Raw genomic sequence first — 72,089 nt, 5'->3', positions numbered from 1 at the left:
AAACCAGTTTGATTCCCACTGCAGCTCCTTTTGACCCTGGGCAAGTAACTTAACCCTCCATTTCCCCACCTACAAAAACAATAAGGGGCTCATAATCGAAAGAGAAAAACATCCAAAAACTGGCCTAAGTTATCAACTCAAATGTAAGAAATCGAAGGTCATACATTTGGGCTGCAAAACCTGAGAACGGCACAGTTTAGGGGGTGAAAAATTCATGTGCACCACAGAAAAGCGGGACTTGATTATGTTTAAATCATTTTTATTAAATATCACAAAGGTAATATTGTATAGAGCAAATCACAGTTTCAAAACATAACACAAATCCAATCCCCACCCTCCCAACCAACCTCCCTCCCACCCTCCCACCCCACCCCGGCAGCAGCGGTAACAAGGACTAATGAAGAGAAAGCAATAAAGAAGCAAGTCAATTAAGCGTCCCAAATTTGGTTTTGAACATAAGGAGTAAAAGTCAAACTAAAAGGGTACCAACATTGAGAAAACAATCGTCCAGCTTTAGTCGACAGGTCCACAACTTCACGTCGTTCCAATAGCATTTGGTGCAACATTAATGCTCTCCATTGAGGGATGGTTGGAGGATGGGGCGAAAGCCACTGCAACAAGATACATTTCCGTCCCAGCAACACAGTTTTTCGGAGGAAAGCTGCACAACCTGGTTTAGGCGGGTGAAATCGAATCTGCATAGTGAAGAGGAAACTGGGGTGCAGTCTCCAAGAGCAATTCCAAAGTCGTGCCACCAAAGACACCAATTGTATCCAAAAGGATGACACCAGGGAGCAAGACCAGAACATGTGTCCAAACGATGCCATAGGACAAGCACACTTCCCGCAACAGTGTCCCGCACTTATCCCCATCACATGTGCCCTCTTCGGTGTGTAAAAGGCCCGCAATAGGAACTTATAGTGTCGTTCCCTCTCAACCGAGGACATGGTAGAGGCCCTTCCCAAGCGTATGCCCTTGCGAATCGCGTCAGCTGAGATAGGCAGTTGAAGATCTGCGGACCACCTCTGAGCCAGGTAGGAAAAGTCCAAATCACCAGCCCGTTCCCGTAGCCACTTATGATAATATCGTAGCGGTATGGGCTCTTGAGCTGTAAGCGAAAGTGCTTCCTGCAATCTGTCTTGAACATCCTCCTGTAGCCTCGTCGGAGTCAAAGACTGTAGGTAATGTTTAAGTTGCTGGTAAGCAAACCAATCTGTAGGCGATAGGCGAAACTTTATTTGCAGGTCATTGAAAGAGATTGGGGAACCAGTATTCTGCACGGTCTGTGACAAATATTGAAGGCCCACACGAGACCAACGTCTGAACACTGTGGAGTCCAAGCCAGGTAAGAAGTCCCCATTGCCAACTATAGGAAGGCAAGGTGTATGGCGTGGAGAGATCTGCAAGGTCTTGCACAGCAACTTCCATGCTTTACGCATTGCTGGCAAAAGTGGATGAGACTGCAACTGAGGCAAGTCTGGCAACTGAGGAACATGTAGAAGATAGCTGAAATGATATGGCTGAAAAGGAAAACATTCAATCACAGGTAATGAGAAATCTGTAGTGTTACAAAACCAATCATGAATGTGACGTAATTGACATGCAAGGTTAAACCTAGATATACATAATAATCCTAACCCCCCTTGAGCGATTGGAAGCATTAACTTAGCCAAAGAAATCCTCGCTCGTTTACCCTGCCACAGAAACTTAGATAAATGGGACCTATAGAGGGCTATATGCTGTGTGGTTAACATAACAGGGAGCATTTGCAATATATATATCCACTGGGGCAATATCATCATGTTATAGAGGGCTATACGGCCAGATAAAGAAATAGGGAACGTACGCCAGCCGCTCAACGTATTTGAGGTTCGATGGAGCAAGGGCAGTATGTTAGCTGTATAGAGTCTATTTAAATTTTGGGGGATAATCTCTCCTAAATATGACAAGGAAGAGGGGGCCCACTGCAACGGAAACTCACCCGGCCACATCTGCCGCACCTCCGAAAATGTAGGAAGCGCCAATGACTTCTGCCTATTGAGTTCCAGACCTGAGTAAATGTGAAACTCATCCAGTATTTCCAATGCTCGTGGTAAAGATTCATGTGGGTTGCCTAATGCAAGCAAGAGATCATCTGCAAAAGCTAGCACCCGTAATTGTGACGCGCCCTGCGGTAAACCGGTAAGCACATCATCTCTTTGTAAGGTGCGTAACAGTGGGTCTAAATACAACAGGAAAAGTAAGGGAGATAGCGGGCAGCCCTGTCTGGTCCCCCTACCAATGGCAAAGGGGGAAGATCTCACTCCATTGACCAACACCGAGGCCGTTGGTCCAGTGTATAGTGCGTGTACTGAAGCCAAGAAACTGGCGGGAATCCCTATATATTGTAAAACCTGAAACAAGTAGTGCCAATCAACCTTATCAAAGGCCTTTGCCGCGTCCAACCCGACAAGCAATCCAGGGCGATGTTCTTGTTGCGCGCGAGAGAAGGCTAAAAGGATCCGCCTGACATTAATTGTTGATTGTCTGGTCCGAACAAAACCCACCTGTTCAGGGACAATAAGGGATGGCAGGATAAGGGCTAACCTATCGGCCAGGATTCTAGCAAGTATTTTAACGTCAACATTCAATAAAGATATCGGTCTATATGATTCTATGTCTTCTGGAGGTTTAGAAGGTTTCGGGATTAATGTAATCAGGGCTTCATTACAATAACGGGGGAAAATCCCTCGTTCCTGAATAGTCAAATAATAATCCAGAAGAGAGTCGCCTATAGAGGAGGACAAGATCTTATAAAACTCTGGTGAGTAACCATCTGGCCCCGGTGCAGTGCAAAGCCTCAATTTTTGTATTGCCTGTATCACCTCTTGCACATGTAACGGCCTATCTAATCTGGATTTCTGGGCTGCCGTCAGGCGAGGCATTCCTGCATCTGCCAGGTAGTCACATACATCCGGACCCATGTAAGGACCTGGTGACGCATAAAAGGCCTCAAAATATTTCTGAAAACCAGCCGAGACATCCACTGATGAGGTGAGAAACCTCCCCGAGCTCTCCTGTATCATAGGTATGTATCTAGATCCCTTCCAACTTTTTGTTATTGATGCTAGTAATTTCCCTGCCTTATTACCATATTTGTGAAAATGGAATTTACGGTAAAACAATAGTTTCTTGGTACGTTCGTGAATAAGGGAATTGAGCGCCACCAACACAGCCCTATAGGCCTCACTATTAGCCTCCGATGGATCTCGCACTAGATTTTGTTTCAACAATACTAACTGTCGTTCAAGGTGTACAATGCGATGTGCAATTCGACGGGTTCTAGTAGCAACATAAGCAATAATATCCCCACGCAATACCGCCTTGACCGTATCCCAAAATAAGGTTGGCTGATCAACATGCTGGGCATTTCAATTAAGAATTTCTGAAAATGTGTATCTTTATGTAAGTAGGCAGGAAATCTTCATCCGGACCCTAAACCTGCCTGACCACCCAGTGCTACATCAATCCAAATCATGTTGTGATCAGATATTTTGAGGGGGCCTATCATAGCCTCAGAGACCTTAGCAAACAATGGCTCAGAGGTTAAAGTATAATCGAGCCTGGAAAAGGATCCGTGTGCTCTAGACTGGTGGGTATAATCTCGTTCGGTAGGATGCAGTAGTCTCCAGGGGTCCACCAACCCCAAAGCTCTACATAGATAAGGAATACCCTTAGTCTGTGTCACCGGTTTCACCCCCATCGACCCAGAGCGGTCCATAGTGGGGTTTTGTACTTGATTCAGATCGCCCACCAAAATTAATGGGCAGTCCGGATCCTGTATGCAAATATTCACCAAATTCTGAAAAAATGCGTGTTGATAGCCATTTGGACCATATCCTACCAATAGTCTAAAGGTCCCACCTGGTCCCTCCACTCTCACCAAAAGGTACCGGCCCTGAGGATCACGCCGCAGGACCTGTACTTTGCCTAGGAAGCCTTTGCGAATCAAAATGGCTACCCCGGCCCTCTTTCCCGGTGAAGAAGCGTAATGCAGCTCTCCCACCCAACCTCTCTGAAGTTTCAAATGTTCACGATCTGTAAGCCTAGTCTCCTGTAAGCAGCAGAATGATGTTTCAATTGTGTTAGTATTTTAGTGCGTTTCACTGGTGACGTTATTCCAGATACATTCCAGGAAAGGATACGCAACTTTCGACTACCCATAAGGATCCCCACCCCTCCTGGTAAAGCCACTACACCATCCAAAATTAAGTGTCCCAGGGCGCCCAGCCTCACCCCAAGACCACCCAGTCGACTCCCAGCCAAACCATCTACTCAACTGTGTATAAATCCACAAAGGACAAAAAACAATATACATTGGAACATCATCATACCGTACCGCTGCTGCCCCCTAGTAATCCCCTACCCCAACCTCCCCTTTAACAAACCCAAGAAACCTCATTTGGGAGAACTAGTGGTCACAGAAATGTCACCTCCAGGGCCACCCTAACCCTCAAATAACCATCCTCTAACCGAGGCGCTGATAAGACACTCTTCCTTCAATTGTAAGTAAGCACAAGTGTCTGAAGCAACCACAAACCCCTCCAGGCTTGTGTCCACGCAAGTTGTCAATCAGCTCCAGTATTCGGGGCCACCAGTTGTTTTATGTAGTCATCTGCCGCCTCCGGGGTTTGAAAAGATTTCCAGACTCCATTGCATTGAATCCTCAGCATGGCTGGATAATTAAATTGGAAGCGTTGTTTCAGGTCAGCCAGGCGTGCACATAAAGGGTAATATGGTCTTCTCCGTTCTTGCAAAGCCACTGAAAAGTCTTGGCTAAGGCGGACTAGATTGCCATCATATTTCAATTCCTCTTTCTTGGCTCTGTACTGGTGCAACAGTTCTACTTTATGTCGAAAGTTTAATAGCTTCAGGATTACAACACGCGGGCGTGTTTCCAGGCCAGGTCGGGGGCCCAAGCGATGCGCCCGTTCTATGCGCAAAGGCCCCATCAAAGGCTGCAGAGTAAATTCATCACGAAGCCAGTTCTCTAACAGCTCAGGTAGTAATCGCTCAGGCAGCGTTTCAGGGATGCCCATCAGGCGCAAGTTAGAGTGGCGAGATCTGTTCTCCAGATTGTCGAGTTTGTCAGCCTGAGCCCTAACCTGCGCCTGCAGCGCGCCTAGGTCCGTGTCCCGCGCCGCAGAGGAGTCCTCCAGATCAGACACAATTTTTTCTAGTTCCGATGTGCGAGTCGCGGCTGCCGCTAATAGCGTTTCAATGTTTGTAATTTGGGCCGTAAGCGTCTCCATTTGGGGCCCCAATACCTGTGCCAGAGCCGTTTTGATATCGCTCAGGGCCGATTCTGTGAGGCTGGAGACCGCCGCCTCGGGACTCGCCGCCATCTTGGCGTCCACAGGTCGTGCACGTTCTCGGTCTTTTCTCGCTGATTTCGGCTGCATCGATTCCTGCGACCTAGTTAAATAGCGGTCCATATATTGAGGAATCATACCAGGCACAACTCGCGTGGATAAAATCGGTAGAGTGTCTCAAATTTTATGAATTTCGGCAAGGCTACCCCGGAGTGAACGAGGAGACGTCTTCACTCGTTCATGACGTCCACGTGACCCAGAGCAGCCAGTAAGTTAAAAAAAACCAAACCGTGGGACTTGATTATATGTGATGATTCTATGTGATGATTTTAGGGTGGCCAAATATGTTGAAAAGGTGATGGTGAAATCTTGAAGGATGCTAGGATACATAGGAAGAGGTATGGTCAGTAGGAAAAAGGAGGTATTGATGCCCTTGTATACCACTCTGGTGAGATCTCATTTAGAATATTGTGTACAATTCTGGAGACCGCACCTTCAAAAAGATATGAAAAGGATGGAGTCGGTCCAGAGGAAGGCTACTAAAATGGTGCATGGTTTTCACCATAAGGTGTATAGGAAGACTTAAAGATCTCAATATGTATACTTTGGAGGAAAGGAGGGGGAGAGAAGATATGATAGAGATGTTTAAATACCTCTTTCATTTGAAAGGAAGCTCTGGAACGAGAGAGCATAGGATGAAGTTAGGAGGTGATAGGCTCTGGAGTAATCTAAGGAAATATTTTTTTACAGGAAGGGTGGTAGATGCATTGAACAGTCTTCCGGAAGAGGTGGTGGAGACAGAGACTATGTCTGAATTCATGAAAGCGTGGGCTAGGCACATGGGATCTCTTAGAGAGAGGAAGAGATCATGGTTACCATGGATGGGCTGACTGGAAGGGCCATTTGGCCTTTATCTGCCTTCATGTTTCGATGTTTCTATGAAATAAAGGAGGTCAACGAATTAGTACCACCTGCCAGTTTGTTAACTACTTGCTGTCTCAGAGAGGGAAGCAAAGCCTCTGTGTCTCATTTTGTATTGTTCTAGCAATTATACTGATGGGAAGGATCTTAGCTCATGACCGAATGTCCATCATGTCCATTGCTTCCTGTTAAAAGTCTTAGTGAAAACAATGAATACCTAGTCTTGCATCTCTGGAAAGGAAAATCAGGCATATAAATTAATCAAGATGAGTAAAGCAAGTCTCCTAAATTGTCCTGTGTTTAGTAATGCCATAAATCAAATTGATCAATTTTGCTGTTTAATTTGTGTCTGCTAAAAGGCTCAGATAATTTCTGCATCTAACTCTTTCCCAGTGCTGATACAATCAAAAGATCTTGCTCTGTCTTTTGCAAAGCTGTGGTAGAGGTTTCTACCACAGACCAGCGAAGTAAATAGTTTATAGTTTATTACTTATATTCCACCTTTATACAAAGCAGATTACAACAGTACATTCATAATACCACATAAATCACAATTAAATATCATTATATAACATAACAAAAGTTTTCTTTATAATTTCCTGAGAGGATTATTAAATCCAATCTTTCTGACAAATAAGTACTTCAATGCCCATATTTCATCTGGCAAAATAGATGGCTTTTTAAAAGATTATTAAATTGAATTCCTATGAGCATCAGGGTAATATTTACCTTGTCAACCCACAGTAGAAACCTCTACTACCATTTTGTAAAAGAAACCTCTGTTATGGCAAGGATTAACTAGGAATTAAACGTGCCAGCTATAATACAACTTACCTAGGTTGCTGCTATCATCAGCTGTAAATTTATGATTATTGAAGAGAATTTTTTCTGAATTTTTAGAGAATAATTGATTTGGTAGTTATTTAGTTAGTTGAAGTTAATTGAGATTTTATGCTGTTTATGTTGTCTTTATTGTTTTTATATTGTATGAATTATGAGCTAAAGTGGATTTTGTATGTTTTCATCTGTTATCCGCCGAGTGCAATGAGATTGAGCAAGATATAGATGCAATAAATAAATATGTGCAATATCTATTAACTAGTCGTATCAAATTTCTACATTTCTCGCAAGAAAACTTTCTTACTAGAGCTATCAGAAGCAGCTTGGGGTGCTCTGAGCTTGAACTAGGAATTTCTATCTGTAGCACAAAAAACCAAAAAACCTAGCAGCAACTGGGGGGAGGGGCAGTGAAATGGTTGCTGCACTAGGAACAATCCCACCACATGGATAGAGGTAGGCAAGGATATATAAATTTAAACACTGTTTTTATTGCTGTTAGTAGCCATAGGCGGCCTGAGGACATACCCCTGATCTATAGGGTGTTTCCCAACTAGAGTTGAGATGGATTCTCAGCACTATAGAAGATCCTCATTTAAAAATTAAGTGTTGTAGTGCCATGCTGTTACTGTGTGACTTGTACTGATGGCCATCATTGTAGGGGCAAATTTGCAATCTGGCACTTCTTTTAATACCCCCCCCCTTCTGTACTTAAAAAAAAAAAGCCAGTCCAGGAGGCTTCCTTGGCCCAGCGTGTTCTCCCCCTCCTCTCCACGTCCATGAATCTCTACCTCACTCCTCTCCCACCACCATGTCCAATAATTCTCTCTCTCTCCCTTCTTCCTCTCTCTGCCCAACAGTTCTCCCCTTTCTTCATCTCTCCATGTGCACCATCTCTTTCCCTCTCAGACACCCAATTCTCCCTTACTGTTCCCTTCCTCCATTCTTTATTCCTATGGCTCATTCGCCCTCCCTCCTTCCTTTATCATTTGTCCAAAGTTTGTGTTCCCTCCCTCTCGTGTCCCAACACGACCTTCTCCCTCCCTTCTGTGCCTCCCTCCAGTAGGTATTTACCTTCTGGCTGGCTCCAATGCTGCAATTGTATTTCTGGTGAAAGCTGCAGACGGTGATGGCTGGCTCCTCACGCGATCCGTGGCTGTACTAGAAGCATTTATTTTATGGCTGTTGGCAATCCGCGCCTATGCTGGAAGCGTTCCCTTCCTTCTGTTCCTCCCGGCGAGTGTTTATTTTCTGGCTGCCTCCCTTGTTGCAGTCATTTGCGGGCAGCATCGGCTCCTCACACGCGATTCACGGCTGATTTGGAAGCCTTCTCTCTGACGTCATGACATCAGAGGGAATGCTTCTGACACAGCCGCAGATCACGCATGAGGAGCCGAGGGCGCCCGCGGACAACTGCAGCAAGGGAGCCAGCCAGAAAACTACCCGCCGGAGGGAGGCACAGAAGAGAGGAAAGGAGAAGCTGGGCCACATGTGGCCCATGGGCCGCGGGTTGGACACCCCTGGGCTAGACAGATTTAAGTACAACAGGATAGAGTGAAGGTATACCAACTGCGTGTCAGTTTTCCGAAGTTTAGGAAACTGTGGGAGTCTCCCTATGCTATACTGTCTGTACCAGGAAAGGATATAGGTGATTTTCAATAACTAAAACACAAATTTATAAACGAAAATGATCCCCATTAAAATTGATAGGAAAGAGATTTACACTTAAAACAGACAAATTCCTACATTAACCTTGACTATGTCCAGGGAGAGGTAATTTTGAAAACTGACTCTTGTGTCATCAACTGGTTAGCTCTGGTACCACTCTTGTCTTGGTTGATTTGCCAGACAGGCATGGCTGCAAATCATAGCAGATTATTTCCCCTTTACTGAATTTTTATGGAGCCTATATTTATTTATTTATTACATTTCTACTAAGCAGTTTTCATAATATACATACGTGTCACATTAGCTGACATGTAATTTTTCTTATTAGATTACTTCTTTGCACATCCAGGGTGGGAGGGAGGATAGTTATAAGTATATATTTCTAATTATTGCTAGTTAAGGGAAGGGGCGAAAATAATTTGTTTTAAAATGTTTGTATGTGTAAAGTGCTTTTTCTGATTTGCTCTTGATAATTCATTGTAGTGCACTGTTATTATTTAAAAATCAATAAAGAATTTAAATAAATATATATATATATATATATATATATATATATATACATACATGTAGTTATTAAATAACATACAAATCCTGTGCTTTCTTAAAACATTTTCCTAGTTAAAAGCCTCCATAAACAATGTGGTTTTCAAAACCTTTTTAAATTTCAAAATATCAAAAAAGATCTCATAGGTCCTGTCAATTTGTTCCACAGAATGGCTCCAGCAGCAGAGATTACAGAGAGCTCTCATATTTTCATAGTGCATGTGTACAAAGCCATCAATTGACAAACGCATCTTCCCTTCAGACCTCAACACTCTTGGAGGCTGGTAAAGTGACGGCACTTGTGTTTAATACCAAGGAATCTGAAAATGGATAACCTTGAGAATCAACAGATGGATTTTGTAGATAATACGAGATTTCACTGGCAACCAATGAAGTTCCTTTAACCATGGTGCTACATTCTCTAATTCAGACCCTCCACAGATCATACGTTCTCCAGCATTTTGGATTACTTGCAACGCCCTACAGAGAGAAGAAATTCCCGAGTAAAGTGCATAAAGTGGATTACAGTAATCCAGTTTTTGAATATGAAGCGACTTCTAAATGTGCATCAACAGATTAGCAAAACTGCACACTCCAACTTTACAAGACTACTGAATTTAGTACACTTTTGGATGGTGTATAGTATAAATGTATGAAAATATACTGCTGTTTGATGCCCCTGAGTGATGCCTACACCCATTACCTATAAGGGGTTTAAAGTTAGGGTGGGGTACATAACCGGGGTGGCTGCCACAGGAGAGAGTGGGTTGGTCACAGCTATGAGTAGGGTAGGTGGGGAGACCGTGACGAGTGAGGTTTCACTCTCTTGGTCTTTGGCAGGGATTCCTAGCCTGACAGAGCACACAGCAGTGTTTTAATCAAATCAGTCTTAAAAGTAGTAAAATGTGAAGTAGTTTTGTCACATGCTAGCAGTAACATGGATGATGTAAAAGACCCAGGGCAGTCCCCCTCTTCTATGGAGGGGGACCCGTGCCAGAGAAACAGGATGACAGTGACGTCTACCCCAGACTTTAATGGAATGGAGGGAGCTGAAGGCACCAAGAAAAGGAGTCAACGGTTAAGGAGGGGAATGTACTTTTATGGTAACCCCTGATGAGAGAAGTGATGGTAGTGCATTGGCATTTATACAGTCTATACCCAGGCAGGGCAAAAATTGTGCTTCATCTGATAAGGTAGAAAATAGTGGGAGCTGTGTGACTCGAAAGACTAGGCACTCTGCCTTGAAATGATCTAGATATAATTGCATTATACTGTAAGTTGCATTCATGTTTGTAATTGCAAGATACTGAAAAGTGTGTTTAACACATAAGTAGTACGATGCTGCGACCATAATAAATCCACTCTTCTTCTTAGATGATTTGTTGTGTGTTAATATTGTGGAACGTGGGATGAAAGGAGAGTGCCAAGGTGTTACCTACCCAGTTTGTTGCTATAGGGCAGACTTCACAATTACTGAATCTTGGTTTTAACACTTACCGTATCTACTCAAATATAAGTCGAGACCCATATTTTTCTCCCAAAAAAGGAGGAAAATGGTTGACTCGAATATAAGAAGGGGGCTTAAATATTCAAGTGCCATGACCTGCACCCAGTGTACCCTCCCTCACGCCCTCTCCTGCCAGGCTCTGCACCCAGCGATCTTCCCTTCCTTACCAGGCTATGCACCCTGCCCCCCTCACTCCCTGCCAGGCTATGCACCCTGCCCCCCTCACTCCCTGCCAGGCTCTGAACCCAGCCCCCCTTACTCCTTGCCAGGCTCTATACCCATCCTCCCTCACTCCATGCCAGGCTTTGAACCCTGCCACACCTTCCTACCTCTGATGGTAGGCCTGAACAGGAGGGATGCCTCCTGTCTCCCACCAGTTCTCGTCCTGTGAGAACCTAAATCAGCAAATAATTACTCCATGCAAGAAAAAGTATACCAACCCAGGAAAGCATGAAAGCTGAGCTCAACTGCTCAGGAATTTTTCATTTCAGTGTTTGGCTTCAACCACTTTGACACTCTCATCATTGAAAATGACATCTGAGAGGCTTAGGCCTCAGTAGTCCATTAGTTAATTTACCTAGGAGAGAGTTAGGTAATGACTGCTTTTAACCTCTAGCCAATTATGCCACGTTGACTTTGAAATAAACACTTTTCAGGTCACTCTTCTGCTATGTGTACTCTAATTTGTTTACAATTTGAACCCTTTAAAAACTCAAGTAGTAGAAAAGCAGTAAGGATGAGAGGTTGGTGATTTGCCTCTTGAGATGCACCAGACCCAGTGTAGCTCAATGACCCAAGGCAGTTACACACATGAGTGACATTAGCTGCATCTGCTCTGTTAAATAGACTTCTAGGACCTGATTACAACTGAGAAAATTCCGTTGTCTGAAAATTCTTTGCAAGCTGCAGATATAATGTAGGTCATAACAAAACTTTGAACAGATACTCACATTTTATGCCGGTCTGAAATAAACAGCAGAACAGGTTATTAATTATAAATGAAGGTGGAGGCATTAGTTAGTAGACACAAAGCCTGTTTTTGCTTAGGGCTGCTAGGTATGAAATGGGATGTCCGAGTCGGGCCTTGTTTCACGTTCTTGTGTATTCTAAAAATGGCCCTGTAACCATCTGGAAATATGTATAAGGATGTGTAAGATTGCACAACATACTGACACATCACATGAAATAAGTTTAAAAAAGAGCAGCATCATGGAGTTTTGCCCTTGCACGTAACTGCAGAAATTTACCATTTATGGAGCAGAGTTATCAACATTGGGCTGCCATTAAGATGTGTGATTTGCCACTAACTCGGCTTGTTTTAGTGAGGTCCTATTTTATACAAGAACTAATAACTGGGGTTAACAATAAAAAAACACACATGGTAGCACCAATTGATAACCTCTCCCTACATTGCTGCACACTAAGGGCCTGATTCTGGAAAAAGTGTCCTGAGTGTAGGCGGTGGTAGGAATCTTACCACCATCTAACGGACCAATTAGGATGCATGTTTTTTTTTTTAAATATCGGTGCAGCAAAGGACGCCTACAATGTAGGCATCTGACTTATGCCTAAGGAGTCATACAGGCATGCCTACGGATGCCTAAGGCCAGTTTAGGGGTGGCTTATATCGGAAATAGCCTTAGGCATCTGTGGGCGTGGTTAGGCTCTTCCATAGGCACGAGTCAGATGTCTTAAATGTAGGCCTGTAAAATGCTGGCCTACATTTAAGGCGGCTGTCTGAAAAATAGATGCGATTCTGGATGCAGGGCCTACCGGTGACTGATATGTGATAGGCACCCATTTTGTAGGCGCATACCGCAGCAGGTGCCATTTCTAGAATTAGAGCCTAACTGATTGAGGTTAGCTCATGAGCCTTTACCGCTAACAAATTAGGTAGCAATAAGGGCTCACATGGTAATGGCCACACACTAGCACTTGGCAATTAATAGAAACAATGAAAAATGGAGTCATTTTACCATGCTAAAAGTGGCCTAAGCCCAAAGGAAAGACTGTGCTGGGGATAGCACTGACCATTTTTTTATTGCTGCTTAGTAAAAGGGCCCCATAATTAGGCGCCAACCTCAAGAAACAGGCGGCCTCAAACTTTATTTCTCTTTTTTGTTTGTGATTATTTTTTAGTGGGTGAGGGTCTGTGTCCTGCATGTGTGAAAAAGACATGGTTTTCTATAAGCATTGACTGCAGGATTAATCTGTACTAATCTTGCTCGTTTAGTTTTCTAGTTGGTGTATTGATAGCACCCACTGTAGTGCTCTCTTCTTAAGTGTGTAACTCATGGAAGTTCTGTGACTCATGGAAGTTGCGAGGGTACATTGGAATTGCCCTATAGGTCCTGAGTGACATGTAATGTGGGGTTGGGGGCAAAGCATGGGTGGGGTTGGGATGGAGTTTGCCCCTCCCAAAAAAAAACCCCCGAAAAAGAGTTCTGCTGTCCCTGTGTAGAAGTACCATTTTTTTTTTTTTTTTTTCATGTTTACAGTACATATAAGAGGCACACTACACTGAAACGTTCTCAGCCCAATCAACAAAGTTCGGGCAGTCTCCATCAAAGGCTATACACTTTAGGGGCAGATTCTCAAAACTAAAATCTGCTTTTAATGTGCTTGCTAAACCGGTTCCAGCCCGTTTAGAATGCATATATTTTAGCGGCAGATTATCAAAATGGCTTACCAAGGTCTTTTCTGAGTTTTCTAGCAGTCTCCAATACTGCCATGCAAATGTAGTACAACGAGGTCATTAATATTAAATTGATCACTCCGAGCGATTCTCTATAATCGCCGATTGATTCTCTAAACTCATTGTGCCACATTTGCAGCTAAAATTTGCCAAGTGGTCTGAGCTGTTCTTGCCTTACTTTCTGAGCAATGCCTGAGCGCTGATTGGCTCAGGCACTGACAGGAAAGTAAGGTTTGACAGCTCGGAACCCCCTCCCCATGCAAATTAAAATAATTTTTAAAATAACCCCAAATTGAAGATCGTCAGGAGAGATGCCCTCTCTCTTCTGCTGCGTCGCACAATAACCTGACACTGCAGTGGGAGAGATGCCAGTTCCCTCCCGCCACTGAGCAACACCCCCCGACATCCCCTGGCAGCGAGAGAGATGCCCCTTCCTCTCACCGCTGCCATCAATCTACCCTCCACCAGCAGTGGGAGAGATGCCCACTCCCTCCTGCCGCCACCCCCCCATACCCCGCTTGCCTATGATGATCCCCCTCCCACTTACCTTACATACAATGGCTAGCCAAAAGGATGCTTGCTCCCTCCAGCCAGCAGGCCCGCCTTCTCAAAATGACAGGCCTTCCCCTCCCCGGTGTATCCTGGGATGGACTGGGGAGAGGCCTGAGGCTCTGATTGGCCCAGGATGTTTAAGGCATTAAATCTTAGTTGCCAATTACCAGACCATTCTTCAAGCTTCGCCATTTCCCACCTCATGTTATTCACACCCTCCGGAGTGTCTACCCTATTACAGAGCTTGGTATCATCTGCAAAATGACAAACTTTGCCAGACAGTCCTGCAATATCATTCACAAAGATGTAAAATAGAGCCAACCCAAGGACAGACCCCTGCAGCACTCCACTAACAACATCCTTATCCTCCAAGTAAACTCTATTTTCCACTACCCTTTGTCTCCTTCCACTTAACCAGCTTTTAATTCAGTTTGTCACTTTGGGGCCCATACTGCATGCATTCAGTTTATTTAGCAGGCGCCTATGTGGCACCGTCTCAAAGGTTTTGTTAAAATCCAAGTACACTACATGTAGCACCCCTTCCATATCCAATTATTTGGTCACCCAATCATAGAAATCAACCAGGATCTTTGTAAATGGGTCTCTACCACAGTTTCTAATTCAGTAGCATAATTAAATGAAATTACTACTTCTGAAGTTTATGGGGATGGGCAGAGATAGAAGAGATTACTTGCCGGAAAGGGCGGGGACGGGTTTGATTTCTGTCCCCGCGCAACTCTCTGTTTGAAATCAGTCCTCAGAACGTACAATATTCATGTATCTGAGAGCCTGCTGTATGAATTCATATTTCTAGTGCTCAGATAATCACTGCGGTTAAACAACTGTCAAGAGTGATTATTTTATTTATTAGATATGCAATCATTATTGCCACAATACTTAATCCTTCACTATTGTTCTGATGCTATCATCACAATGCAGGGTTAGAGGCAGGCAGCAAGACTGTAAACAGATGCAAAAGCGATTATGAGTGGAGTCAGATTTTCTCTGTACTTCTGTGTTAATTATCTAGCAGGAACCTGATCTTTTACAGATAGAGCAGCAGGGTTGAATGGAAGGCCGAGGAAACAGCAGAGTCAAGAGAAAAAAATCTACCATATTATTCTTTTTTAAGCCTGTCATGTTTGCTGTAAGTATGTTCAAACCATGAAAGGTAGTCTGGCTAAGTTTCGTGGTCAGTAGTGAGTCTGGATATTCAATACCAGGCTGTTTTTCATGACTGCCATTGAGTTTCAATTTGCTGATTTTGAGTTTACCTCATTCATTGTATTTGGATGTTTTACTATTGTCATGCTGTTAACAAAATTGTAAGTTTTATGTTGAATTGTACTTGCTGTACACTGCCTTGGGTGAATCTCTTCATAAAAGTGTTTAATAAATCCCAATAAAAAGCTAAAGGAGGAATGGGGGGTGAATTAAATAGCTGAAAAACTAAACAAACTCCCTATTAACTACTAAGAACTGGGCACCAAAACTCTTTTCAGGCAAAAGAAAAAGCCTCAGTATAATGGTGAGGAAAAATCACTCTACCAGTCCAGCATCATAGGCATAAAAAATTTTCACCAGGAGAAGTTTCCAAGTTTATTAGGGCTCCTTTTATCAAAGTGTGCTAGCGGGGTTAGCGCATCGGACATTTCATCATGCACTAACCCCCGCGGCAAGCCAAAAAATGAACACCTTGTCAATGGAGGTAGCGACTAGCACGGCAGGCGGTTTAACGCGCGGTATTCCGCTAATGGTAAATGGTTTACAATAAGTTTTTATAGCAAAATACAACTAAAAAAGAAATTAAAACAATGGGGTCCTTTTATTAAGGCGCGCTAACTGAATTAGCACACACTAAAGATTTATGCACACTAAATGATAACGGCTCCCATAGAATATTTAGCGCATGCTAAATCGGTTAGTGTGCCTTAATAAGAGGACCCCAATATTAAGTACAGTAAAATAATATAGCGAAGGTTTACGAACCATAATACTCTGACATTGACCAATGGGAAAGGGGCACAGGGAAATAAAATTGCATCAAGATATTAAATATAAAAGAAGAGGGGGAGGAAAAATACATTAGGTTGGGGTTCGCTTCTTAAGAAGCGTTTCTCATGTCTCTGCTAGAGGAGTCTTACCTAAAGTGTTGAAGGTGTCTTTTTTTTTTTAATTTGCATGAGTGTAGAGAGTTAATGTCGTGGTAAGCTTGGGGACAGGTGGAGAGTGATTCCTTCACCGCATTATCCTTGTCCTGCTTAGTTTCTTTGTTTTTTTAACAAAGAAAGGTCCAAAGCCCCGAATCTCCCTGACCTTTCCCATTTTTCCTAACATTTCACCTGCCCTACCCATTCAACATCTTCCCTTCTCCCCCTCCCCCCCATTCAGCACCACCTCTTCCTGTTTCCATTTAGCACCTCCCCTCTTCTCTCTTCATCCCACGCCTGTGGTCTGGCATCTCTTCTTCCTTTTTCCTCTCAGCGTATGTACGTTCCAGCCGCTGCCTACCTTTTCCCATCTTTTTTGTTTTTATTGTGACCCTCCAAAACTCACCCAAAACCTACTGTACCCAATTGTATATCACTCCATTAGCCCTTATGTTCGCATTTGTCACCTATATATCGGTACAGTAGGATTTTAGTGGGTCCACACTTTCCACCACAAGTTTAGCAAAGTAGGATAAGTGCCTGGGTCTTCTTCTCTGGAATCCACTTCACTGACCACCAGGCTACTCCAGACACCTGCTTGCTGCTCTACTAGGACTGGCCATAACATCTGTTGCTGTCATACTGTCAGGTATGTACTGTTTAATTTATATCTTTGGAGGATGGGAGGGTGTCAGTAACCACTGGGGGGTGGGGGGGATTATGCCCTCATACCTCCAGTGGTCGTCTGATCAGTTTGGGCATCTTCTTGGTATTTGTTTATTATTAAAGCAGGTCTTGCTCCAAATATCCAAATTGCCCTGGATGTTTTGCAAAATGTTTGATTATCGCTGCAAATCATCCAGGTCATAAGCCTGCCCTAGTTCCACCAAAAACACACCTCCAACACATCCCCTTGAAATTTAAATAAACTACTGACAAACAGCATAGAAAACCGTCTAGATTGGAAAATAGCTTTTGAAAATGACAATTTGGACGTTTTAGCAATTAAAACATCCATGTGTCACTTTATGCTGTTTTTAGGACATGTTTGTCTTTTGAAAATGGGTCTGATTGCAGCATCCCACTTCAAGAGTAGAATAACTCACCATAAAAATCAATTTTATTTTTAATGTATATTTTAAATACCTCAACAATGTAAAAAAAAAAAAATCACTTTAAAGAAATATTTAAAAAATAAATAATGATCTCCCCATGAAGAATGGTAAAGATATAAAGAGTAATAGAATTCAGACGAGCATTGGATAAGCACAGAGGATCCTCAAGTGCAACAAGTGAGGAAAAAAACCAGAGGTCAACTGGGGTCGATGGCCCAGCAGCAAGAATGAAACTGGGAATATTAGATGGATCTAATGGTCCTTCTGTACTGTCATATTCTGTGTTTCTATGTGTGTCCTGGTACTTGTCTTTTAGTTTTTCATTTTACTGTAAATGATGTTTGCCTTGGGCATCTGAAATTTTGTTAAACAAAACACTAGACTGAGGAGGTCAGGTGAATATTTCATACAAAACAAAGACCAGTCAAAAGCTATTTAAGAGCTGTCTGAGGTATCTAAAAACATACTTCCTTAGGAGCTATGCATCAAACAATAGCTGACACGAGAAATCATAATTTCTGGGTGTCCTGTTGCATAAGGTTGGAGAGGTGAGCTGTTTTAGATGATATATGAATAGTTATGCCTATCCCAAGAGATTTTTAAGAGACGGGAGAGTTGAGATTTGAGAACCAGCTATTAGCTTAGCTTATCGAATCACACCATTTGACCATGCATCAGTGAACTTTCTCTGGAAGCTCAAGGGCACCTTCTGTTTTGCTGAGTGCAAGCAAGGAAATCTGCAACCAAACCCTTTAAAAGCTCTTCATTGCTGTAGACATATACTGAATTTCTTAGTATCAAAAAGCAGTATGCACTGTCATAGTAAAGGGGGGGGATGACTCGGGAGAGTGGCGACAGGAGGAATTGGGCACTCCTCCTGTGACGGACATTCAGGGTTGGGGCTTCGGGGGTTCCAGCAGGAGGGACTGGGCATCCCTCCTGCTGGTCGTCTTCGGGGGGGGGGGGGGGAATGGGTTGCCTGCCACAGCCGCTAAACTGATCGCAGCAGGGAGATTCCCTTGCCGCAGTCAGCTCAGTGGCCATGTCTATTTGAAATGTAGAAAAAAAAATCACAGTGGAATTATGTACTACTGAGGTATCTACTCCTAGTCTATATATTATCATCACAATCGGTATAGTAATACAATGATATTTTTACGGAGTGAAAAAGCCTCAGAGCATGGAGCAATTAACCCAGCTGGATTTTTAAATGTGATCAAGTCACTAGCTCCCAATCAGATCATAGGCAAAAAAACCCTACTTATCCACTCTTATTATTATTCATCTATTCTTTTTTTCTTTCTATGTAGTAAAGTAATAGAAAATAGAATTGCTCCATGCTCTGAGGCTTTTTCACCCCGTAAAAATATCAATGTATTACTATACCGATTGTGATAATAATATATAGACTAGGAGTAGATACCTCAGTAGTACATAATTCCACTGTGTTTTTTTCTAATTTATAGCAACGTTGGTTTACGTGATCAGACAACTACATAGATTTATTTGAAATGTAGACCAGCTTTTTGCTGACCTACATTCCAGGCGCCTATCACGGCCCTAAGGAGACACTTAGGGCTGCCTAAGCTTGCTTAAGGCCACTTTCGGGTAAAACCATGCCCCACGTCTAGCATTGGTCGAGCTTAGGCGGCCCTAGGTGCCTCCCTAGGTTTGCGAAAATGCCTCCTCGGGATGTTTTTTTGTTTTTTTTTAACGTGCGTCCCGATTGGCTGGTTAGATAGTGGTAGGATGCTTACCGCTGCCTAAATTGGGACGCCGTTTATAGAATTTGTCCCCAAGTCTTCAATCTCATGACGAGTGGCTTGCCAGTGCTCTACAAGGGAGGGGGGGGGGGCATTTGTTTTACCAGTGCGAATACAACTAAGATTCTCAATTTTATCTTGCATGGTGTTTGACCAATATAATACAAGGAAGACAGATATGAGATGCAGTATATAACTTGGTTTGTATTTCAATCTGAATATTGATGCAATTTGAATCTTCTTCCTGACTGGATTTACAACACGACCAGTGACCCAATGCATTCCCACATGCATGATGGCCTAATGCTGATGCTGATAATGGTGCTATAGACATATCACCCCATGTGCCAGACAACAATTCACCCAGGTTTTTCCCCCTAAGTACGTATAAGATCCTATTCTAAAATCATCAGAAACATACCTACCTGGACATCCTTGTTCTGAGTTAAGTGTCCTTTCCAAAATGCCCTTCAAGGTATGCAGGGTTTAGTCTATAGGCAAGCCGTCAGCCTTGTGTCCCGTCCATTAACTTTCAATCTAAATGCATTGACCCCATACTGTTCTCGTATAGTGAAACATAGGTTACAGGCTACGAAACCTATGCCAGTGGTCTCTAGAAAAACCAAACATCTGGTTCTATTATTACTCTGCTGTTTCCATAATTTTGGTTAAAGAGAAAAACATTTCAGTTGCATCAATGAACACATCAGAGCTCTAATTCACAATGCAATATGTGTTTTTGCTGTCTTCAGTACTGTTAGCCTAACAGAGCCTATTATTGTAATGAGAGAACTTGTATGCGACAGCAATAGGAAAGACTTTGTGTGATTCTGTTAGGTTTTCCCTTTTCAGCTAAGAAATGAAAATAATACCATTGACCTGAGATCAATGCTCCTGTGCATTTTTCCAAGCATTCTTTTAATAACAGGATCTTTTCATCTGATTTCCTGCATTTACTAGAAGTTAAAGGGATGACATTCTGATGCAAATATCTTTTTTTAAAGTCTTCTGAAAACTGACTTTCTCAACAAGTGCTTCTTCTGGAGTTATGTGAAATATTTTGAGACAGATTGTCTTGTAATAACTACTAATAGCTTTATTAAGGTTTGTTGCTCCCATCCTGTTAACTGAGTAACAATTCTCTATAGTTACGAGTATAGTACTTTATTTGACCTCCTTTTGTTGTATCTTTGAGTTAAGACTATGTTGGCAGCCAAAAGGGTGAAGGACTGGTGCTAAAATATGTACCCTGTGGTTTTTATTGTTATCATTGTTTTACAAGGGAGGGGTAGAGAAAGAAACTGGCAGTTAGCCCGTCAGAAGTCCTAGGCCTTATCCATGTCTAGCTAAAATTATACTATTCTTTGATATAGAAAATATTGCATGTAACAATATTTTAGCTAAACTCACTATGGGCTCATTTTCAAAAAAGATAGACATCCAAAAGGTGGCATAAACCAGCACTGAGTCAGATCAATGATCCATCCAGCCCAGTATCCTGTTGCCACAGTGGCCAATTCAGGTCACAAGTACCTGGAAAAAACCCCTAAATAGCTGTAACATTCCATGTTAGCAATCTCAGGCAAAGCAATGGCTTCCCCCATATCTGTCTCAATAGTAGACTATGAACTTTTCCTCCAGGAATTGTCCAAACCTTTTTTAAACCCAGCTATGTTAAGTATTGGTACCACATCCTCTGGCAACATGTTCCAGGGCTTAACTATTCTATGAGTGAAAAAAATACTTCCACCTATTGGTTGTAAAAGTATTTCCCTGTAAGTTCATTGACTGTCCCCTAGTCTTTGGAGTAAAAAAAAAAACCACCAAAAAAACAACAACCTTCATTTGTCGCTGTTCTATACCACTCATGATTTTGTAGACAGTATAATACTTCATGTGGCAGTTTCAGCAGCCATTTTGAAACTGTATTGCCAGCAAGTCTAGCAGCAACAGTAGGCAGGAAAGACTGAGAGGTCACTAGACCACCAGGTGTTTTAAGGTAGGCCTGGGGAGTATCAGGAAGCAAAGGTACCAGGGGATGGGGAGGAATGCCAGACCAGGGGAGGAGAGAGATGCCAGACCAGGGCAGGGAAGGGGAGAGAAATGCCAGATGAGGGAAGGAGAGGAGAAAGATGAGACCATATGAGGGGCAAAGGGGAAAACAGAAATGTCAAAACATAGAAGATAGAGGGAAGAGATGGTGCAAAGGGAGAGAGAGAGGGAGGGAGGAGATGGTGCACATGAATGGGTGGGAAAGGAAGAGAGATGGAAGATATACTGTTTATGGATAGATGGGAATAGGGGAGAAGAAAGAGGGAGGAGATGGTACACATGGATAGATGGGATGAAAAGGGAAGATATGGATAAAGTAGATAGATTGAAGAAGAAAGCAGGAAAATAGAAGAAAGTTGTATGTTAAAAGTTAATCCCAAACAAGTAACAATGTCATTCTTAATTTTTATTTTATTTTTATTATGCTCTGTGTTTTATACATAACCTTCTCCTTAAATAAGTGTAAAGTGCTCAGTTACCTCCACCAGGTCAAGCGACCACGACAGATTAGGAACCATTACTGCACATTACCATTCCTTTTCCCTGCCATTCAATTGCATCCTGCAATATTGACTTAAGTTCTTTATAAGACCTAATTGACAAACCGACATTTGGAGCTCCAAAAGCGGCAAGTCAGCCAAGTGAGCATTCCTCCTAGGCGTTGTTCTCCCAGAGGATGATTGTGAAACCCAGCATGGGTCAGAGGGCAGTGAGAAGTTAACAACTGGTTCTATTGATTTTAACTGACGCACAGCACGAAGTATTTTTAAATGAAGTACTGGATTGCACTTTTTTCACAACAGCAGCGATGCAGCACACTTGACTCGATAGTGGGGGGACCTCACAAGTCACAAGACACATGATTGGAACGCTAGTGGAGAAATAAGTACATTTTGAATCCCTTTTTGTGGGACTCGAAGTTTGAATGGATAATAGTGAGATTTGACACCAGTACTGATTTAATCCAACAAATATAGAGTCTCCTAGGTATTATAAAGAACTTAGTCAACATTGCAGGGAGCAATAGAATGGCAGGAAAAAGGAATACCCTACCAGCTCTTGTTAGAGAAGAAGCTAATCTCGAACATTTCAAAAGCCTACTCAAGAGTCATTTATTTAAAGAAGCTTTTAACATTTGATTTAAATTTTACAGCAGGGCTGCCCGAGTCCGGTCCTTGAGAGCTACTGGCAGGCCAGGTTTTCAGAATATCCACAATGAATATGCATGAGAGAGATGTGCCTGCACTGCCTTCTTGGGATACAAATCTCTCTCTCTCATGCATATTCATTGTGGATATCCTGAAAACCTGGCCTGCCAGTAGATCTCGAGGACCGGACTTGGGCAGCCCTGTTTTACAGTATTCTTTTTAACTCCCTTAAGGAATTAAGCAGCAACGAGCCCTTTCCTTTTGTTTTTTTTTTCCTTATTTGTCTTTCATTCCTATCCAAATTGTATTTCTAACCCTACTTCCTTTTGTCTTCCATCTGTCTGTCTCATTTATCCCTTTTTAATATGCCAATTATTAGTTGATGTTTCTTTGTAATTGCTTTCTTTTTGTAAGTATTAATGGTATTATTAATGGCATTTTTATTATGTTCATGCTCTTTTTTTTATATATATTGTAAACTCGCTTAGAAATTAGATATGCGATTAAATCAAATTTTAATAAAACCTTGAATGGTAATGTGCAGTGATGGTTCCTAATCTATCGTGGTCATAAACTGCATGACCTGGTGGAGGTAAACACAGAGCATAATAATAAAAATTAAGAGTGGCATTGTTACTTGTTTGGGATTTTCAACTTGAATGCCAAGTTTTAAGAAAATAGGTCCCAGTGTTTTGTGATAGTGTTAAAAGTTAATACCAAAGATGGAAGTAGGGCAGAAAGTGAAGGAGAGAAAAGCATCAATTGGATAAGAAGGCACTGGAAACAGAATTAAGAGCACAGACAGAAGGAAGTGCAACCAGAGACTGAGAGAAGATGGTTAGAAAAATAAAATCACAAGACTATAAAGGTAGGAAAATGATTTTATTTTCAATTTAGTGACTGAAATGTGTCAGTTTTGAGAATTTACATCTGCTCTCTATGTTTTGCACTGTTCAGGAAGAAATTAATTTCTTTCTATTTCTCTGGTATTGTACTGCATGTACAGTCTGGCATCTTAGGGTTTCATTTGTGTATATTAGTACTTTTAGGGGTCCTTTTATCAAGGCGCAGTAGGGGTTTAACGCGTGGAATACCGCGTGTTAAACCACCTGCCGCGCTAGTTGCTAACACCTCCATTGACGAGGCGTTAGCATTTTGGCTTGCCGCAGGGGTTAACGCGTGATGATATGTCCAATGCGCTAACCCCCGTAGCACACCATGATAAAAGGAGCCCTTAGTTTGTGGTCCTGTATTTGCATAGGGTTTATCTGTGTTCTGCATGTGTGACCAAGGCCAGGTGTTATGTCTTTTATGAATGAAGTTTTAGAAGCATTATTAATGTCAAGACCCCAAGTAGGAAGATATTTGTCTGCTCCTTCAGCCTTTTTGGACCCAGAATGGCCCTCACTTAAAAATTAGCAGAGATCACTGCCCTAGGGTTATCATATGGCTCCAGTAAAAGGAGGATGGATTGAGACATCTGGGTTTTACTTCCATTGCTTTCACTAGAAGTAAAACTCAGATGTTTCAATCTGTCCTCCTTTTTCTGAAGTGTATCCTGTTTGGTTTCTCATTGAAAAGGCAATAAGCCATGTGCTATAGGTTAATGTTAAGGATTGCCATATAGGTTTCAAAGTTCATGGAAATGACTGAGAGAAAGCACTAAGGGTTCCTTTTATCTGTCAGCAGGCCAGAGAAGTAAATGCTCCAACACTCATTCAATTCCTATGAGCATTTACCTCACTGGCTCTACTGCTGATGGATAAATGGAGCCCTAAGTTTTTTACGTGTGATATTCTGAGGATTGTACTTGATTGATTTTTTTTTTTTTTTATTTGCTGGTTTTGTTGCTTGGAAATAGATATTGTTTGTGCTGTTGATTTGCCTTCACACCGAGAAAAGCACTAAGCCATGTGGTATTGGTTTGTTTTTACACTGGAAAAAAGCACTAAGTTTACGTGTGACATTTTGAGGGCTTTTCTTGATATGTTTTACACATGAATAATAACTATTATTATTGTCTGGACTAAAATATCGCTGGTGTTGAGCTTATGTTTGGCATTCTGTGTGTAGTGCAGAACCTAACATGCCTCACAAATTCTACTTTTACTGAAGTTCTTTCAATAAAAATTAAAATTAAAAGAAAAAAAAAACACCACACGCTTAAAATGTTTATTTGCAATGCCTTGGGCCCATAAAATTACCAAGAAGGTGTGACTCTTTCAAGAAATGGTTCTCAGAGTCAGGCTGTCTGGGTTCCTCTTGTTGGTCTTTTGTTGGTCATAAGTATTGCCCTTCACATATGTTAAGCTACCCAAAACAGTCTGCTTTTAATATAATATACTAGAGTGCTGACACTCTGGATAGGCCAACACAAATGCTGACCGTAAACAGTTGGGAACAGTAGGTATTGTAGGGAGTTTTAGAGGGCTTATGGGGATTATGGTGAAATGTACCTAGTACCCGCAATGCGAAGTTCATAGCTGTGCCCCCTAGATTGCCCCACTGCTCTACTGACATGTCTGTGTGGCCATTAAAAATGCTGGCCCCTCCTACATGCAAAAGGCATTTTTTTTTTTTTTTGAAGTATATTTATTAGCAATTGTAACAGGAACAAACAACCAATGGTGGTATGGACTTTTGCGGATTCCCCGGTGTGGGACCCTTGCCCTCCCGGGATATCGTGCTCTCTGGCAGCGGGCTCTAACTTTCTGTTCCGGCTCGGAGTCAGAGACCACGGCTTCCTTACCCTGATTTCTTTTTGGGCTGTAGACATTTTTAATTTGGACTTTTTTTTTCAATAATGGCAAAAAAATTAGATGTCTAGCTGGGTCATTAAAAAAAAAAGATAGACGTCTTATAGGTTGACATTTTCTCTACCCAATTTTTGAATGTTTTTCTCAAACGTCCAAAGTTGGACTTAGATGTCCTATCGAAAACGCCCCTCCACATAATAGCTTGTTGCATCTTTTAGTGACTATGAATTTGACATATTGGAATTTGTGGTATCTTATTGAACCAAGAAAATGATTATTTGTAGTCATTATTTTTTACTGAACAATTTTCAGCAGGTGGCAGTCAGCGTTTATCATAAATTGATTTTTACAGTTCCCTAGATACAAGGAGATTAAGGCTTATAAGGCCAAATTTACTACTATTATTATAATGATCATTTCTATAGTGCTACTAAATGTATACAACATTGAACAGAAACATGTAAGAGACCGACCCTGCGCCACAGAACTTACAGTATATTCAAGACATTTAGGACAAATAAGGGATTAGAAAATTTCATTTAGTCTGGGAATGATGAAAACAATATAGATATAAATACATGAATAAGGGGTTATGAGTTTAAAACAGACTCAAAAAGTTGGGCTTTTAGCCTGGATTTGAATAGTCAGAAATAGAGCACAAGATACCGACTAGGTATATGGCCAGGGCAGGATTAACCAATAGGCCAACTAGGCACGTGTCTAGGGCCTGAAGTTGTCAGGGGGGCCCGATGAAACAGAGGACTTGTTTTGTTTTTTTTCCCTTGGCAATGCGGGCCCTCCAGAAAGATCGGCAGTGCTACAGTTGATGTAGAGTGAGGCAGTTGAGAGGTGTTGTAAACTTGGTTATTAATATAGACTTATATTTTGGATAGTATTACTGCTTTACAAATATTTGAACACTTTCATATATGCATGGACAGGGTTCAGAGTTAAATTCCTGGGTAAGTAGGTGGGAAGGGAAGGAAGGGGGATTTGTTCAGAGATGTTTGGGGGTTGCATAGAAGAAAAACTGTGCACTGGTATACTAATCTTTGTTTGTTTTGAATTAAAAAAAAAAAAATACAAGTGGAAGTAAAGAAGAAAACAGATAAATGGGGCGGGACATGGGTGGGGTAGAGGCGGGGCAGGGCCAGAGGGCCCAGTGTATTTGTGTGCCTAGGGGCCCTCGAAGAATTAATCCTGCCCTGTATATGGCACAGCAAGATGGAAGGAACAGACTCTGTATACTTTGGAGGAAAGGCGGGAGAGAAGAGATATGATAGACATTTAAATACCTGCGTAACGTAAGTGCGCATGAGTTGAGTCTTTCATTTGAAAGGAAAGGAAACTCTGCAATGAGAGGGCATAGGATGAAGTTAAGAGGTTATAGACTCCGAAGTAATCTAAGGAAATACTGTTTTGTTTTTTTTCAGAAAGGGTGGTAGATGCATGGAACAGTCTCCCAGAAGAGGAGGTGGAGACAGAGACTGTCTCTGATTTCAAAAGAGCCTGGGATAGGCACATGGGATCTCTCGGAGAGAGAAAGAGATAATGATTACTGCGGATGTGCAGACTAGATGGGCCATTTGGCCTTTATCTGCCATCATGTTTCTTTGGAGTTGGAGGTGGAAAATGGTACAGAGAAGAATGATTTACCTGATGATGAGTTATTGGGGAGGAATGCAGGAAGACATGAGAGAGGAGGGATGCTGAGAAGCTGCAGAGGGAATACACTAGCAAGTCCGTAAGAGGAGTTTGAAACTGATAGGAGGTCAATGAAGTGACTTGAAGAAAGGAGTTAAGCAGTTGCACTGGTTGCCCATACAGCAAAGAATCCAATTCAAAATTCTTTCCATAATTCATATGACTTTGTACCAAGTCTCTCCTGCTGTTTTTCAAGGTTTTTGTGGTTTTTTAAAAAATTTATCAGCCTAAAAGAAGTTTGAGATCAGAAAACAGCATGAAACTATGTTCAGAGGGTAAGATGCTAATTTCCCATGTTGTCAGTAGCGAGTGTAAAATTGTGGAATACCCTGCCAGGAATCTTGCATTTTTGTACTGCTAGAATGAATTTTAAGAAACATAGAAACATGATGGCAGATAAAGGCCAAATGGCCCATCTAGTCTGCCCCTCCACAGTAGCCATTATCTCTTTCTCTATCTGAGAGATCCCACGTGCCTATCCCAGGCCCTCTTGGATTCAGATATAGAAACATGAAGAAAATGTTAAAAGCCCAAATGTTTGTGAATGATTTTTTGAGTTAAATCTTTTATTCAAACTGGAATTGAAAATTATTTTGTGCTTATTGACCATATTTAAAGCAATGTTGTTCTGTAATAATTGAACTATGTACGGTATGTTTGTTAATATTTTATGCTATGGTATATAAATTTTTAAATAAATAAAATAGTTACAATGATGGAAGATCAATCAGTTGAGCAACAGAATGTTGAATCGATTGAATGGGAGAGAGATAGTTTAGTGGAGACCCGTGAGAAGCAGATTGCAGAATTCTAAGTGGGAGATGATGAGCATGTGTATAAGGAGTTTGGTAGTGTGCTTGGAAAGGATGAATTTTGGTGATGTCATAGAGAAAGAAATACAAACAAACAGAAATTGACCATTGATACTCCACAGAATCAAAGAGCAACCAAAAACAAAAACGCTGTGGAGAAGATGTCCAAGATACAGGTTTTATTGAAGATACAGTCATAAAATCCACATATTAAAATGTCTAGGACCCATAAGATGGGAACTATGGACTCAACACAGTCCAGGTTTCGACGATCCTTTCTTCCTCAGGGGTCCCTAAGAGTCCTAAGTCAAAGAATGTAGATCAAAGGCTGAGAATAATCTTGCTCAAGAGCTCTGTTGGATATGTGCAGAGAAAGAGAAAGAGATAGAGAAGTCAAAGATGACGCCAAGGCAGGGGCAGCAACATCTTTTTGTTTGGTGGGTGGGGCAAACTCTATCCTCTATCCCTATCCCCATGCTCTATCCCCAACTCCAGCATCTCCCTTTTCCTTACCAACCATCCCATAGTTGCCCCTTTCCATGACATACAGCATTCTTCCCTACCTTTGAACTTTTCTCCATAGTCTCCAGCACTTCTCTCCTTCTGTAACCTCCCCCATGGTCTCCAGCACTCCCCTCCACCTCCCCCACCCCCTATGGCATGTTTACTGCCTTACCATCCTTTCCTGGGGCAGTGATACTCCAAATGGAACAACACCAAAAGCATACTTTGACTTAATATCAAGTGTGTCATCTCCACATCTAGCAATTTATTACTTGATTCGCACGAGGACTCTCCTGACATTCTGTTTCTTGGAATGTTAGACTCGCACTGAGCCACAACTGTGCATGAGTAACCTTCAGACATGTCATACTTGCTATTTTATTTCATTCTCAGGTAGATAAATTATTGAATATGCCTTGTAGAGTGATCCGGCCAGTGCAAGGGTATTGTTGCCCTAGATAAAACCTCAGCCTTGCACTTCCTTCAATTAATTTTCAGGCCCCAACAGCTCCCTCCTGAGATTTTGATAATTATACTCGACGGTCATGATCACCTCAATATCAGCTCTTTGAAGACTGCCCACTTCCCTCTAGGTATAAATGCACACTGATGGATCTGAGTGTGTGTAATTGTCAGAACCTATTGTTTTGCCTGGACTGCAGCTACTCTTTGACACCTTCCAGCTGTCTTAGGTGACCACCTAGTTGATCCATCTTTTTTTTTTTTTTTTTACTATATTGCTGTAAACCACTTTGGAGGATTATTATGGGATTAAGCAGTCTATAAATGCCCAGATTAGATTAGTTGTGTAATGATTGAGGCAACCCTAAAACAATTATTCCCATCGCCTGCTAAGCAGCTTCCGGAAAACCAAAGTCTTTGGGTAGGAGAGTGTGGTGTCTGAAACAAGACCAAATATGAATTTTAGGTCAGTTTCCGCACTGAAGCTGAAACCAAAAATGAAATTTGGTCTTTAATAGAGTCCCTGGGTGAGGAAAGAGATGAACGAGAATGTCTGGCTGGGGTAGAAGGCAAGAGAGAGAAAGAGTGAGTGGATCAAGATAGAAGATGACCTGAATGCTGAGACCAGCATAGAATGTTATAAGAAGTAATATTATTCAAGGGACATAAATATGACCATCTCATTCATGTGTAAAGTGAAATATTTGGGTTTTTAAAAAACATATATAAATTGGAGAAAAAGCAGACCTCAATATTATAGCTCCCAGACTTTAAACATCACCACCATCGGTTTATTGCAAAAAAATGTACTCATGCACACTACAGTCATTTACCTTAATTGTATAACTTACCCTTATAATAAATCAATGTACTTCATTATAAATGCCAGTGCTTCTTTAACAATGTGTTAAAACGGGTGAAACATCAGTTTTAAAAAGAGGATATCACTTATCTTAGTCGCTTCAGGATTCAACATTGAACATATCCTTTCTTCCAAAATACATTGCTCAGCTACCCTGCCAAACTTATCAGTTCCCGACAGAATCATTCCTGTTTCGTTTCATACATAAGCTGCATCAGGGGATTCAAAATCTTATTGTTCCGCTCCTCACATCGGCATGTTTCAAAATGTTCGAAGCTATAACAAAAACATAAATGTTTAATGGCACCAGCTTATGATGTCATCATTCTGCAGTATCTTGTTTGTAAATCATTTAAATCCACAGGCTACAGTTGCATTAACAGCATCTTATTCTCAGCTTGCCATTTGCTTCCCTCAATTATGAGTGTATTGCTATTATTCTTAGGGTAATGCTATATCCAACTTTCCCTTCCCCTCACCAGCTCCCTGACTGGGAAAATTAATAGCATACACAGATGACTGAAAGCATAATATAGGTTTATTCATACAATTTTATAATAATGAAATCATGCAGTAAGGAATCAATAATTTGTTACCATATATTGCATCATCACTCTGATATCGGAGGACAAGCGACCATCAGAGGCAGCGCATTCATTTCATCTCAGCATCACACGGCTCGTCAGCAGTGGAGAAGTCCTGATTCCACTGAGTTCTGCCTGTCCTTTTATGCCCAGATTATGGTCAGGATCCGGTTTGTAACATGAACATATCACAGACAAGTTATGGTCAGGGTCCGGTTTGTCTATGTGTTCAAACATGAACATATCACAGACAAGTTCACTAACCATTTATGCACATCCTGTCTTTCCCCCCCTTCTCTCGATTGAATCATCCATATCCTGTCTTGCCAGGTGCAAGTTATCTTTCTGAACTCTAGTTCCCCTTTTAAAAAAAGAAAGTTGTTATTTGGTATTAAGATCCCTTTTTGCATGGCAGATGGTTTCTTAAACAGCCATTGTTACAAAAAAAAAACAAACTCTCAGACTACAGGTATGTCCCATACGTATCACAATGAGTACATTAAAAAAAAGGATGCCACTCCATTGCTGTGTTCAAACTATGTAGAGATAATGTATCCAAACGGTATGGAATTAGGTACCATATCAATAGCTACAGTATAAACCTCAACATGGAAAACTAATGACTTCTCTCCTCACAGTGGGCTACTAAAGGAGCCAACATCATCTTGATATTTAAACAACTTCTATGTTCAATTAATTGGGTGGCTAGGTTCCTCAATGTTTGTCCCACAACATAATTTACATGGACAACTTAGATTGACAAGATGTATTAAATTTAAGATGATAAATTTTGTTTGAACTAGGGTTTTTGAAATACAGCAGTTGAATCCATCATGCTACAAACTGAACAGTGACCACATGGTGATGACTGCCCGATATTGTTCCATCAATTTTTTGAAAATCTTCCTTAGATGTATGGCATAATATATCACAAAGATATTTATTTCTTGAAAAAGCCATTACAAATCTAGTAGATTCCATACAAGTTAAGGATTTTAACAAAAAAATATGTTTCCTAAAATTTTTTGAGATTGCCCTAGATGATTTGGGTTATTTTAAAATGCAGGGATTCACTTCAGTTGTGATTTGTTGTTTCTTTTGTCGTAACCATTCCACACGAAAACTGTGCAAAAAGAATACTAGTTTTAAGATGAATAGGATGCATACTGTCAAACTCTAGTAGAGTATTATTGTCTGTGCTCTTTCAATTTACTGTCATTGATAGTACCCCCTTATCTAACTGAATTAAAACATGCCAAAAATTAATTTTGAATTTGTCATATGACATTTCAAATTTGATAGAAACTGAAAAAACCCGAGAAAAAATGGGAGCTGCAATAATCAAAGAACTAGAAAAACTCCCAAACCCCAAGATAAAAACTGTAATCAGGGGTAGAAACCGCTACACAAAGAGAGGGGAAGGAACTAAAATGTTCCACTATAAATAACTTTAAGAGAAAATAACTCAAAATTATATAGAGAGCCCTCAGTCACATAGCCACCTCCCACAGGAGGCAAAGGCTGTCACTGGCTTACACCAACAGGTGTCAACTGTGAAACATCCTAGGGCTCTCAGTGAAATTTAGTGCAAAATAACACAAACAGTGCTTAAAGTGCTTTTTTATTTTTAATTTTTACTTTCTCCACTCTATGTGAGTAGTCTCTACCCCTGATACAGGGGGGTTAGAAAAAACAAGTGTCCAATTTCAACCAGCAAAAAGAATGAAGGTACTTACCTTCTTCAGAAAGGCGATCAGCGTATCACCACAGTCCTACGGGACTCCGTTTCGGGGGAGTACTCCCCCTTCTTCAGGAACAGCTGACGCTAGGCAGGAGCCGATCAATCTTGGGGCTGCTGCTAGAAGGCAATAGAAGAAAATGGCGCTTGACCAGAGCGGACGCCTCCGATTTAAACCAACAGACTGAAAGGCGTGATCCAAATGAACGATCACGTGATGATGAACAGGTGAACCACCAGAACAAATTACTGTCACATTACCAGACCAGTCCTTAAATTGAAAAACAAAAAAGTTTTTAGAACTGATGAATAATCACAAAATGAATGTATCAGGGGTAGAGACTACTCACATAGAGTGGAGAAAGTAAAAATTAAAAATAAAAAAGCACTTTAAGCACTGTTTGTGTTATTTTGCACTAAATTTCACTGAGAGCCCTAGGATGTTTCACAGTTGACACCTGTTGGTGTAAGCCAGTGACAGCCTTTGCCTCCTGTGGGAGGTGGCTGTGTGACTGAGGGCTCTCTATATAATTTTGAGTTATTTTCTCTTAAAGTTATTTATAGTGGAACATTTTAGTTCCTTCCCCTCTCTTTGTGTAGCGGTTTCTACCCCTGATTACAGTTTTTATCTTGGGGTTTGGGAGTTTTTCTAGTTCCTTTATTTCAAATTTGATGGCATGATGGCACGTAGTCAATCTATCCACAAATTGTTGTAGTTCTTCCATCGTATCACAACAGACCAAAAAAATATACCGTAATCAATGAACCTCCACCATCTGAAAACAGATTGAAAATCTGGTAGAGTATATATAAAGGTTTCTTCAAACCAAGACGTAATAGAGATTGATGATTGTTAGGGCAAAGGATGCTCCTATCGCAATTCTTGATAACTGTTGAAAAAATTCATTGTTGAAAATAAAATAATTCTAATGTAAAACTATGGAATATAAATCATCTATAAATATAGAAGGAATATCATGTGGTATAGATCTTTGTTCTAAAGCCCCATTTAACACCATTAAGGTTTTATTTTGAGGGATGCTGATGTACAAGGCGCAGACATCTAAGGTCACCAAAAAACTATCTTCAAAACCTTAAACTAAACAAAATTTATCATCTTAAATTTAACATTTCTTGTCAATCTAATAATGTGATTTATATTCTAAGTTGTCAATGTAAATAATGTTATGTGGGGCAAATGTCAAGGAACCTAGCCACCTGAATAATTGATCATAGAAGGTGTTTCCTTTAGTAGCCCACTGTGTGGAGAGGAGTCATTAATTTTCCATGTTGAGATGTATCGTTATCGATATGGTACCTAATTCCATATGCCGAGGTGATATGAGAAGATTATTTTATGGCAAAAAGAACAACTATGGATTTACCGTTTGGTTAAATCATCACCACATGATATGAAGACAGCACTAGAGCGGCAACCCTTCTTTTGATGTAATTGAGGGGAGCAAATGGCAAGCTGAGAATGAGATGCTATTAATGCAATTGTACCCTATGGCTTTGAATGATTTACAAACAAGATACTGCAGAATGATGAAGTTGGTGTTGTTAAATGCTGGCATTTTTGTTATAGCCTTGGCCAAGTTGAAACAAGCCAACGAACTATGTGAGGAGCGGAACAATAATTCCCTTACCCTCTTCCCTTTTGTGACTTTCCCTCATTTTCTTTCCTTTCAAGATATTGTAGTCCTTTGCCACTCCTATTACTTTCTTACTCTAATGTATTTTTATGGTCCATTATTATTATGTATGTAGCCCTTCTTAATATATAATTTCTCCTTTTTCCCCATTTTACTAAACACCATTCAGTTTTATAATGAGCGGTATATCAAAACCTAAATAAACTTGAATCCCCTGATGCAGCGCATGTATTAAGCGACACAGGAGTGCTTCTGTCGGGTACTAAGTTCAGCAGGGAAGCTGAGCAATGTATTTTGGAAGAAAGGATGTGTTCAATGTTGGATCCTGAAGCGACTAAGATAAGTGATATCCTCTCTTTAAAACTGATATGTTTCACCCATTTAAGAAGCAAGCATTCACATTTACAATGAAGTACATTTGTAGACATTAATTACATGGATATACAGTGATACCTCGGAATCCGAACTTAATCCATTCCAGAACCCCATTCGAGTTCCAAATCATTTGGGTTCCACAACAATTTTTCCTATTCAAAATAATAGAAACTGGATTAATCCGTTCCTGGGCCCCGCAAACTCGAATTTTAACAGGGCAGGGCATTTTAGATGTTGCAATTGTCTTTGTTATCTGTGAAGAAGTGGTAAAAGTCCTCAACCGAATATGGAAAACTGTTTAAAACCAAAAAACTGCTTCATTTTGGCATTATTGTAAGTGGAAAACCTGTGTGAATTATTTTCTGTAAATGTCACTGTCTTTACAACTCAATTGTTTTACTTGATACATCAAGACTTATGTACTTCTAAAACCTATTAATATGAGTAATGTAACAGTTGGTCATCTCCTACTTACCTCTTTTTGTCACAGGAAGTTTTTCTGCTCCATTTTGGGTCTTCTATTATGACGTATGGGTGGCCCGAGCACTGGGGAAACATACGCACCAACACACACAAACAACATGCAAGGTGTTTGGATTCTGGGGCAAAATTTGCTCGAAATTTTCATTCGGATTCCAAGTTGTTCGAGTACTGGGGTGTTCAGATTCCAAGGCGTCACTGTATTATATGAATAAGCTACACAATTAAGGTGCATGTGTGCATGAGTGGAGGTTTTTTTTTTTTTTGCAATAGGACGATGAGGAGGGCTCCAAAAGATTTGTTTAAAGTCTGGGAGCCACAATATTGAGGTCTGCTTTTTCTCCACTTTATGGCTCCCTTTTATCAAGTGGCAGGGGTTTTTATCGCAGACCACTGCGATAAAAGCTCCGACACCAACAGAATTCCTATGAGCAGAGGTCTGCGATTAAAAAAAAAACAACTAACGCAGCTTGATAAAAGGGGGGTTATATATGTTAAAAAAAAAAATCAGCTATTTCACTTTACACATGAATGAGATGGTCATATATATGTTTCTTGAATAATATTACTTCTTAGGCAGGAAGTTTATAACATTCCGGTTTTTGCATTTAGGACATCTGCATCCAAATTTACATAGTGTTAACATCACACTGCCGAGACCACCAAACATGTTTTGTGTGTATTTTCTAGTAAGTAAAATGTTTTAGTTGCCGTTACTATACCATTATCTTCTCTTGCTGTGCTCATTTTATGAAGAAAGTAATTACTAGAAAGCAAATTAGGCACACAGCCTGTTTCTTTTTAAGGTCATTCAGTAAATCATGTTTACAAGGCCCACACCCTGAATCCATATCTCCTCAGATAATCCAATTTCTTCACCTTTGCTTCTTTCAGTGAGCTGAAACCATACTGACTCACGTGACAGAGATAATGAATTAATCCATCAATTAGTGGATCGAAAGCTCTGTTTTGACATTTTTGCATTAAGTTGTAACTAATTGCCTGATTCTAAATGCTTTTCAAAACATAGATGAGCAATCGATAATAGAGTAACTGCATTTTTAAACAGTAGAATTAACACAACTATAAAGAAGGAAATGAAAGCGATAATGTGGTAAAGGTCCTCAACAGTACAGCACTCTCACTTACTCTCTCTCTGTTTTTCTCCTACTGTGTTTCTCCGAAAATAAGACAGTGTCTTATATTAATTTTGGGCCCAAAAAACACACTAGGTCTTATTTCCGGGGTATGTACATGATCATCTCTCCCTTCCTCTCCTTCACCGCAATTCTTCCTTTTTCCTTTCTCTTACACACATGTGCATCTTTCCTACCCTCCCTCCCATCTCCGTGCAGCAGAACTCTTGCCAAGCTTCTATCCTTCCCCCCCTCCCATCCCTCGTGCAGCAGAACTCTTGCCCAGCTTCTATCCTTCCCTCCCATCCCTCATGCTGCAGAACCCTTGCCAGCTTTTATCCTTTCCTCCATCCCATCGCTTGTGCAGCAGAGTGCTGCTGCCCTCAATGCCATGCAGCCATCCTTCTCTCCCATCCGAACTGCCGACTGCGAGTGAGAATTCACTGGTTGACAAGGCTGAAGCAGCCTGTTTAGAGTGCTGACGACCCAACGCTGATTTGGAGGGAGGTACCGGTATGTAGGGCTCGCTCACAGTCAGCGGTTCGGATGGGAAGGAAGAATGGCTTCGCGGCGGCAGGGGGGATGGCGGGGATGAGGGGGAAGCGCTGCCAGCGAATCCCGACAAGGGCTTTTTTTTTTTTTTTAATTTATTTATCATTTTATAACTAATTATCAAGTATAACTTGTACAGAAAGCAAAAATTTAAGTTTAAGGATACATAGCCATAATCATCATATTAAAGTCCAAAAATCAAAGAAACAAACGAATAATACATATTCATATTTCAAGTTTCAAGTTTCAAGTTTCAAGTTTATTATTTATTTGTTTAATCGCCTTTTCAATATTCAAGGCGATTTACATATTAATAAAGTTACAAAATAAAAATAATATTAAAATAATTAAAAACTCACAAGACATAGACGATAACTGAACAAACTGGAAACAAAAGGAAGGTAGGGGAAGAAGTTACAATGTAATTGAGCAAAGTGGGGAGCCAATTAAGGAAAACACAAAAAGGATGGGATAAAAATAGTTGAATATGTGAAGAAAAGAGAAGTAGAAACAAAATTTAGTTGAATAATGTTAAAAGAAACCAATAAATCAGATAACAAATGCATCGTTAAATAAAAAAGTTTTCAGTTTGTTTTTAAATTTGTCTAGATTAAGTTCTTCACGTAAATAGATGGGAAGAGAATTCCAAGTTTCAGAGAAAAACAAAAAGAAAACTCCATTATGTTACTTAAATTTTAACTCAAGTCCACTTTGAAGATCAAGATGTACAAAGGACAGTTTAAATTAAGAAAGAAAAACAAATAATGCTGAGATTAATCTAAGCTGAGCTCAAAGTTCCCTAATAACTTCCCATCTAGGGCTAGATCTTATTGTCCTTTTCTTTTTCCAAGCGAGACAACGACAGGAAGGTCACCAGTTGTGAAGGATCAAAAAAGACAAATTTCTGAGAAGAATAATACACTATGCATTTACATGGGTGACGTAAATAAAAGGTTGCCCCAAGGGCCAACACCCCTGGCTTTAATAGTAGAAATTCTTTACGACGCCTCTGGGTTTCTCTGGCAAGATCAGGATACATTTGTATCTGCATTCCTAAAAATGTTTTCATTTTATTTTTAAAGAAAAGTCTCAGTAACCAGTTTTTGTCCGGGGCCAATGCCACTGTTAATAATAAGGTTGCTGGGACTGCCTTTTCAGTATTCGAGGATTCCAATATAGTGGACACATCCAAATTTTCCTGTTCAACCTCTTGCTGTTGTTTCCGTTGATTAGTAGGAAGATAGTAAACTTGTATAAATGGTGGTATCATATTTTCAGACAAACTCAAAATTTCCATAAAATATCTTTTCAGCATCTCCCGAGGTGTAATCATCAAGACCTTAGGGAAATTTACCAATCTTAAATTATTTCCACGGGAAAAGTTTTCCAAGGATTCTAACTTTCTTCTAAGATTGGTATTGTCCTTAATTATTGTTTTATAAATTTGTTTGGTCTTAATTGACTCCTGGTTAATGCTGACAATCTCTTTTCTAAGCTCTGTTGTTTCCTTTTTTACTTCTTTTATTTCCCCTTCTATTTGATTTAACTGAGGTTTTAACAAATTAGGAATATTAGCAACCAGGTCCCAGATAGTTTCAAGTGTTACCTCTTGGGGTCTCTGAAGATGAAAGGAATAGGCTGCAGCCTCTTCTCCCACTGGTGAATCTGCCTGTTGAGCACTCTCCTGGATCTGTCCGCTCTCCTCTGCTGTCGACTCCTCTGTTTCTTCAAACAGACTCTCTTGAAAATGTGGAGAGTCTGGATCCCTGCTCCCTCCATGATTGACAACGGCCTCCAGGGCTGAAGATACTCCCTCTTTGGAGAGTTCCCCCTCCCACGGGGAGCTGGTAACCTGAGGGCGGGGGGGGGGCGGAGCCCTTGTGTCAGGGCTTAGCGTGGTCTCAAGTCCCTGAGAGATCGCCTCCGTTCTGCCCGTTCAGGGCGTCTCTAGCGGGAACGCCTCTGACTGCAGGGAACTCTGCATGCAGCGGAACAGCTCCTCAATGTTTCCCAAGCTGGGTCCGACGGAGCTCCGCGAGGCTCCAGCCGTGCTCCGACCCCTCCGTTTGGGCATTCTGCCGAAATTCAACGCGGAATCAAAAGTAAGTGAAGAGCTCACCAGCGCGTGATGCTCAGTTTAGAGATTCGGCAGCCATCTTGTAGAGCTCGCTCACAGTCAGCGGTTCGGATGGGAAGGAAGGATGGCTTCGCAGCGGCAGGGGGGATGGCGGGGATGAGGGGGAAGCATTGCCAGCGAATCCCGACAAGGGCTTATTTTAAGACCTACCCTGAAAATCATGCTAGGGCTTATTTTCGGGGTAGGTCTTATTTCCGTGGAAACATGGTACTTGGCATCTCCTTTCGCATATCTCCATACTTCCTCTAGTGCAAAATTCCGTACTTTACTTCTGCAATGGATACAATCCATGTTCACAGAAGGCCTTTTCCCAACCAACCTCAGTAAAATCATCATCACTCCAATCCAAAAAGACCCAAAAGGACCAACAGACCAACCATCCAACTGCAAGCCCATCGCCTCAATACTTTTATATGTCAAACTAACAGAAGGACTAGTAGCCAAACTTCTCACCAACTATCTAGAAGACCATAACATACTTCACCCCACACAATCTGGCTTTAGAACCAACTTCAGCACAGAGACATTACTAGGCTCCCTTATTGACACAGCCAGACAACACCTCAGCACAGGAAAAAAAATGCTTATCATACAACTGGACCTGACCGCAGCATTTGACCTGGTAGACCATAACATCCTACTGCAAATTTTGGACACAATAGGTATCACAGATAAAGTATACTCCTGTTTGAAGGCTTCCTAAAATCCAGAACATACAGAGTAAAATCCGATTAAGTAAAATCCGAACCATGGTCCAACACGTGTGGCGTACCACAAGGATCCCCACTATCCCCTACTCTCTTCATTCTATACACTCCTCCCTTGGGACATACCTAGACAATCTAGGCATAACCACCTATAGTTATGCGGATGACATTACAATTCTCATACCTTTTGATCAACCAAAGACCACCATGACAAACACAATACACCGAACACTAGAAACTGTAGCGACCTGGATGAAAGATCACAAACTAAAACTCAACCCAGACAAAACTAAATTCATCGTCCTCGAAAATGACAAAGTCCCAACCACAACCAACACAGAAATCAACTCAATCAACTACCCCATTCAAACGACCCTAAAAATACTAGGAATGACTATAGACAAATGCTGCACCATGCAACCACAAATAAATAAAACAATCCAAAAATCCTTCGCAGTCATGAGAAACCTAAGGCAAGTCCGAAAATTCTTTGAAAGAACACAATTCCAACTCATAGTACAATCCCTAATACTAGGTCTACTAGATTACTGCAACATCCTCTACCTTCCCTGCCCTGCTACAATGACTAAACAACTACAAACAATCCAAAATACAGCTCTGAGACTAATCTACTCATTGAGGAAACACGACCATATTACAGAAGCATACATCAACTCACACTGGCTACCAATCCAAGAAAGAATACTATTTAAATTTTACTGTATGCTATTTAAAACCTTAAATGGAGACAGCCCAACCTACCTGAACAACCGCCTCATCCAGGCATAGAAAAAAACATACACCCCCATTCACACACCCCTCAATCAAAGAAGTTAAATGGAAGAAACTATACGATGGCCTCCTATCCACCCAAGCAGTAAAAATAGGTAACCAGATCTCCAATTTACTGATAACTACCCCAGACTACAAGATATTCAGAAAGAAATAAAAACTTATTTCTTCATGAAATTCTTGAAACAGCTCTAACATCACAAATACCCTCCTTCCTTCTTCTTCCTGCCACACAGATACTACCTGATCTTCTCTTTACCTTCTCTAGAAGCAACCAATGATCCATTGCAACCCTCCGTTTATAACTCTTTTGTAATCCGCCTTGAACCGCAAGGTAATCTTGGAATAGAAATCTCTAATGTAATGTAATCTAAGTAAAAGCCTCTATGCACTCTGCAAAGATATTGTTGTTTACTCAGAGCTGCCAAAGGGGTCTGATTTTTGAAAGGGAGATTTTAGGGTACATCCCCCAGCTCCTCCCCACTCCACCTGTCCCTACTCTCAGCCTTGGCCCATTCTACTTCTTGGCTCCACCACCAGCATACCTGAATTCCACAACCACGTCACTTTGGATATTTGGGAATAACTCCATGGGCTATGAACAAAATGCTCACTGCTGCCAGCTGAATATCCTGCCCTCTGTATTTATACCGATTTATTTTACATAAACAAACAAGAAAGCTGAATATTTTAAAAATGCACTATTTAAAAAAAAGAGATACTCACTGAGCACAGGGTTCCAAGGTAAAACTTGCATTTATTGTAATAAATAATATATATTTTATCGACAGGTTCTGCTGAAGTAACAATCAAAACAATCACTGAAATCATGCAAAAAACTTTTACAGTTTACTAAAATTCGATATACTGCCTTGTCCTGTAGGGAATTGGCGGTTTACAACTCATAACAAAATACATAATCTCATTAATTAAAATAAAAATAACAGAAAAAAAAAATGTCATTACAAGTTAGGAAAAACAGCAATTAAAAGCAAACATCCCTTTCTGTGTGCATCCTAGTGTGCTAATAAATCTTCTACTCCTCACTGTACACCATATTAAAAGCAGTCTCAAACTAATATGTCTTTAATAACCTTTAAAATGTCTTTATGGAGGCCTCTCCCTTGATGGCCTTAGGCAGTTGCAAAAGCAAGCATCAGCCCAAGTTAAAGCCCGCCTGGTACTCGAACTGATAGTACGACCATTTGATTGTCCAGAAAGGATCTCAAACTTCTTAGAGGAACGTAAAGAAAGGTTGGGCTATTTAACACCCCACTTTTTTTCTAAGCTGCAGTCGAGATTTCTACCACAGCCCAGAGCGCTAAATGTTCCAACACTGCTCCAACGCTCATAGAATTCCTATGAGTGTCAAGAGCAGTGACAGCATTTAATACCCCGGGCAGCGGTAGAAACCTCTACCGCAGCATAGTAAGAGGGCCTAAGTAATTTGGGACCTTACCATAAAATGCTTTTTGTGCTAATACCAAAATTGTAAATCTGACTCTATTAAAAAAACAGTAACCAATGATATTTAAAGAAAAGTGGTATACTATGATCATAATTTCTAATACCCCTCCCCCAAAGCCTCAAAGTAGAATTCTGAATCATTTGTAGATGTTTGACATTAATCTGAGTTGCAGCAATAAAAACCATATTTCCATAATCTAGTCAGGAGATAATCAAAGTATGTATCAATTGGGGAGAATTCATCAACATATGCTAAGCGATTTAGCGTGCACTAACTGCATTAGCATTCATTAATTATCATGCGCTAAATGCATTCCTATGGGCATCTTAGGTCCGGATTCTATAAATGACATTCCAATTGTAGGCGGCAGTAGGCATCCTACCACTGTCTAACCAGTCAATCGGGATGCATGTTTATTTTTTGGGTGGTTTTTTTTTTAAAAACCTCCCAAGGCAGACCGCCTACTTTGGAGGTGCCTCTGGGAGCCTAGGGAGGCGCACAAGCCCGCCTAAGCTCACCTAAGGCTAGGCATGGGTGTGCCTAGGCCCAGAGGCGGACCTAGGCAGCTCTACGGGTCTCCTTAGGTCAGTGGGAGAAGTGTACAATGTAGCCCAGCAAAATGCTGGCCTACATTGTAAGTAGAAGCGGCCGCTGAGCTTAATGCAGCAAGGGATCTCCCTGCCATGACAAGTTTAGTGGCCGCAGCTGCCAGTCCTCTCCCGAACAATCACCAGCAGGAGGGATACCCAATCTTTCCTGCCAGAACACCCTCCCCCCCACGAATGATCGCCTGCAGGAAGGATGCCCAATCCCTTCTGGCGGAACACCCCCAATAGATCATGGTAGGAGGGATGCCCAGTCCCTCCTGCCCAGCACCCCCCTCATAGATCGCCGGAACCCTCCCATCCCCCCCAGGGATTGCGCCACCCCCCAGATCCCCCCACCCACACTAGAACCCCTCCTAACCCCACCTAAACCCCTTCCCCCTGACCCCCCCCTCTAACCTTTTTAAAGGCCAGCCAGACGGGTCTTCCCTCCGTCCGGCAGGCCCGTTTCCATCTGAATGAGATGGGCCTGTCCCTTCCTTGTGCATTGTGGGATGCACTGGGGAGGGGCCTAAGGCGTGATTGTTAAACTGGGAGGAAACTTAAAACAATATGCATCTGAGGTTCCTTTCTTTTAATTACTGACTGGAACCTGGAAAAAGGAGAAGGTATTATTTGCACTTTAGCTTTTTAAAGTATTTTAATGTGGTTTAAAAATTTTTTGAATAGAACTTACAATTGAAGCACTTCACCTGATTTTAATTTTTTTTAGCTGTGATGCATTTTAGTTGTGATACATTTTATGTCACTTGACTTGCTGAAGATTCTTCTGAAAGTGAAAATTGCCTGAGCATTCCTAAAATATTGTTGGTATGCAATAAAATTGTTAAACTGTAACTGAAACTTGGTGTAACGGTCTCTTTCTTGCTGGTGTCTCGCTGGAAATTCTTTTAAAACCACAATAGCGGATTGGCGAAAGTGGGCCTTGTCCTAGGGTATACCAACTTGTACCAACAGACTACTGTGACACTTGATCTGGGACAAGGCTGCACTGAAGCTAGGGAGTGCTACAATTGCACTTTAACCCTTCCTTAGTAGTTCTTTTCCATGTTACTAGTGGTGCAATCACTAGTGCTGCAACCATTGTGCTTTGCTTTTTCTGAATCGTGATTCTGAAGGGTGGAGGTTATTGAAGCGTTGTAGGTAGCATTTGAATTGTTCTGTGACATATCCCTCCATAGTGAGGGAAGAGGGGCAGAGATGATAGACCATAATTGGGAAGAAAATATTGAACCAGGGGTCTTAGGGGTTCCGGCAGGAGGCACTGGGCATCCCTTTTGCTGGTAGTCTTCACGGGGGGGGGGGGGAGGAATGGACACGGGTCCCTGCTGTGGCCGCTAAACTGATCGTGACAGGAAGATTCCCTTGCCTCGATCAGCTCAGCGGCAACACGATTCTTTAACCAGCGCCTTTGACATGGACTGTGTGCGATTCTCATAAGCCGCTTAGTCAGCTTCTGAGACCGGGCATCCTATACAGAATCCGGCCCTTTGGGTATTATATTCAATTCTTGTTAACTTATCTCAAAAAAGATATAGTGAAATTAGGAAAGGTTCAAAGAAGACTGACCAAAATAATAAAGGGATGAAACTTCTCTCATATGAACAAAGGCTAAAGAGTTCTGAACTCTTCAGCTTGAAAAAGAGATGGCCGAGGGTTTATATGATTGATGGTTGCAAAGTCCTGAGGGGTGTAGAACAGGGACAAGTGAATCATTTTTTTTTTTTTTTTACTCTTTCAAAATTACAAAAACTAGAAGAAAACTTAATGAACTTACATGGAAATAACTTTAAAATAAATAGGAAGAAATACTTTTTCACTCAAAGAGTTAGGTTCTGAAATTTGTTACCAGAAGAAGTATATCTATGTTTACAAAAGATTTGGATGAGTTCCTGGAGGAAAAGTCCATAGTCACCTATTGAGACAAACATGAGGGAAGTCACTGCTTGCCCTAGGATTGGTAGCATAGAACATTGATACTATTTAGGTTTCTGTCAGGTACGTACATGTGACCTGGATTGACCACTGTTGGAAGCAAGATACTGAGCTAGATGCATAGGTGTTGGAACGGGAGGGGGGGAGCAACAGAGGCCGTAGCCCTGGCCTCCCCAAAAATTGGCAGATGAGAGGAGAGCGATTCTAGGCTATGGGAAAGAGAGAGAAAGATGCCAGACCATATGAAGGGGGAAGACAGAGATGTCTAACCATGGGAGAGGGATGAGATGGTGCATAGGGATGGAGGGGAAGGGGGAGACAGAGGGAGGAGATGGTGCAAGTAATGGGTGCGACAGGGAAGAAGAAATGCTTCTTATGTATAATGGGAATAGGGGAGAAGAAAGAGGGAGGAGATGGTACACATATATAGATGTTAAGGGAAGGCATGGAAAAGTAGATTTTGAGAAGAAAGCAGAAAAATGGAAGAAAGTTGAATGTTAAACGTTAATGCTAAAGATGGATGTATGGCAGAAAGTGAAGGAGAGAAAACCAGCAAATGGATAAGGTGGCCCTGGATATACAGTTATGAGCACCGACAGAGGAAGTGCAGTCAGAGACTGGGAAAGATAGTATGAAAACCAAACCCATCAGACAACAAAGGAAGGGAAAATGATTTTATTTTCAATTTAGTGATTGAATTGTGCCAATTTTGGGAATTTACATCTGCTGTCTATATTCTGGACTGTTCAGGAAGAAATGTATTTATTTCTATTTCTCTGGGGTTGTACTGCATGCAGAGTCTTGAATCTTAGGGTTTCGTTTATATATATATTAGTACTTTTAGTTTGTGGTCCCATATTTGCATAGGGGTTATCTGTGTTCTGGTAGGAATGAATGTTGAGAAGCATACGTACAGTATGCTTTGTGTAGTTTAATTTTGTGGTTAAGCATTATGTATTGTTAATAAGATTATATTGTGTGTATATATGAAAAATGAATGGAAAAAATGGTATTACAATTAGTACTATTATGGGGGTGGGGTCTGGGGCGGAGCTTGTGGGTCTCCCCAAAACAAAAAAGCATTCTGCTGTCTATGGCTAGATGGACCATTGGTTTGATCCAGTATGGCTTTTCTTATATTCTTATTTATTAATGTGCACTAAGCAGTTAATACAGGAATTATCACACTCTAATAGAGCGGCGATATAGCAATATAAACTAATTCCTGTATTATTTGTCAAATACAGAGATGGGTGAAAAATGAGCAAGGAATGGACAGGGGACTGTGCCTTAGAGTTTAACATGAAGGCAGTTGCTCATGTTAACTGTTAATGCAACAGATAATGCAGAATAATTTTAATTTTTGTAAATGTGTCATATAAAGGGGATGTGTGTGCCTCCTATTGAGGAAAGGCATGCTAGTCCTGGATCCGTAGCATGGAATGTTGCTACTATTTGGTTTATGCCAGGTACTTGTGATCTGGATTGGCCACCATGAAGACAGGATATTGGGCTAGATCAGTGGTCTCAAACTCATGGTCCACGGGACGCATGCGGCCCACCAGGTACTATTTTGAGGCCCTTGGTATGTTACCATTGTTCTGGAATGTTGCCTACCTCACTGCTGTAACCTCATGCAAGCGCTTTCCTGCGCCTATATGCAATTGTGAGTTGGAGTGGAGAGGATAATCGCGTACAGATGCAGGAAAGCGCTTGCGTGAGGTCACAGCAGTGAGGCGGGCAACGTTCCAGAACATAAGGTAACCATTGGAAGCAATGCAGCTTGTGCATTCTTGTGAACTCTCACAAAATTCAGCACCTCTTCTGGTAGTGGCTGTTTGATGTAAGATGGCAGTTGTGTCCGTTGCTGGAGGAGGTGAGAGCTGAAGGGGGTTGCGGATGCGACCACATGACATTTAACCCTTTCAGGACCATAAGGATCATAGGCCAATTTTTGTGGTTTTGACGACATTTTTATGGTAAAAAGGGCTTGCAGATGCCAAAAAATTGATTTTTTTTTGTGAAATATCATTATTTTTTAAAAAAAAATCAAACTTCTGGCTTATGGACAGTGTGGCAAGTGAATCTTCTCGTCAATCTGGCAACGACGCTAATGAATGGATGTCGGAACCAGTTTGTTTACATAAAGGCAGTATCCTATGGAATCCGTACATATCAAATTTAGAACTGTAGACTATCCCAATCAAAATTTATAGGATTTTAAAGTTATGGGACAAATATGTCCCTTGGTCCTGAAAGGGTTAAGGCACAAGTTTTCCAGGCACAAGTTGGATATTGATTCTCCCCTCTTCAAAAAAGCCTAGAGAACTTGTGACCGGGTAATACCTAGACTAGATTAGCCAGAGTCCTGACCTGGGTCATCCAAGCCTCAGCCAAGCGGTTGAATGAGTCATGGAGGGTAGAGGGGTGTCTGCATCAAATAAAAAGGTCCAGCACAGGTGTTTAGTGTGAATTTCAAGATGACTTTATTTTCAGGCTTTATACTGTAGTGCAATTCAAAACATACAAAAAAAACTCTCGTTGGTGGCTAAAACAGCCTGTTAGCCCACCATGCTTATTCACTTTACAGTTCAAGAAAAACACCCAAAATAACTTTTCAATTTCAAGTCCTGCAACCTGCTACCTGCTTGCACTACTTGGACAGGTTCCCCTACAGTTCTCCTGTGATTATGAAAATTCAGAAGCAGTGATTCCTGATTCTTCTGTTACTTTGTTTTGTGAGGCAACACCACATTATCAGAAACAGCTTTTACTTCCCTGAAACTTCACTCTGTGACCATGCCTTCAAACATGCCTAATTCCTCAGGCTCCATTTCAATATCATTTACTAACATTTCTTCTGGCATTTCCACCTCATATTCAATACCTTCAGTTCTGATGTTTTCTACAAGCTTGCCTTGGGAAGTGCTATTCTGCCTTCTGAATCCAAACTTGCACCGGTCTGCTTCTCTCTAAGGATTCAGGTATGCTGTAAGTTTGTGGCTGCCTCCCTGGCCTAGAGACTACACCCTTTCTCTAGCATTGGGCTGATTTTTTCTAGAAACAACTGCGGTTATCTGGTGCTTTGCTAATGAGCCTGGATAGCTTCCCTGCTGACTAGCCCTGCCTCCAGCAGAGCTGATTGCAGGAGCTAATCCCTTTGTGGGTTTTACTATCATTGGCTTGTTGCCTGCTGGTACTTGTAGTTCTGTGCCTTTAGCATTCCCTACACTAGAACTAAGCAAGTATAATCAGGTCACTTTTGGGCTGCCTTTCATTGGGGATAAATTCTGCAGGGCAGATTCCCTAACCTGTCTGCTTCTAGGAGCAGGTTTAGGGATAGTTTTAGAGCACTGCAAGGTTTCTTCCAGCATGACAGGACCCGCCCTGTCACAGACTACAACAAAATCTTGTCTCTTGCAGTTAATACTTTAGATTAGAATCTAAATCACAATTTTGCATGAGGTAAAACTCTTTCTAGTTTATAAATCTTTCCTTAATTGCTTCTGATAATTTCAGCTATACACAGCTGAAATCAGTGCAATATGAATAATAATAATAATAAATAACAGTTTATATACCGCAGTACCGTTAAGTTATATGCGGTTTACAAAAGATTAGTGAAGTACAAGTTGAGATAATTTAAGAGATGTGGGAACAATAGGGAGAAAGGGTAGGAACACCGTTAGAGAGGGAAAGAGAGGAGTGGGTCAGCTGTCTAGGTATTTCAGGAATAGGTGAGTTATGAGGCGTTTCCTGAATACCTCGTAAGTGGTGGGCAACAGGAGTTGTTCTAGGTCTTTGCCCCATAGAGCTGCTTGATGTGAGAGAAGATGCTCATGGTGTTTTTTTAGTTTGCAACCTCTAACCGGGGGAGAAACGAAGTGCAAGTGAGAGCTTCTCTTGTGTCTGTTGGCTGAGAAGGAGAAGAGGTCAGTGATGTATTTAGGGGTTAGACCGTAGAGAACTTTAAAGCAAAAGCAGGCGAACTTAAACTTTACACGAGCTTCCATCGGCAGCCAGTGTAGCTGTTTGAAGTATGGCATCACGTGATCGAACTTCATTAGACCGAAGATTAATCTGACCGCAGTGTTTTGCATTAATTGTAAGCGTCGCATATTCTTTTTTTAACAATAAATCTTTTTATTTGTTTCGTTTCTCTCTCTCAATGGCTGTCTTCTCTGTTTTTTCATTACTGGACTGTGGCATTTTTTTTTTTATATGTATATCTGATAGTCCAACTGGTCGCCCTCCAGGGTACAAGACAGAAATAGAGGAGCTGCTTCAAAATTATTCAGACCTTTTTAGATTTTATACAAGATGAGAATCACTGCTTTAAGGTTTGAAAACATGCTTTTCAATACTGCAGGCTGAGAATGGTTTTCCTATAGAGAAAGGAATCCAGATGAGATATGCAGAAAAGCGCAAGGCAAAAAACAAGTATATCTGGCATAAAAAGACATTAAAACAAGCTTTTCTAATACACTTTACCCATATAAACAAATTCTCATGAGGGTGGAAATATGTGTTTATGAGTTATAGTTCAGAACAATCATTAATCCAAAATATACTGTAGATTCACTAGAATTCACATACTCAACAGTTCCAAGAACTTCCATCTGTGAGAGAGGATTTGAGTTCAGCTTTCTTCGAGATATTAAATTTCTGTTCCTAGGACTGAGACTATCATGTTGAATCTGAAACATAAATTAATGAACCCTGAACTCCCACGGGCTTTGCTGTAAAAATAATTATGATAAAACAGTTGGGAGTTTATTATTGTTCTCTGACTTTTCAAACAAACGGGCACACAGTTAATTATGGTATCTGGATTCTGTGAAATAATGGAGAATAATTCTTTAGACAAATCTTGTGAAAATTAGGAGTCAGAAGAGTGACTCGCAAATTGGAACTACTCTATAGAGATAGAATCGCCTGGATCCGTGATTCCCAAATCTGTCCTGAAGGATCACCAGCTAATGAGGTTTTGAAGGCTGTCTCCATTGCAGATGTCCGGATTTACCTGGACATGTCCTCTTTTTGAGGATTCTGTTGGGAGCCTGGGCGGCTTTTAAATTTTAGAACTTTTGTTTGGGGAAACCAGACATCTAGTAACCCCTACACTCGCACACCTATCCAGAGTTCTCCTCCCCCCCCCCCACTTCCGCACACCTATCCAGAGTCCTCTTCCTTCCCCTCCCCCCACACCTAACCAGAGTCCTCCTTCTCCCTCCCCCCACTCACCTATCCGGAGTCCTCCTCCCTCCCCCTCCCCCTCTGTGGAATCCTGTGATTGCTCACCCGGCTCTGCTGTAACTCTTCATGCCATCAGCAGCATGAATGAACTAAACACAAGGCCATCCAGAAGTTTTCTCTCTGCAGAAGAAAAGCATCCAGGTCACTGAAAGCAGCATGTTTAGTTTACTCATGCTGCCGACGGCACGAAGAGTTTATAGCAGCTCTCAATAAGCAAGCACTGTATCCCGGGGGGAGGGGGGTTGGTAAGAAAGATACTGGACTGCGGGGATGGGGAAGAAAGATGCCCTAAACCTGCAGGGGAAGAAAGGGAAAGGGCAGATAGAGATACCAGACCATGTTAGGAGGGGAAGGGAAGGAGAGAGATGTCAGATCACTGGATGGAGAAGGGGGAGAAGAGAGAGTTGTCAAACCAGGCTCTCTCTCTGACATCACTTCTTGATCCCGCACCTAGGAAGTGACGTCAGAGGAAAAGCCGACACCGATGCAGGCGGCAAGTTGGAGTTGCTGCTGGCGCCGGGAAAATTAAAGAGGTTCAGGGGAAGGGAAGAGGCTTACGTGCACGGCAGGAGGGGTGGGGAAGGAGCAGATGGAGTTGGGGGCGGAGAAGAGGGCGGGGGAGGGGCACCACCACCCTGGACACCTCTTGCACTAGCTACGCCACTGCTGGAAGGTTCAGTAATATGTTTTGTAATGATACAGGGGGCTTGAGGTGTGAGTGTGATGGTCCATGTGCAGTAGGGTGGGGCCGACATAGTTAGGAATGCTTGTGCAGGCAGAGCTAAAAAGCTCTGGTAATTGGCGGGGACAGCATTCAGAGCGGGTTTGGATTATTCTCCTAAGGTAATTGCTGGATTAGCAGTACTTAAATGAATTGTGTTAGATAAAATTGATTGTTAAGTAGTAAGGAGTTTGATAGGGGTTTTATAGGGTTATTTAAAATTTAGGATTTTAATAATGTTTCTGTATTGTAGTGGGCGTCCCCTCCTGAAGAAGCCAAAATCAGCTAAACTCAAGTCGGGGGGAGTTCTTGAGTCTCTGTGTTGCACGTCAAATAGGGTGCTAATGTCCAGGGGGCAAGGCAAGCCGTGAAATGGAAGAACCGCCAGTCACGCTACAAAGATAAGTACAGGTTTATTGCTTTATATAAAAAAGATGGTAATAAAAATATTGTAAAAGTGTGACAAGGCATGGGCAGTTGGGACACTGATGGTCCCGTGGTAACCCTTGCCTATCCTGTGGCATTTTGGTTATGGATCTGAGCACATCATATTTTTAAAAAATTTATTTTTTCAACATATCATTTTGAATGAGGAGTTGACTTATTAAGTGGACTTGTGTTTTTTGGTGGAAAGTTTTTACACACAAGCAGTGATTTCAAGTGTAGATTAACCAGTCATCCGGATTTATCTGGACATGTCCTCATTTTAGACATCCAGGCATCCGGATGGCTTTTCAAATCCTGGCACTTTGTTTGGGTTTTGAAAAGATTTGAGCTTGGGACCACATCTGGAGAGCATCTGCGCTTGCGCAGATGTGATGCTGTGACATTGGCTGTAGGTGGGAGATGGTTCCAGAGGGTGGGGCCTATAACAAGATTCTATGACAAGTTATATCATAAATTAAGTGACGTGTGTTTGGAATGACTAATAGATTTTGATGTGAAGAGCGTAGTGTACATCCCGGTGTTTAAGATATAAGGTATTGGTCTAAGAAGGAAGGAGTATGGGATTGCTTGATCTTAAATACCACCTATAGGGGGAGAGTGTGGTGCACTGGTTAAAGCTACAAACCTGAGGTTGTGGGTTCAAACTCATGCTGCTCCTTGTGACCCTGGGAAAGTCACTTAATCCCCCCATTGCCTCAGGTACATTAGTTAGATTGTGAGCCCACCGGGACAGACAGGGAAAATTTTTGAGTACCTGAATAAATTCATGTATGCTAATCTGTGATTTATTGGAACATAAGAACATAAGCATTGCCTCTGCCGGGTCAGACCAGGGGTCCATCGTGCCCGGCAGTCCACTCCCGCGGCTGCCCTCCAGGTCCATGACCTGAAAGTGTTCCCTACCTAACCTAAAATGTCCATACCCTAATCGCTCAATGTCCTGTAAGGTAAACCTCTATCTGTACCCTGCTATCCCCTTCGCTTCCAGGAAGTCATCCAGTCCCCTTTTGGAAGCCAGTCAGGATATTCCAGTCTGCTTGAGAAAGGTTGAAATATCCTAATAGAAGAAACAAAAAGCAATGTAGAGAAATGATGTTCCTGAGATGGACTTTTCACATGGCTTTTTGAGACCCTGTCCTGCAAACAGCTTTTACGGATCAGTTTATTTACGACTCGCATTTTTATCCATGTATCTTCATAAGGGCCCCTGAAGAAGACATTCTGTCAAAACACGGACTGTGTTGGGTCCAGGGTCCAAAGCTTTTCTAGGAATGTGTCCTAGAGGTTTTTATGTGGTTTGCCAAGTTTTAATATTATTTTAGTATTAATAAAGTCCATCTCAAGAACATCATTTCTCAACATTGTTTTTTGTTTCTTCATGGACTTGTCTGTGGAGATCATTGGGTCAATTCTCTTGTTTTCGTCTGCGATATCCTAACATCACTTCCTCTTTTAGATTCTGCTTTTGGATTTGTCCACAACCAGCTCCATGTTCAACTTCTCCATTTGTGTCAGAGGCCTATAGATGACTCCTGCATGTATAGAGGTTCCTCTCTCTTCAAGCTGATCCATGTCTTTGTGATAGCAGCAATATCCAAGTCAGCTTCTATCATCAGGACTTGCAAATCTTGAACTTTATTATCTAAACAAGTGTTCTTCAACCTTTTGACACCTGTGGACCGGCGGAAATAAAATAATTTTTGTGGTCTTCCGGCGGAAGCATGGGGCTGTGAGCAGGACAGGCTCGTAGCTCCGGTACGCCCGCTGCAGCATTAATTATTAATCGGCGTCTTTAACTCGGCCCCGGGTGTCGGCGTGCAGGGGAGCTCTGTCGGGCGTGCAGGGAGCGTTTTCGTGGCTTGCAAGGGATGGCCACTCGTCAACAGAAGCCAGAACGCGAGCGCAGGAAGCAGCCGGATTCTAAGATGGCGGCCCACGTGGCACCTGCGTCGCCCGAATCACCTAGCTCCCTCTGGGTCGCGGAGGTCACCGCCGAGGTGCAGGCAGCACTGGAGGGCACCCTAGGTGACAAGCTGCAGCGTATCTTGGACAAGTTGGATACGCTGGACCAACGTTTTACTTCCCTGACGTCGGAGGTCCGGGACACACAGCAGAGGGTCAGCTCTGCTGAGGATGCCATGCAGAGACTCACACAAGACCAGGCGGCCCACTCTACATCACTGGCAGCGCTTCGGGCCAAGGTGGAGGACCTGGAGAACCGGTCCCGCCGGAACAACTTGCGGTTCGTGGGCTTGCCGGAGTCGCTGGCGGAGTCTGATCTGGGTGACTTTCTAGAGAAGTGGTTGTCGGAGTCCCTGGCCCTCCCACAGCACTTGGGCCCCCTCTTCATTGAACGGGCGCATCGGCTGGGGTCCCGGAGAGATGATGCGGATCGGCCACGGGTGGTTATCTGCCGCCTGCTCAATTACCGTTATAAGATTGCGGTCCTTAGAGCACTGCGCCAGGGGAAGAAGCTGCTGTACAACAATAAACCGGTTCTCTGCTTCCAGGATTACTCGGCGGAGGTATCTCAGGCTCGGCGCAAGTTTTCTCCTCTCTGTTCCAGTCTCGTCAGGTGCAGTATTCCTTTTTCTCTTCAATATCCTGCACGGCTGAGGGTGCTCCACGCGGGCAGACCGCATCATTTTGACACACCGGAAGCAGCTCGGCAGTTTGTGGATGAGAGGTTCCCTGAGGTGGCACCGTGATCTTCTGCCCCCTTTTTCTTCTCCGCTCGCTTCTGGGGTTCCAGGCTTTGAGCGCGGGGAGTTGTCTCCCGGGTGGACTTTCTTCTTTTACAGTTGGGACTTCGCCTGAGTGCGCTCCGCACTTTATGTTGACTTTCTGCTGTTGGGTTACCTGCATTTTGGGTCTGGTTTCAGTGGAGGGGTTGGAGGCGGGGGGTTGGTGGTTTGATTTGAGTTGGAGAGTGTGGTTGAGAGTGCAGGAGTGGCTCTGGAGCGGGTTGTGGTGGGATTTGTTTCTGTGAGGCTGCTTGCGTGGGTCTGGATATGGACAGGGGTTGGCTGTGTATTTGGTGTGTTTCTACTTTGTTTGTCAGTGGGGGAGTTGCTCTGGGTTCCGTTAGTTGGCTGGGTGGCTGGGGCGGAGGTAGTGGGCTTCTTTGTTGGGGGGTTTTCCTCCCTGGCTCTGTTTATTCTTTTCCTTTCCTTTGCTTGTTGTTCTTGGGTTGCCAGTTCTGGGGGGCTTCTGGGGCTGAGGGGGGTTTTTGTGGGTGGCCTGCAGTGGGTGTACCTAGCTTTCAGGAAGTGGCACCTATTGCGGTGTGGTACATGGTTTGGTATGGGGTGTTGGGGGTTGGGGGGAGGGTGGGGGGGGCTTGGGGTGGTGGGGGGTGTGGAGTATGGGGTCTAGGTTGGATCAGGCAGGTGGGTGGGTGGGACTGTATGAGTGAGCGGCTGGAGGGGTGGAGGCTGGGACATTCCTCTGGCATTCTATTGTGGGATATTACGTCTCTGCATTTGGCTCTTTTGTTAATCTTTTCTGGAACATAATCTGATTTCTTGGAATGTGGGGGGGATCCACTCACCGGTTAAGAGGTATAAAATATTACAAATGTTGAATCGTAAGAAAGCCTCCATTGCTTTTCTGCAGGAGTCCTCGGAGGAGCATGCTAAGCTCTGTTCTTGGTGGGTGGGTACACATTTGGAGGCGCCGGCTCTGGGGGGTAAAGGAGGAGTGGTGATCCTTTTTCGCAAGGGCCTTCATCTGCAAACTCACAAGGTACTTCGGGATCCTGGGGGCTGGTACCTTATTGCCTCGGTTTCTCTTAACCATAAGCCCTTATTGTTTTGTAATTTTTATGCTCCTAACAATCCTTCTGTCCACTTTTTTCAGAAGTTGCGTAACCTTTTGTTGAAGTTTGGAGATATTCCTCTGATTCTCGGAGGAGACTTTAATGAGGTCCCTGACCCGCGGATGGATCGTTCGTCCTCTGTGGGACGGGAGTCGCTAAAGACCTGTACTGGGGCTTTAATGTTGTCTTCTTCTTTGAACTTATTGGACGTTTGGAGAGTCCTTCATCCGGTGGAGCGGGATTATTCCCATCTGTCCCGAGCGCATGGGACACTTTCTCGCATTGATCTTATTCTTCTCTCTCGGGATCTGCTCCCTATGGTTCGGGAGGCTCTTCTGGGTCCCATTGAAATCTCGGATCATGCTTGGGTGAGCCTTCGTTGGTTTTGGGGGTCGCCCCGGGGGAGGGGGGGTGTTTCTTGGAGATTCCCCTGTCATTTGTATCGTAATACCCGCTTTCAGGATTTTTTGTTGGCCAAATGGAGGGATTTTCAGTGTACTAATCAGCAACATCGCGAGGATCCTATTCTTTATTGGGAGGCTGCGAAGGCCGTGTTACGGGGGGAAATTGTGGCTTTTGTCGCCTTTGAGGCTAAGACTCGCCACAGAGAGATTCTTCACTTGGAGCACAGGGTTCGGGTTCTGAGGTGCCGTTATGCTAGTGCCGCCACGTTGGAGCTCAAAAAACAGCTTTTGGAGGCGCAGCAGGTCTTGAATGAGCTCATACATAGGGGGGCTCAGCGGTCTCGGGAGCATTTTCAATTTCAGCTCTTTCGGTTTGCCAACAAGAGTAGCAGGATGTTGGCGCGCTTGGCGCGTCCCCATAGAGGATCCGCAGGGGTCACCGCTTTGCGAGATGCGCAGGGAGTGCTCCATCATGGGACTGAGGCAGTGAGTCGAATCCTGCGGGACTTTTTCGCTGATTTGTATGCCTCGCCAGGCCCGGATCTTCTGGACGGGGGGGTCTATTTGGACAGCTTGGATTTACCTCGTCTCTCGGCCGAGGACTCTGCACTGTTGGAGCGTCCTGTGCTGGCGGAGGAGGTGGAATGGGCGATTCGTGTCAGTCCGCTGGGCAAGGCTCCGGGACCCGACGGCTATCGTGGGGAATTCTATAAGTTGATGGTCGATGAGATCTCTCCGTTGTTGTCTGAAATTTTCAATTTAAATGTGGCCAAGGGGTTTCTGCCCCGTTATTTGAATTCCGCCGCGATCATTGTTCTTCCGAAGCCGGGCAGAGATCCAACCTTGCCGGACTCGTATAGGCCCATTTCCCTGCTGAACTTTGAGACGAAATTGATGGCTAAGGTGCTGGCGAATCGGTTGGCTCGAGTGTTGCCTTCTTTAATATCGGAACAACAGGTGGGTTTTGTGCGTGATCGACCGGTTTCCAAGAATCTTCGCCGTATCTTGCTAGCCCTGGAGAAATCGGGTGTGGATGGGGGCCCCGCTGTACTGGTGAGCTTTGATGCTGATAAGGCTTTTGACCGGGTGCGGTGGGGGTTCCTCTTTGCCACGTTGCGGGCGTATGGCTTTGGCCCCTTTTTTATTAATGCTGTTTTGGCGCTTTATGGTGATCCTGTGGCGCGGATTTCGGTGAATGGGGGTTTTTCGGATCCTTTTTCTATTCGTAGGGGGACTCGTCAGGGTTGTCCCCTGTCGCCCTTGCTGTTTGTGCTTTCCTTGGATCCCTTGATCCGGGAGCTGCAATCTAACGTTGACATTTGTGGACTTCGGTTGGGTGCCTCGCATTTTAAGATTGCGGCCTTTGCCGATGATCTTTTGGTTTTTTTGACGGATCCACAGCGCTCTCTGTCTACTCTCTTGGAAAGTATTAGGGAATATGGGGATTTTTCCGGGTTCACCTTGAATTTGAAGAAATCGGAGGCTTTGTCTTCGGATGAGGGTCTTCGGCGGTCGTGGAGGGGGACTTTCCCCTTGCGGTGGGCGGATACTTCTTTTTGTTATTTAGGCATCCAATTGTCCATGAATGCTCGAGAGCTTTACCGGTTGAATGTTACTCGATTGCTCTCTACTACCAGTACTGTGTTGGCCACTTGGCGCAATCTGCCTCTCTCCTTGCTGGGGAGGGTACAACTTTTTAGGATGGTTTTGTTCCCTAAGTGGCTTTATGTCTTACAGATTTTGCCATTGTATCTATTGCATAAGGATGTCCGGGCCCTCTCCTCCTTGTTGTCGCGGTTCTTGGGGGGGGGTCGGAAGCCTAAATTGCGGTGGCAGTTGTTGGTGGGCTCTTGGGGCCAGGGTGGTGTTGGGGTGCCGGATATTGCTCTTTATAATCAAGCCTGTCTTTTACGTCATATCCGGGACTGGGTCTTGGGTACGGATCTTTATACTGATGTTTCCATGGAGCGTGATTATTTTTATCCTTTTCATCTTCTTTTTCTCTTGCATGCCCGGTTGGTGGAGTTACCAGTTTCCAGTCGCCGTAGTGTTTTGTTTCGCCCCCTTTGGGAAGTGTGGCGAAAGCTGCTCCCTTTTTGGAGGCAGGATCCTCAGGTCAGTGTATTGTTGCCTCTGACCGGGAATCGTGCCTTTCCCCCGGGGCTGTTTCCCTCTGTCTTTGGGCGCTGGCGCGCTCACGGATTTGAGTTGTTGTTTCAGGTGTTGAGAGAGGACGGAGGGCTTCTCTCCTGTGATGAGTTGTTGCGTGGTGGTCTGCCTCCCTCGGGTCTTTTCTTTGCTCATTGCCAACTGCGGCATTATATTCAGTCTCTTCCTCGGGGTTCTCTTTCTTTGGAGTTTGGGATCAGTTTTCGTGCTTTTTTAGAGGGGGAGGTGGACCCTGCCTCCCGGATCTCGGTCTCCTTATACCATAAACAGCTTGGGGCCCTGAGACCGCCGCGGGATTTTTCCTGTGTGCTGCAGGCTTGGCAGAAGGATTTGGGGCAGGAGCTTGGGGTGGGTCTTTTGCCTCGGGCTCTGCGTGCTGTTCTAGCTTTGGTGCATAGTGCGGAGCTTCGAGAGTGCCATTTCCGGACCTTGATGAGAGCGTATGCCTCCCAGAGCCGGGCCTATCATATGGGTTGCGTTGATACCCCCTACTGTCATACCTGTCATGTGGAGGTGAACTCTTATTATCATGGTCTTTGGGGTTGTGAAATTATTCAGAGTTTTTGGGGGGCCTTGGCTTCCTTTCTTCAGGGGCTGTTACGGGTTTCTGTTCCTGTTTCTGTATATCATATGTTGTTTGCACATTTTTCTCTGTTTTCTGTGTTTACTTCTGCTGAGAAATTGTTTTTGAGCAAATGTTATATTTTGGGGAAGAAGTGTATATTGAACTTCTGGTTGGCGGATGTTCCTCCCTCGTTCTGGTATTGGAGGAATAAATTACATAGCCTTCTCAGTTGGGAGGCCGCTCTGGCCTCTTCCTCACGGCGAAGGAGCAGGGACTTTGTACACATTTGGACTCCCTATTTGGACAGTTTGTCTCCTAGGGTGCGTAGTAGTATCTTGAATAGACTACAGTTGTATTCCAGTCCGCCTGTCTGATCTGGGGGAGGGGTGGGGTGGGGGGGAATGGGGGAGGGGTCTGCTTCGGGGGGGGGGTTGGGGGTCGGGGGTTCTTTGTAACCTGAGAGGACATCAGAGTCCAGTCCTCTTGGGCGGTGGGGAGCCCTGTTTCTTTTGATGGGGGGGGGACTATTGCCAATGCTTTTGTCTGCTGTTTGTATTTGCTATGGCTTGTTGTTTAATAAAAACAGATTGCACTTAAAAAATAATTTTTGTGTGGACCAGCAGTTGAAGAACACTGGGCTAAGTCGTGCCCATCTCCATCCAATCTCTGCCCAGACCACGCCCCCATAATAGTACTAATTATAACACCATTTTTTCCATTCATTTTTCATATATACACACACACACAATATAATCGTATTAACAACACATAATGATCAACCAAAAAATTAAAATACACAAAGCACACTGTATGCTTTTCACATTCATTCCTACCAGAAAACAGATAACAAAGGGCCGGGTCTTGAAAAGCCGTCCGGACCCCTGGACATGTCCTCAAAAGAAGAAATGTCCGGGGAAATCCAGACGTCTAGTAACCCTACTCTTTGTTGATAATGGTGTTAGCATTTCCGTCCTCACTGCTGTTGCATTTTTGGGGGTGACTTTTTGATTCCACTGAATCCCCTATTCCACTGAATTTTGATGCTCATTAGAAGAAATTCAGGGCAGGATGCATAAAGCTCCGGCAACCTGATATAAAACACCGGGTTTGCAGCAATTTTGATTTTCCGGGCTATGCTCAGCACAAATAGCACACAGGTCCTATGCACGCTATTTGTGCAGAGTATCCCGGTGAAAGGGGGAGAAACAGTGCTCGGTGCCTGTGTACAAGAGCTGAGCGGTAGGTCCCAGTACAGTTCCTGCTCGCCAGAGCTCTCAAGTAAGTTTATTTGGGGGCCCTCTTTGACAACGTTTTAGCTTCCTACAGAGGAGGTGTTAAGGAGTTTGTTCCCCCACAGAACTGGTTACAGGGGCTGAAAGGATGGCTAGCTTGCATATTGTGTGACTACCAGAAGACTAATTTGCATATGACCAATTAGCATATGCCCTGAACTTTGATCAGGTTTATTGTTTTAAGCAGAGGAGACAGGGAGCTCCAGAATTGATGGATCTAAATTGAGACAAATAGCTGGAACAAGGCTGAAGGATGGGCCTGGAAGATAAGGGTCTGAGGAATTCTCTGTGAACCTTAGGGGTAGACAAACAGGGCAATTGCCCTGGGCCCCCATATCACAGGGGCCCCCAAACTTATCTGAAGTTAAGAGAGACAGCCTGCAAGAAAGCTTTGGTGTCTCCTCTCTAGGATCTACCCTGGGCCCTATCATGTCTAGCATTAGTCATGTGTGCAAGAAGGGGAAAGGCCGTCACTGCTGCAGCGTTTGGCCAGTGCCACCACCTGCAGCAAGTAAGAAAATGGCTTCTTCTGGCCAACAGAGGACCTCTTCCAGCTGGCAGGACTTGAGGATCCCCGCCAGCTCAAGTATTTGTTTGTTGGGGGCTGCAGGAGAAGGGCTTGGGACAGATTGTATCCCCATTCACTTCAGGCTACAGCCCACCCAAAATACCATTTTTGCTATGCCTCGGCTATATAAGAAAACATGGCAGCATTTCTGCAGTACTATCCCCATTCATCAAATGGGTGTTCTCCTCTCTAATCCCACTCACATTTTCACTTGCTTCTCACAGGTCTTCCACGTAACCATCTCTCTCTCCTTTCAATCCGTTCAAAAGTCTGCCACGCGATTTATATTCCACCAGAGTCACCATGCCCACATCACCCCCTCTCCTCAAGTCACTTCATTGGCTCCCTGTCCATTTCCGCCTACAGTTCAAACTCTTATTGACTAAATAAGTGCATTCATTCTGCAGCTCTTCAATATCGTTCCTCTTATCTCTCCCTATACTTCTCCCTGGAAACTCTGTTCATCAGGCAAGTCTCTTTTATTTGTACCCTTCTCCTTTACTGCCAACTCCAAGCTACATTCCTTCTCTCTTGCTGCACCATATGCCTGGCACAGGCTGCCTGAGTCAAAACATCAAGCTCCATCTTTGGCAGTATTCAGATCCAAACCAAAAGCCACTTTATTGAGGTTGCTTTTAACTCCTAACCCCCACTCACTGAGAAACTCCCTAACCCCCCTATTTGTCCTGTTTGATTAGATTGTAAGCTCTACTGAGTAGGGACTGTCTCTTGAATGTTTTAATGTACAATGCTGTGTATGTCTAGCAGCGCTATAGAAATCCGGACTAAACTGGGACGTACACAGGTGAGGCTGGACTCATTTTAGAGCACTGGTCTTTGACCCGGGGGCCGCCGTGTGAGCGGACTACTGGGCACAATGGACCACTGGTCTGACCCAGCAGCGGCAATTCTTATGTTCTTATGTTCTTAATCTCCATACCTTGTGGTTCGAGGTCAGCTTCTAAATCAGTACTGTCCATGTATGTAGGTTCAGGCACTGAATCTTCAACTGGGTTCCTCCAGACTCTCAGAACTAGGCAGGAGGATTAAATGGCTGAGAATGTGTGAGGAATTAATTTTCAAGCAATGAAGCAATGTATGAGGGAGTATGTGGTGTAACTGAAAGGGGAATGAGGGACTGGGAAGCAGGCCACCCCCAACTTCTGGAACAAGATAAGAGTGCAGTATCTGGAGAAACTGGAAAAGTAAGAGGATCCCGGTCCTGAAAAGCAGGAGGGGGACACAGAGGGCATCTCTGGGATCTACAAAGATAAAGAGAGCATCCGGGCAGATTACTTAAGTATTTTTATGACTGTTTTGTGAGGTCAGGGCCAGGACCAACAAGATGAAAGGCTCTGCAATTCTACTCACTCAGCACTTTCCTTTCGCTGAATGAGACAGTCAAGGCCATAATGTAAGTTCTGAAGCAAAACATTTACTTTAACTTAGATTTTTACGGTGTACACAGTACACATGAAAAGAATAGGAAAAGTAATTTCAATAGATACAGTAAATAGCTGTATTCGGGATAGGACTCTCCTGGGATAGATGCTCCAAGTACGGTACTTAGCTGTACTGCATCTGAGGTCCTGCTGGCTATAAGTCCTTTTTTATGTTATAGTAGAGGGCTCTGTGCCTTCTGGCAGAACATCCTTGTCATATAGGATCTTGTACAGATAGGATTCTGTTGCTCATTTCTTTATCCTTGTAAATGTTAAAGGATCCTCTCCCCTCCCTTTTGGTCCTCTCTTATTCCATTAGACTTGACATTTTTATTGCTTCTCCAAAAATTAATGGCTGTAGATATAAGACCTTCTTAGATAGGACCCTAGCATTTCAAGCTGGTAGGCAACAATCTTGGTTAGGTAAATGTATTCAGCAAGCTATGTTATCCTATTACAGTTTTCAGAAATTAATTAAGACCACTTTGTTTAATAAGTTTATTACTTAGTGAGTTTTATTATTGAAATTCTATTTTACAAATATTTGCATTTTTTACTATATTATTGTATTTCGCTGATTGTCCAGCTCTTTTTAGTGTAAACTGCCTAGAACTTTTGGTTAGGGCGGTATAAAAGAATAAAGTTATTATTATTATATTATTTTCTCTTATGAAGGCAACACCATTGGACTGGTCCCCCTGCCAAATTTCACCTGGATTGAGGGCCACAGCTTTCAATGGTTTTGTTGTTGAAGTTCACGGATCTTCCCTTCACCTGTGCACGGTAGCATAGCGAGGGTGAGAGGCACACGGAGCACTGGCAACCCTCCCATGCTCTCTTCTCCACCCCTCTGCTCCTTCCCGAACCCCCCTGCTGCACGGTCACCTCCCCTTCCTTTCCCCTCCCCCATACCTCTTTAATTTTCCAGGTGCAAGCAGCATCATGAACTTGCTACCCGTGTTGTGCAGGAAGTGATGTCAGAGAGAACCGACACTGACATGGGCAGCAAGTAAGTTTGTGATACTGCTCACGCCAGGAAAATTAAAGAGGTACAAGGGAAGGAAAGGGGTGCACACATGCGGCAGGGGGGTTTGGGAAGGAGCAGGGGAGGGGCAGAGAGGAGGACAGGTGCCGGTGACCGGGGAGGATTACCCCTACCCCGCCACCCACTTTACTACGCCATTGACTGTGCACTGGTTGTGTTAGCAGCCACAACTCCCCTTTAATTAATGGTGTAGTGGCCAAGGTGGCAAAGAGCCAAAGACAAGAATCTGCCTCTTGGCTTGGTATTTATACTACCAAAGATTCAAAGAGTTTCCCTCCAAACGATGTCTCTTCCTCCTGCTGTCCGTCAGGCAAGAAAGCCAGGCCTTGTTCCAGAAACCGTGAGAACCTTCCACGTCAAAAGTTCAGCAGGTATTATTACTGGCACAGTCACTAGAGGTCTCTGCTTTGCAAATTCGAAAGCAGAAATTTACTGGTAGTGCCCTCTGTCAGCGAAAAGTGGTTAATCAAGCACAGAAACTAAACCATGTCTTAGGAGATAATGAATGTGTACAGATGAGAATATCAGAAAGATGGCAGATACATATGACATGGGATTATTTCCCACGGTTATCCGCGGGGACGGGCACGGTGATGAATTTTGTCACCGTGTCATTCTCTAAATAGTCCAACCACAAACTTTACAGAAACGTAAACCGGTTGGAAGCAAAACAGCTTACACAAGAAAAAGAGGAGTGGCCAAAGATACAGCAGCTATTGTTTAATGAAACCGAGAAATCCCCCAAAAGCTATCCACCACATTCAGATTCTTGGCAGAGAGGATAATAGGGAAAAAGAGAAGCACAGTCACATTTTTGTTGTCCTGTTGAATGGCTGTTTTAATGAGAACAATTTCTATGTTTTACGCACTATGTACCAATTACAGACTACAAATTCACAATTCAATATGATGAAACTGCAGGTGTGAACAATGTCTGCAGATTTTACATATGATACTAACCTACATGCAATTACATGCCTTGCTGAAATAAACTGCTCTCTAGTGTCAGCTGATGAGGTTTTTATGCTGTTCGGGGAAATCAGCGATGATCTATATTCCCTTATTATCATCAGAGAGCAGCTGTTATGTTAAACGATTTGCATCACAGCATTCCCCACTGTTATACGTTGAGTAACCATTTAGAAAGAAGCTGGATTTGAGTGCTTTTGTTGGCTTGCACAGCTTTCAGAAAATCAAGTCAAGATACCATTAAGCAAAAGCAGCAACCCTGATAAATGCAGGAATCAGAGAAATCCCTACTAGGTATTTAAGTAGTTTGGTTTTCATATGTGGTTAAGTAACCTTTATTTCCATTCTGTAATTCTGTGGTCAGTTTGATCATTTTAATGTGGTACCTGGGGCAACAGCACAGGGAGTAATGTAACTGACTTAAATAATATATTATTTCAATTTCTCAGACCACAGAAAATTTCCAGAGTCCCCTTGGGACTGGATTTCTGTGCTGTAAATTTTGTGTGTGTGTGTGGTTATGTTCAGAGTGTATTCTTGATGTTCTTTTAAGTAACCAATTTAAAATTCACTGGCATTTTGACTTAGTGGAGGATTAGAGAACATTGTGAACCCACAAACCCTGGCTCTGTTTCCCTATCCACCAACCATTGTGCCAGAGATATTGTAATCACGTGAATTATCCTGTATGAAGCTGATTAGGCTATACAAAAAGAAATGAAAATAAATAGTTAATTCCAGTGGTGTGTGGTCAGAGTCTTTAAGGGATTCATGAGAAAAGATCAGAGTGGGAAAAGGAGATGAGTGATGAGATCAGAGTTGAGGCAGGATGGAAAGAAAGAGGGGAATGTGGGGTAAAAGGAGGGAAGAAGGAGTTGTGGACAGAGTGAGAGAAGTTCACGGCACAAGATATAAATAATGAAGGAGTGGGGGCAGAGGTGGGAGTGTGGGATATAGACAGGATAGGGGATATGGAAACAGGAGGGGAAAAGAAGGTAGTAGGGGTAACAGGACTGGGAAAGATAGAGGAGGTAAGTGAACAGCAGGACAGGGGAGTGCACATAAAAACATAAAAATTTGCCATACTGGGACAAACCAAAGGTCCATCAAGACAAATATCCTGTTTCCAACAGTGGCCAATTAAGGTCACAAATACTGGGCAAGATCCCTGAATAGATTTTATGCTGCTTATCCTAGAAATAAGCAACGGATTTTCCCAAGTCCATCGTAATGATGGATTATGGACACATTCATTTAGGAAATTAGCCAAACTTTTTTAAAACCCTGCAATGCTAACTCCTTTTATCAAATTCTCTGGCAACAAATTCCTTTTAATTACAGCTTAAGTGAAAATATATTTTCTTCAGTTTGTTTTAAATTCAGTACTTAGTAGCTTCCTTGCATGCCCACTAATCCTAGTATATTTGGAAAGAATAAACAAGTGATTCACATTTCATTCCACTCCGCTCAGAATTTCTGTTACATCTCTTCCAGATTTAGTATGCTAGGAGGCTCAAAATCAAAACTTAAACACGTCTAAAAACCCACCCAAGTCAGCAGTTGGACATCCTAAAAGACAGGTCATCCAAGTGCTGATAATCAAACTGATTTTCTGGATATGTCACGGGCCTGTTAAGTCTCTGAATCCCACTGTGTGCCCAGAGCTAAAATGGGCATACCTGGAAGAGTGGTTGTGTGTGGAATGGGGGACGACCTAGACTTATTCATTCTCCAGGGATAATTGAAGGTTTTACTAGAAATCCTGAACTAAACTTAAACGTTCAAGTTTCAAGTTTTATTTAAAACTAGTCTTTAAGCCAGTTACATTAACGGGTGCTAGAATAGATGTGTCTGTCTGTCTTACACTCTCTCACTCCTTGGCTGCTTTCTGTCTGTCTCTTTTTCCTCCGCTGTCCACCACCACCCCTTGCAAGCTCACCCTGAACAGCAGTAGCCCTTCTCCCTTCCTTTTATGCACCCGTGTCCAGCAGCACCTCTTCCCTGCTCCCCATGTCCCTCTTCCCTCCTCCCCTGTCCATCTGCACCTCTTCCGTGCTCCCCCTGTCCCTCTTCCCTGCTCCCATGGTCCATCAGCACCTCTTCTGTGCCCCCCCTGTCCCTCTTCCCTGATCCCCCATCCATCAGAACCTCCTCTGTGCTCCCCCTGTCTCTCTTCCCTGCTCCCCCCATCCATCATCACATCTTCCGTGCTCCCCCTGTCCCTCTTCCCTGATCCGCCGTCCATCAGTACCTCTTCCGTGCTCCCCATGTCAATCTTCCATCCTCCCCCATCCATCATCACCTCTTCCGTGCTTCCCCTGTCCCTCTTCCCTGATCCTGCATCCATCATCACCTCTTCCGTGCTCCCCCTGTCCCTCTTCCCTCCTCCCCAGTCCATCAGCATCTCTGTTGTGCTCCCCCTGTCCCTCTTACCTGATCCTGCGTCCATCATCACCTCTTTTGTGCTCCTCCTGTCCCTCTTACCTGATCCTGCGTCCATCATCACCTCTTTTGTGCTCCTCCTGTCTCTCTTCCCTGCTCTCCCATCCATCATCATCTCTTCCATGCTCCCTCTGTCACTCTTCCCTACTCCACCGTCCATCAGCACCTCTTCTGTGCTTCCCCTGTCTCTCTTCTCCCCTCTACATCAGCACCTCTTTTGTGCTCCCCCTATCCTTCATCCCTGCTCCCCCGTCCATCACAACCTCTTCCGTGCTTCCCTGTCCCTTTTCCCTGATCCCTGTCCACCAGCACCTCACCCGTGCTCCCCCTATCCCTCTTCCCTGCTTCCACATCCATCATCACCTCTTTTGTGCTCCCCCTGTCCCTCTTCCCTGCTCCCCCTTCAATCAGCACCTCTTCCATGCTTCTCCTATCTCTCTTCCGTGCTCCCCCTGCCCCTCTTCCCTGCTCCTCCATCCATCATTTCCTCTTTTGTGCTCCCCCTGTCCCTCTTCCCTACTCCCCTTCCATCAGCACCTCTTCCGTGCTCCCCCTGTCTCTCTTCCCTGCTCCCCAGTACATCAACACCTCTTTTGTGCTCCCCTGTCCCGCTTCCCTGCACCCCCGTCCATCTGCACCTCTTCCGTGCTACTCCTGTCCCTCTTCCCTGCTCACTCGTCCATCAGCACTTCTTATGTGCTCCCCCTGTCTCTCTTCCTTGCTCCCTCATCCATCAGCACCTCTTTTGTGCTCCCCCTGTCCCTCTTCCCTGCTCCCACGTCCATCAGCACTTCTTCTGTGCTCCCCCTGTCCCTCTTCCCTGCTCCCCGTTCCATCAGCGCCTCTTCTGTACTCCCCCTATCCCTCTCCCCTGCTCACCCGTCCATCAGCACTTCTTATGTGCTCCCCCTGTCCCTCTTCCCTGCTCCCACGGTTCCTCAGCACCTCTTTTGTGCTCCCCCTGTACCCTCTTCCCTGCACCCCCATCCATCTGCACCTCTTCCATGCACCCCTGTCCCTTTTCCCTGCTCCCCGGTACATCAGCACCTCTTCTGTGCACCCCCTGTCCCTCTTACCTGCTCTCCATCCATCAGCACTTCTTACGTGCTCTCCCGTCCCTCTTACCTGATCCCCAGTTCATAAGCACCTCTTCCGTACTCCCCCTGTCCCTCTTCCCTGCTCCTCGGTCCATCATTACCTTTTCTGTGCTTCCCTGTCCATCTTCCCTGCTCCCTGTCCATCAGCACCTCTCCCGTGCTCTCCCTTTCACTGTTCCCTGCTCCCCCATCCATCAGAACCTCTTCTGTGCTCCCCCTGTCCCTCTTCCCTGATCCCCGGTACATCAGCAGCTCTTCTGTGCTCCCCCTGTTCCTCTTCACTACTCCCCCAGTCCATCAGCACCTCTTCTGTGCTCCCCCGGTCCCTCTTCCCTGCTCCCCCATCCATCTGCACCTCCTCTGTGCTCCCTCTGCCCCTCTTCCCTGCTCCCCTGTCCATCACCTCCTCTTCCATGCTCCCCCTGTCCCTCCTCCCTGCTCCTCTGTCCATCAGCACCTCTTCCGTGCTCCCCCTGTCCCTGTTCCCTGCTCCCCCGTTGATCAGCACCTATTCCGTGCTCTCCTGTCCCTCTTCCCTGCTCCCCGGTCCATCAGCAACTATTCTGTGTTTTCCCTGTCTCTTTTCCCTGCTCCCTAGTCCATCAACACCTCTTTAGTGCTCCACCAGTCCCTTTTCCCTGCTCCCGCTTCCATCAGCACCTCTTTGGTGCTCCCCCGGTCCGTCTTTCCTGCTACCCCGTCCATCAGCACACCTTCCGTACTCACCCTGTCCCTCTTCCCTGCTCCCCATCCATCAGCACCTCTTCGGTGCTCCCCATGTCTTTCTTCCCTGCTCCCCCGTCCATCAGCACCTCTTCTGTGCTTCCTCTTTCTCTCTTCCCTGCTCCCCCGTCCATCAGCACCTCTTCCGTTCTCCCCCTGTCCCTCTTCCCTGTTCCCCGGTCCATCAGCACCTCTTCCGTGCACCTCTGTCACTCTTCCCTGCTCCCCGGTCCATCAGCACCTCTTCTGTGCTCCCCCTGTCCTTCTTCCCTGCTTCACCATCCATCAGCATCTCTTCTGTGCTCCCCCATTCCTCAGCACCTCTTCCCTGCTCCCAGTCCATCAGCACCTCTTACGTGCTTTCCCGTCCCTCTTCCCTGCTCCCCGGTTCATCAGCACCTCTTCCGTACTCCCCCTGTCCCTCTTCCCTGCTCCTCGGTTCATCATTACCTCTTCTATGCTCCCCTGTCCCTCTTCCCTGCTCCCTGTCCATCAGCACCTCTCCCGTGCTCTCCCTTTCACTGTTCCCAGCTCCTCCATCCATCAGAACCTCTTCCGTGCTCCCCCTGTCCCTCTTCCCTGCTCCCCGGTCTATCAGCAGCTCTTCTGTGCTCTCCCTGTTCCTCTTCCCTGCTCCCCCAGTCCATCAGCACCTCCTCCGTGCTCCCTCTGCCCCTCTTTCCTGCTCCCACGTCCATCAGCACCTCTTCATGCTCCCCCTATTCCTCTTTTCTGCTCCCGCGTCCATCAGCACCTCTTCCGTGCTAACCCTGTCCCTCTTCCCTGCTCCTCCGTCCATCAGCACCTCTTCTGTGCTCACCCTGTTCCTGTTACTGCTCCCGCGTCCATCAGCATCTCTTCAGTGCTCCCCTTGTCCCTCTTCCGTGCTCCCCCTATCCCTCTTCCCTGCTCCCCCGTCCATCAGCACCTCTTCTGTGCTCCTACTGTACCTCTTCCCTACTCCCCTTTCCATCAGCACCTCTTCCGTGCTCCCTGTGTCCCTCTTCCCTGCTCCCCCATCCATCAGCACCTCTTACATGCTCCCCCGTCCATCTTCCCTGCTCCACGGTTCATCAACACCTCTTTCGTGTTCCCCCTGTCCTTCTTCCCTGCTCCCTGTCCATCAGCACCTCTTCTGTGCTCTCCCTTTCCCTGTTCTCTGCACCTCCATCCATCAGAACCTTTTCCGTGTTCCCCCTGTCCCTCTTCCCAGCTCCCCTGGTCCGTCAGCACCTCTTCTGTGCTCCCCCTGTCCCTCTTCCCTGCTCCCCAATCCATCAGCACCTCTTTTGTGCTTTTGTTCCTCTTCCCTGCTCCCCGTCCATCAGCACCTCCTATATGCTCCCCCTGTCCCTCTTCCTGCTCTCCCATCCATCAGCACCTTTTCCGTGCTCCCCCTGTCCCTCTTCCTGCTCTCCCATCCATCAGCACCTTTTCCGTGCTCCCCCTGTCCCTCTTCCCAGCTCCCCTATCCATCAGCACCTCTTCCATGCTCCCCCTGTCCCTCTTCCCTGCTCCCCATCCATCAGCACCTCTTCCGTGCTCCTACTGTACTTCTTCCCTACTCCCCAGTCCATCAGCACCTCTTCTGTGCTCCTGCTGTACCTTTTCTCTACTCCCATGTCCATCAGCACCTCTTCCGTGCTCCCTCTGTCCCTCTTCCCTGCTCCCCCGTCCATCACCTCCTCTTCCATGCTCCCCCTGTCCCTCTTCCCTGCTCCCTCGTCCATCAGCACCTCTTACGTGCTCCCCCTGTCCCTCTTCTGTGCTCCCCGTCCATCAGCACCTCTTCCGTGCTGCCCCTGTCCCTCTTTTCTGCTCCCCATCCATCAGCACCTCTTCTGTTCTCTCCCTGTCCCTCTTCCCTGCTCCCCCGTCCATCAGCACCTCTTCTGTGCTCTTCCTGTCTCTCTTCCCTGCTCCCCTGTCCATCAGCACCTCTTCTGTGCTCTTCCTGTCTCTCTTCCCTGCTCCCCTGTCCATCAGCACCTCTTCCGTGCTCCCCCTTTCCCTGTTCCCTGCTCCCCCATTCATCAGCACCTATTCCGTGCTCTCCTGTCTCTCTTCCCTGCTCCCCGGTCCATCAGCAACTATTCTGTGCTTCCCCTGTCTTTCTTCCCTGCTCCCCGGTCCATCAACACTTCTTCAGTGCTCCACCTGTCCCTCTTCCCTGCTCCCCCATCCATCAGCACCTCTTCGGTGCTCCCCTTGTCTCTTTTTCCTGCTACCCCGTCCATCAGAACCTCTTCGGTGCTCCCCTTGTCTCTTTTTCCTGCTACCCCGTCCATCAGAACCTCTTCCGTGCTCACCCTGTCCCTCTTCCCTGCTCCCCGGTCCATCAGCACCTCTTCTGTGCTCCGCATGTCTTTCTTCCCTGCTCCCCCTTCCATCTGCATCTCCTTCAGATGCGACTCCCCTGGATGAAACCAGTGTGTAGGTGGCTTCAGAGGGAGGCTTTCCGCCCGGGCAAGCTTCTTCAGATCTCAGAGTAGTAACTCTTATGACGGATGCCAGCCTGTCGGGTTGGGGTGCTCACTTTAGTACGGCTTCATTCGGGGCAGTGGACTCCTCATCAGAGGCATCAGTCGATCAGTCATCTGGAGCTATGTGCGATTTGGCTGGCATTACTCGTTCTCCAGCCCACTCTGGAAAGAAAAGCAGTGCAGGTATTCTCAGACAATGCCATGATGGTGACATATGTAAATCGTCAAGGGAGCAAGAAGCGCTCCCTTGGACCAGGAAGCTCGCATGCTGTTTTGCTGGGTATAGTTACATCTTCTGTCTCTGTCAGCATCGCACATGGTCTGAGTTGATAAAGTACAGGCAGATTTCCTCAGCCAACAGGTCCTGGACCCGAGAAAATGGTCCCTTTTGTGGAAATCATTCCATCTTATCGTACAGTACTGGGGGTCAGCCTCAGATGGACTTGATGGTTTCAGCAGATAACTCAGAGGTCAGGCGTAGAGAATGACACGGTGGCGGTTTACCCACGGCCACCGCATTTTAGCCGCGGGTCACCCGCCGAAAACGGGGAAGAAAACTAGCAGTCGCTGCGGCAACGGGGACAAGGCCATTCACCGCCCACGGGGCCGTGAATGGTCTTGTCCCCGCAGTGAGGCATGAAGGATCGCGCGGTCCCCGCAGCTCACACCCGCCTGCCCAATCGATTCTAGTGTTTAGCCAGCTCTCTCCCTTCTCCTCACCTTAGTTTGTAGATTTTCTTTTTCGGCGACCCGCACGCTATCAGAGAGCCGCGCACCCGCTGCTGCTCAGTTTCAAACTTCTGCTCTGACGCAACCGGAAACAGGAAGTTGCAGCAGAGCAGAAGATTGAACACTGAGCAGCCGCGCATGCGCGGCTCTTTGGGAAAGCGTGCAGGTCGCCGAAAAAGAAAACCTATAAACTAAGGTGAGGAGAAGGGAGAGAGCTGGCTAAACACTAGGATTGATTGGGCAGGCAGGTAGTGGCTGCGGGGACCGTGCGATCGCTAGTGTTCCCGGCTCAAATTGGAAGGAGGGAGTGAAAGGGAAAAGGATTCTGGGCCAAGGGGATGAAGTCGGAAAGAAAAACCCACAGCAGGAAAGAAAGGGAAGGACTGGCAGGTGAGCCAGATGCTAGAAGCAGGGGGGGGAAGAAAGAGGGAAAAAAGCTAGATGGGGTTGAAAAGAAGAGACACACTGGTATGGAAGAGGAAGATAGGGGAAATCTGGACACAGGAAGGTAACAGAAAGAGGGGAAATTATGTGCATGGGGCATAGGGACAGAGACATAAAGGGGACATGCCATGGGGATGGTATATGGACACAGGGGGGGGCAATGACAGATACATAGGGGAGATATTAGAAATGGAGAAAATAGGAGCACAGAAGCGAGATGGTTTGTGGGGATGGGACAGGGACCGAGCTTGCAGGCTCCAGTGGCTTGCACAAATTACATTGTAACGTGCCATGAAAATAAGAGGAAGGAAGGTAGATAGGCCACGCGAGAGGAGCTGAAGGGTAGTAGAAAGGAACAGATGGTAAAGGAGGGAGGGAAGGGTGGTGGTGGAAAGGAATAGAACAGACATTGAAGGAAGGTGGAGAGGAACAGACCCCCAAGGGAAATGTGGAAGACAGAGTGGGAAGAAGACAGATGCCAGACTATGCGGGAGCGGAGGGAAGAAGATGGGTGCTAGACCAATTGGGGGGGGGGTTAAGGGAGAGGCACAGTAACAGCAAATGGAAGACGCAGAGAGAAGACACACAGTGGATGGAAGGAATTCAATGAGATGTGGAAAGCAGAAACCAGACAACAAAGGTAGAAAAAAAAATTATATTTATTTATTTATTTTTTGCTTTAGGATAAAATAGTATATTAGTTGTGTTGATAAAAATTTATAAACAAAGCCCTGCCAGCTGAACATCTCTTTCTCTAGTTCAGCAGCAGGAACTTTGATTTATAAGAAAGGAATAAGCTAAATATTACAGTACTAAGGCTTATATGGATGCAGCGGGGACGGTGATGGGGCGGTGAATGGGATGGCAGTGGCGGTGACGGGGCGGTGAAAGGGATGGCGGTGACGGTGAAGGGGCGGTGAAGGGAACGGCGGTGACGGGGCGGTGCAGAGGATGGTGGGCCGGTGACGGGGTGGTGACGGGGACAGATTTTTTCCCCGTGTCATTCTCTAGTCAGGCGCTTCTTCAGTCGAAGAAACAGAGCACGTAAGCTTAAGGCTGAATGCCTTGGTTCAGTCATGTCTGGCTCACGAGCTCCTTTATGTGTTCCTTCCGTGGCACTTTGGTTGGTCAGGTCATCCGCCAGATTGCGACACATCCTGGCCTCATAATTCTAATTGCTCTGGACTGGCCTCGTAGCCCGTGGTATGTGGATCTCATTCGTCTTCAGTGGGACAGGAAGCTCAAACTCCTCCTTCATCACAACCTTCTCAGTCAGGATCTGGTGCCCATGGAGAACCCACAGTGCTTTGGGCTTATGTCATGGCTCTTGAGCACTCATGGTTATGGTCATCTCAATGCTTTTGAAGTCCAAGAAACCCTCAACTATGGCTTCTTATGTCAAAACCTGGAAGGTTTGCCAACAGTGGTGTGCTTAGGACCGGGTGGAGCCTGAGCGGGCTCCCATTTCGATGGTCCTGGCCTTTCTTCACGAAGGTTTAGATAAGGATTTAGTTGTGGCCTCCCTTAAAGTTCATGTAGCAGGCCTTTTATGCTTCAGGGCATGCAGGGGTTCTAGTTTGTTTACTGCTCATCTAGATGTGACCAGGTTTCTGAGAGGGGTGCTTCATTTGCGGCCTCCTTTCCCTTCGTGGAATCTTAACATGATTCTACAGGGTCTTGTGGAAACCCCATTCGACAAGAACACATATTGACTCGGATATAGGCAGTAGCATTGCGAGGGAGATTGACGCCCAGGATGGGGGCACCCAGCATCGCTATGCTGTGCACCCCCTCCTCTCTTTCCCACCACTTGAGCACCCCCCTGCCCCCCCCCCCCACTTACTTCTTGAAATGTTTGCAGATGTAGGCAGCATTTTCCACCCTCTTCTCGCACTGGCCATAGCTCCCTT

General features: G+C 44.1%; 1 long non-coding RNA gene across 1 annotated transcript; it reads right to left on the bottom strand.

The window, feature by feature from the left end:
• Positions 1-29,373: 29,373 nt before the first annotated feature.
• LOC117367685 lies at positions 29,374-46,574 on the bottom strand. Its single transcript, XR_004540825.1, has 3 exons — positions 46,454-46,574; positions 31,723-31,995; positions 29,374-29,678 (listed from the first exon to the last, which is right to left on the bottom strand). It is a non-coding gene; the product is annotated as an uncharacterized LOC117367685 (long non-coding RNA).
• Between the last annotated feature and the right edge of the window lie 25,515 nt (positions 46,575-72,089).

The sequence above is a fragment of the Geotrypetes seraphini genome, chromosome 1 (genome assembly GCF_902459505.1).
Source record: "Geotrypetes seraphini chromosome 1, aGeoSer1.1, whole genome shotgun sequence".
Classification (NCBI taxonomy): Eukaryota; Metazoa; Chordata; class Amphibia; order Gymnophiona; family Dermophiidae; genus Geotrypetes; species Geotrypetes seraphini.
The sequence above is the reverse complement of the archived record's forward strand: the minus strand, read 5'-3'. Positions and strand labels throughout refer to the sequence as shown.